The sequence below is a fragment of the Leiobunum rupestre genome, chromosome 3, assembly GCF_980474605.1.
Source record: "Leiobunum rupestre chromosome 3, qqLeiRupe1.1.hap1, whole genome shotgun sequence".
NCBI lineage: Eukaryota > Metazoa > Arthropoda > Arachnida > Opiliones > Sclerosomatidae > Leiobunum > Leiobunum rupestre.
The window spans coordinates 53,417,877-53,489,965 of NC_143386.1; the positions used below are offsets into that span (position 1 = coordinate 53,417,877).

Genomic DNA, 72,089 nt, shown 5'->3' on the forward strand with positions numbered 1-72,089 from the left:
CAATTTAACCAAGGCTTAAAACCACGGACTTTTTCAAATAGGATTTTGTGTTTATCAAGATAAAACAGTTTCGCTGCCATCAAAATGCTTCTATGCCAGCTTCACAAGCTTTTAAAACTGAAGCTGGTCAGGCCTCCCCGGCGGGGAATCGAACCCCGGTCTCCCGCGTGACAGGCGGGGTTTTTTTTTAAATTATCTCATTAAGAGTACACTGGTAGTGTATGGTACAGACAATCAAAATAAATAACATGAATTAACAGAAAAAGTAAATAGTATTCGTACAAAAAACCAAAAAAAATTCTTAATTACCACGGTCAGAAGTAAATGAACCGAAGTTATTAAAGAGGGTTAAAATTTTAAAGTGCATTTTCCATAACGTGGGGAGTTGAAAATCAAGCTCTTTTATCCAGCCCCATTAGCCTTCGCAAAATTACGCGCAGGGGGTTCTGGGACCAAATCCAGGTTAGTATGTATTGTTCCGGAAATAATCGTCTGCTTCCTTGCTTCAGGCTAAGGCTTACGATCTTAGATTATATTTATTAGTGTTTTCAAAGAGTCGTGACTGTGACTTTTGATCCCTAATGGATTTAAACATTAGCGGAATTAGGGTGAAACTTATTGAGTACCTTTCAAATAGTACTCGTCCGTTTGTGATATCAAGATTTGAAACTTTTTTGCAAATTTTAAATTCGAACATTGGCCAAAAGTATATTGAAAACCTTGTGATACTTTTTAACTCCTTGAGAAAAAAATGCAAACCTCCAACTCCGAAAAAACGAGGTAGACCTAAAAAATGCAAGATTGTCAATAAACCATTGAAAAATCAATGTGTTGAAGATGAAGGTTCAGAACAAGAACTAGTCAATCAAGACATTGGTACCAATCTGAAAACCAATGCCAAAGTGCGAACAAACAAAGCGATGGCTGATTTAACTGTGCAATACTTTCATGAGGCGAAGAATATACGCAGAAATTTTTAGAGTGGAAATGAAAGTCATGATGAACTAATGTTTTTTAATGTAATTACCTCGTCTACTTTGATGTTTTGTAAAATAGAAAGCAAGTATCCTGAGAAACTTCAAGAAGATAAAATTGAAGAAAATAATAGTGAAGTAATTGCCGAAGCTAGTCTAAAATTTAAGGAAGAAACTGACTCTGCGCTTTATAAACTGGGTGGTGGTTGTCTCCATGTAATAATAAAGAGGACTGCGGTATCAAGCATTAACACAAAGTATTCTTTTAAAAAGAGGCTAGCTGACCAGAATCTTCGTAAAGTTGGACTAATAATTCGTATGACTGATGCAGAAAAAGAAAATTTACCTATAGATTTAAAAATTAGAGATAATGGAAAATTAAGTTTCCCAAAGATGCAGTTCCTTGAATTAATACGGAAATTAAATGAAAAAGTAAGAGAGAACGCAAACAAAGCTTCATTAATTAAATATGGAACGCAAATGATTAAAGTAAGTGATCTTGTTAATAACTTGTTACTTAAGTTTTAAAAAGTCCAAACTGTTTCACACATTTTCTAATATGACAGGTTTTATCAATCCCGGGGAATAGAAATTTAAGCTCTCAGTAGAAAACGTTTAGGGGAAACTTATAAGATGTATTGCATCTTCAAAGCAAAAATATAGCAACTCAACCCTTTTAATATCATAACTTAGTTTTTAAATTTTTTAATTCTTTGCAAATTGTAAATCACCATATTGTTATGTTTCTCTTATCAAAAGTAAATAGACATAAACTGTTTGTCTATTTACTTTTGCTCTTATTAATTTGAAAAATATTTTAGATTTGTCATATAGATTTAAGCTTATATACCAAGTTACAAAATTCTAAAAAATTAATTTTTCTAGAAATGTGCGGAGGAATGTTTTGGTTTCATGGAATGTGAAGAGCAGAAAATTATGTTTCGTGGTGCATTACCGGAAGGCTTTAATTGGGAGGAGCTTCATATTGATAACTTCTACAAAGAATGGACTAGGAAGATGATACATGGTCGTATTCAAGAGTTTCTTTCGAGCAGTAGAAAGAAGGGGAAAGGAGGCCAAACTCTTAGAGAGATCAACTCGATGGATTCAAAGAAAAAAATTAAAACACCATGAAGAAAGTACCACCCAAAAAGAGAGTGGAGAAGAAAAGGGCACCGAAGAAAAAGATAGTTCTAACTCAACTGGATAGTACGTTGCCAGAATTGTCCCCGAAATTTAAGCCAACAAAGCCAAAGCCACAATCATCTAAAACATATTTAACATTAGATAATACTAGTCATCCCAAATCTAAAGTGAGTACTAATTATCTCCGAAAAGAAGTTCCTACAAACATTCTTCGTGAATCTCCTAAAGCAAATACTACTTGTAAAGTTCCTAATGTTGTACCTAAATCTCCCAAATTAACTACTTGTAGAAATAGGACCAGTTCCACAAAGTCAACTGCGAGTAATATTAATCACTTAGAATCCCCTAAGTGTAGTCAAATAAAATACAATGCCTGTGATAATTTAAAAAAACCGAATTTATTTAGTGATTTGAAAGGGAAGTCTCTCCCATGTAGAAATAAAAAGAAAAAACTTGATTCTGATTTTTGTTATGATTAGAAAATAAAATTTTATTTAAAATGAACGGTTTTTCCAAATTGTAACGTTCTACTTTTTTTACTAATTAACTTTTTCAAATGGTTTCAATTTATAATTAACTTAAACTAAATTTTTATTCTTCAAAACTGTCTTAAATCAGTATTTCAAATTAAAAGATTTTAAACTGATCAAGTGATTATTAGAATTTCCTATTTTAATTATTTTTATATTTTACCAATTTTTTAAATTTTAAATAGTTAAAATAATTGTAAAATGTGTTAACAATTAGATAAACTTTAAAGTTTTTAAACTCTTTAATTCTACTCATAAATATTTAGTCTCACTCTACCTCATATTGAAATTTTAAATTTAAAAGTCAGATTCCCGGAATCAATGCATTTCATCACGATAGTCCTTATTTCCTCTGAGATTGCCATGGACATTTGCTCGTATCATTACAGCTTTTTTCCCGCTTACAAAGTTTGTGCCAGATAGTTTGCTTCCAGTAGCATACTTTACTTGTGAGAAAAAACTTTCCACAGCGCTTCCATTTATCCTGATTAAAGATAAGAAATACCCAGGGCAATATTTGAAAAAATCTGCTGCTAACCCTTTCATACCAAAAATCATCACTCTCAATAAGTCCCAAGTTTGCCATGACAAGAATATTTCTTGTCGTGGGCTATTTATATTTTTATTGGGATTAGTTTCCAAAAGTTCTCGTAGCCAGTCTTCAAAAAATAGGTATCCTTCTTGTATAGACTGAAAGACTTTTGAAGTGGTATTTTTAACTGGTTGTGCTCTTAGAAAACCATTTTCAAATATTTTGTTGCACGCTCGTAAATGTTTGTAAGCCTCCAAAGCACTTTTGCGTTGTTCGGTGGTACCTTCTTCATCATGAGCCAACCCATAAAGTTGACTGAGAACATCTTCTTGTTGCAGAACTTTCGAAGTTGCTACATTAAGACGTGACCAAGAATCTCTTATAATATAACTTTCTAGTAAAAACCGTGCAACTCTTAATTGATTATATTTAGCGCTTTGTTCGTCTCTCGCATAAACATCTGCAACTTGTTTCCAGCCAAATGGCGCCCCATTTCGTTCGAACGCTTTAGGCCCATCATCTTTAGAGGCATAGAGTTGACCAATCATGTTCTTCATTTCATGGGATGGGCAAATAACCCAATGTAATAGCTTAGGTGTTTCCGAAAATGGGTTTTCAAAACTTGGTTCTATAGTAAAATCATAATTTCCATCCTTAATCTTGAATCCGAATGCCCAATTTTCTCCCATTGTAGTTTAATCAAGGACAAATTTTCACTAGCTCCATCACAGACGAGGCCTAAGATTTAAAATTGAACATCTCGAATGCTTCCAATGTTTGATAGAGTGTGGTTACGAGAGACTTCTGTTGAAATGGATATGGTGAAGTGAAGTGGGGCCCGATCATATTAAACCCAGATGTTAAATCTCGCCAAATGTATTGCAACACATATCGTGTAGGCGCTGGAGCATTTGGGGCTTTGTCTTTATAAATATCCGTTAGCTCCGGATAATCCTCTTCGTTCATAGCCAATCCCATAAATTGATGCGATTTACTGTTCCAAATCACTTTGTGAATAACTTTTACCTCGTCAAAAATTGTAACACCTATCCCCATTGAAATCATATCCCCCAATCTTTCTTTTTCGGCCAGAAATTTTTTATATATTATTTTGCTGTTCGGATAAATATTCTTCATTAATTCCTGGTGATTGGTTTAGTTTTCTAGTTTTTTCTCTTAATGTCGAAACACTTGGAAGGTTCAAAATTTTAAAACCTCTCAAAGCTTCATAAGCAGCTTTGCTTCTGGAACATACGGCTAAACACATCCTTAATGTGATGGCATTCCATTTCCTCACACGAGAGGTTTTGGTCAACTTTTGTTGTTGGCAAAAGAATTATTTTTGATCGTTTAAATGCTTTTCTTTGGAGTCTTTGTCCCAAGCCGTTTTCAACATTTCTTTGGTATCACCAGTAGTGGAATTAATACTCGTCTCTAACACTGAGCTATAATTGCTGCCTATATCCACAATTTCCGAGAGTTCTGTCGACTGATTTTCATTTAGGCTTAGTTCTCTTAAACTCATCTGTTTTTCAAGTTTTAAAACTTTCTTCTTGAAAACTGATCTTGCTTGTTGTATTCTGGAAACTCTTATTTTCTTACTTCTAGGTGTTAGGTTTGCTATTGGATAGTTACTTGCGATGCGCTGTCTTTTGAATTTCCTATTGGGCGACTCTAACGATTTACGCTTTTTAGCTTTGTTTATAACTTGTGCAAGAAAAAAGAATAGGGTACTCAATAAATTGTAATTTCTTCGGTTTGGTGAAATTGCCATCAATAACATTGTTAATACCAGGGCAAAAAATGTGACCCAATCGACCAGATACAACATTGAACGCTGTTGTCAATGAGCGTATATCTAACACACCATCTTTTAAAATGCTAAATGTTTTTGGTGATTTGAACAAAATACTTAAGTTGCAATTTCCATTTGCTTGCAAAGAAAGGCTAATTGGCTCTTCACAAAATCCAAGATGTTCACTAAACAGTCCACAACTCTTTCTTCTTAAAATTCTCATCATGGGTGCCCCACTGTAATCTTCTTTATCCTACCAAATTTTAATTTTTTATTTAAATGACTTATTTTATAATTAAGTATTTCAAAAGGGTAGAGACTAACCTCATACAATAGTTCTGGGAAATTCACCAACATTCGGGTAATTTCATCAAACAGCTGTGATTTATATTTAATTAAAGTTTGGGTACTAATTTCAGATCGTTGCATATTATCAGTAACAGTTTCCTTATTTAAAGATAAAGGCCTCAATAAACATTGAGTTGTTACACTAGCACTTATATTCAAAGGCTTAGGTTGCTCTTTGATCTTTTTGCAAGATTCTGCTACGCTTTTTACTAAATTACACGTTACCGCTTTATGTTTAACACTAGATTTCGCTATTAAATATAAATTACATTGAGTGCTAGCATCTTTTGTCGAAAAAAAATCATTATCATCAAATTCGTCTTCGGACGCAAATAAATCCTCTTCCCACGGAGAAGCCATTTTAAATTTTCAAATTAAGAGGGACGTTTCCGGTTTGTTCACAAGGCGACCGCTTGGTGGTGTCTTAAGAATTCAGACGAACGAAAGAAAGTAGGAGGAGAGGCTGTCGGGGGGGGGGTTTATTAAGGGGGTTTATGAGTAACTTGTGTTTAATGAAGAAACAATATTTCTGCCACGGTTAGAAAGGGTTTAATGATCGCAACGTGACCTTTGGCATGGCGGGTAAAGTAGCAACATAACCGAAATAATAATGAATAATGGAAATAAAAAACGAAACGAATATTATTATTTATCGACAACCGAAAAAATTAGTAAAAAGCAGAAAAGGCAAATAGTAACAGTAACAACAGGCAAAAACAAGTAGTGCAATAACTTAAAAAAATAAACAATGGCAGAAACAATAATGGCCTATAAATCAAATGAACAACGATGATCCGTACAAGAAAAGCAACTACCAAGAATCCTCAGGAAATAGGCAAGTCTCACATTTTAAAGCCGTTATCGTCCGGGATCACAAAGTCCTTATACAGAGGACTGGTAACCGGCTGACCCTGATATCGACACGAGCGAGCATGAAATTCATTCTGTCAAGATGGTGGCCAAACAACCTCCTTAGGCCACCAATCTGGCCTGGCATGATGACCATCGTAAGGAACCAGAGGCATTGCGACGGGGACCTTCTGAACTTTCGTAGCAGAGCCAGAAGAACACATTTTCTTTCCGAAATCACCATCATTGGCGACAACGAATGCTTAGCACTCCGACGCGGATCAGACTTGAGACCGGCACCGATGACTGGAGATTCACCGCCACCGGCCCGGACCGGAGAACCTTGAGGAATAGCGACTGAGGCCGGATCGACGACCATCGGTTCACCGTCACCCCCACCGCCAGACGCCGCTTCAAAATCGCGGGATGCCATCCGGGGCCATAATGGACACTCCCGAACAACATGATTCTGCTTCTGGCACTTAAGCACTTGAAATCCGGACAATGGCGATAAATATTGTAACGAATTTTTATATTGAATTTGAATAGTAGCGCAATTTTCAATATCAATCTTAGAATTTAGGCCAAAAATAGCCACATAGTTGAAAATAAAACCTTTTCCTTTTTTTGCCGTAGAAAATAGTAATTGTCCCAGAATCGGACGGGGAGGTTAATAGGTCCCTAAGCCCCAGCAGGCTGCACTCTGTGCCAATTGTTGTTCTTCCATTCTCCGGCCGGGCAATTAAGATAGCCCGACCGGCGTCGGTAGCGACCCGTTTTTTAACCCTTATTTCTACGTTCCCATGTTTAAGTTTTGTTTGAAGCGCCGCTAGGCGGCGACGCTATTTTTTTTGTATTTCTGTCATTCGGTATTTTTACGCGTGTTTGGATATGTACGCGGTATTGGGAAAAGCCAATTTAGGGATGCCAGAGTATCGTTAATAGCCAGAAGTCAGATTTCTAGATGCCATCTCTGCCAAACCCCATTTGTAAAAAAATGTCATAGACCCATTTTGGGATTTTGCCACCCTGACAGTGATATATAGCTTTTAGGGCCCCCATTTTGGGGTAAACCCAATTAAACTGATATTTTACCATTGGGCGGAGTAACTCCACCCCTGGTCACTCATTGGGGCGACGGAAAGTACCCGGGTTGAACTCTTGGGTAAAACCAAGAACTTTTCGAAAAAATATAATAAGAAGAACTTAGCCGATGACCGGCTCAGTAGTTGATTCTAATGCTGCCTAAAAATTAACTTTAAAGTTGAAATAAAAAAACATAGCAATCGTACCGGTACCTCATCGAAATCTTCACCATGCCAACACGGAACCACTCATCTCACCTCTAATTCTTCCTCTTTGGCGCCAACCAACTATTCATCAACTCTACGTTCTTCCTTCTTCACCGAGACGTGTGTCGTGAGTCATGTGCGGAATAAACGATAAGTACTTAAACTATAAGGGTGGAAAATGGCATCATATTTTAAAATAGCAAAATAGTAATTTAATTGTAATGTAATTGAATCTTAGTAGTAATTTAATCTGGCATCCAATCTGGCTTCATCTCATTTAATTATTTAATTTTGTCGTAGTATATTCATTCTGTTATAGTAGCGCGTGTGCATGTCTATTTTGTGGGTTGTTGTTTTATGTTGTATAAGTGTCGGGTTTATGTTTCAAAGATTGTTTTATAATGTCGGGGTTATTAGGGGGGTCCTGATTTTTAAATAAACGTAGAACTCAAACATGGAAACCTAGGTTTTATTCCCTCCACCTGATTTACAGTAGAATTAAGTCGTAGTTAGTAGTAATAGTGGTAGTCCTAGTAGTCACCATAGTGGTAGTCCGTAATGATAGCAATTGGCATAGATAGTAGGCCCACCAGGGTATAGTAGTCGCCCTGGTGTCTTAGGAAAAATTGTTACAATATGGTCAGGAGAATAACACTTATTACAGATTTTCAACTGAGAATCATGTCTGACAGCGTAAAACTTCTCCCGACCAACAGCATCGGCAACTCGTAAGCGATTTGGTAATGATGACAGACTCTCAGGTAAGGTAACACGAACGGTACGTATTCCGCAATAGAATGATGCTTTTTTATGCCAAACAAGCGGACCCTTGATCTCAGGTTAGTCCGAAAAGGCGACAGTCACAGTCTTCGCAGAAACGCTGGAAATTTCATATATCTCACCATCAATATCCAAGCCCGAATCTATAACGCCCTCGACATCGGCCAAAGTCTTCAAGGTGAGAATGTAACCTCCCTCATCACAGACAACTAAAGATGAAGCACAATCGAGACCAAAGTTCGCAATCACCGCCGTAGACACAACTTCAAAACTTGGTAGATTTCGTTTAAAATCAATAAAAACCGATCTCTTGAATGCGTCCATCCTGGATCAAAACACCCAGGAGGGATAACGAAATTAAAAAATTAACAACTATTAAATTAAATGCACGAATAATAACCGAAAGAAAAATAAATAGTCAAAAAACCGCGCTTAGGCTTAGCGCGACGCAAACACGGAGAGAAAAATCGAACGACCTGCACTCTCCAAAAGCTCGAACGCAACCCCGGTCTCCCGAGTGACAGGCGGGGATACTCACCACCATACTACCGAGGACCCGAAGGCCGCTTCTTTGTAATTTAAAAAAAATTGATGAAATTCCGAACATTTTGTTCTTCCACAAGCCAAAAAAGAACATTCTGTATCTACCAGGGTTCTATCCTGGGACCTAGCGTGCGTAAAGCGGACGTGATGACCACCACACCATAGTTACTGACGCGACCGCAACATGAACGGAGGAAAATCGTGAAGGAGAAAGAATTGCATTTTAACCAAGGCCTAAAACAGTGGGATTTTTTCAAATAGGATGTTGTGGTTAGCAAGATAAAATAGTTTCGCAGCAATAAAAATTCTTCTATGCAAGCTTTACCAGCTTTTAAAGCTGAAACAGGTGAGGCCTCCCCGGCGGGGAATCGAACCCCGGTCTCCCGCGTGACAGGCGGGGATACCCACCACTATAATACCGAGGACCTAAAACTCCGAACATATTGGTTTCCAACAAGCCAAAAAGAACATTTTGTATCTATCAGGGCTCTATCCTGGGACCTAGCATGCGTAAAGCGGACGCGATGACCACCACACCATAGTTACAGAGGCGACCGCAACATGAACGGAGGAAAATCGTGAAGGAGATAGAAATACCGTGGCATGGTCGAAGAAAATACGAATTTTACTGTTTTTATAAGTAAGAATATTTAACAAATATCTTTGAATGATAGGTACGAATAAATGCATGTTTTATATCTTCAGCTACCAATTACCATATGATAGTTTGGTAAACCCGACGTTAGTTGTGAACTTGTGATACCCCTTGTTTTGTTTCTTGAAGTAGTAAGTAAAAATGTATTTCTTTATTTATCCTATTGGTTTAGTTAGGCTTATAATTATCATCCTAGGCAATGGTTTATTTGCCATGAAGCTGTTGTTAGAGATCGTGTATCAAGACAAAATGCTAGAACTAAAACTGTACCAGGAGCCCCAGGAATATTCTTCATTCAATTTCCGTCCCGACAACTGAAACTGAGAAGTGCTCACGCTGGGTAAATGCTGGCGGTCGTATGGATTTCATCAAAAGTGATGTAAAACGATCTACATACATTTGTTCGAGACATTTTGTAGACTTCTCTAGGCCAACTTTACTGAAACCTGATCCAATTGCAAATACATCACCTCTGAATTTACTGGTATATTCCTATTATTGATCGAACCTCATTTGGTAATTTCATATCCAAATTTTGTTTTCAGATTGCGACCAATAGCCAACGTGTCAAGAGTAGAACAATATTGAAAACTCAGAAACGAAAGTTGAAACCTTATGATGAATATGTTAGTATAATAATTTAGTGCTATTCTATAATGACAATTAGATTGATTATCTTGTTGTTATTACTCATTTAGATAAAAACACCAGGATTAATTCCGAAGAAGGTTATTCCACAGAAATAATTATCATTTAAAGAGTGTTGCCGGACTACTTCTGAAATTATATCAGTTGAAAGCCCAACAACTAGGACTGAACAGGCAACTAAAGTCACTGAACCTATAGATTTAAAAACTCTCAGCCCACCATAAGGCTGGTCCATTTAAATAACGGAAACCAAAGCAGTGTTTTCTAAATTTAAAAATTGTTTCAAATTCATGGAATGCATCTTTGAAGAAAACGAAAATAAAGAAATAATTGCAACTCTCAATGTTATGGAAAAGCCAGTGAAATTAGGAGAATCATTTACATTGAAGAAAAAGAATGATATGTATGAGCTGTTGAAAAGAGCAAATGAATACACCAGTTGCCCAGGAAATCAAGACAAGGAGCTCGTAAATATGTACAAGTGCCAACCAGAAAGTAGTGAAAGAAGAAAGAAACGAAATTACTATTGCAATAAACTGAACGGTGTATTTAGCACCATCTGTGAAAGCTTTATAAAAATTTATCAAAAAAGATGTCACCACTGCACTAACGTCGTAAGTACCGCTCTACCTTACATGTAAGAACAAGATCTGCTAAATTTCGATAAAGAATTGTCACGCACTCACGCTTTGAATCATCAAAACCATTTGTAATTAAAATAAAAATTGCATTTAATTGTCAATTAGGAACATTTCATATTAAGTATACTTGTTTGTGAATTTGGAACATTTTGGTTCAGATATGTAACTAATAATATTCACATTAGAAACAATCACGTTAGTGTTAAAGATATCGAAAAAATTTCAGCTTCAGGATCGTCCTCCAAAAAACTCAGATCCAAATTTTAGTAAAATAAGTTATTAGTGTTGTTCGTGACTGTAGCTCGTTGAATAATGAAATCATTAGTTCCATCCCTCATTTTGGATAATATTGTGACAAATGCTTCTTCCAGGGGCGGCTGAAGGGCCAGGCAACTGCCCGGGGCGCCGGTTTGAGAGGGACGCTGAAATTGAGTTGTGCGCTTTTTATTTACCAAGAATTGGATTTGTTTCTAACATTTTTAATGAAAGCATAACATAATTTGAAAAATCTTAAGATAATTAGAAATGCACAACATCGTCGATGAACGGTTTTTTGCGACAATTTATTTTACAATAGTAAAAAAAAACATTAATAATAATAATAATCAGCTAGGCTAATACCCAAGGCACCACCTTAGGCCTAAGTCATCATGCGACTATTGAAGCCCTTAATAATACATTTTCCTGGTATTTTCATTATAAACCAGGGTATATAATATGAAGAAGAAAAAAGGGTTGGGCGATACTAAAAGAATAGAAATGAGTCAGAATTTTTAGCCCGGTGTACCTAGCAACAGGAGCCATACCACCGTAGGCGTATCATCATAGTGCCCTGCGCCAGCGTCCCCAAACCCGGACAGGTGACAAATCCAGCATGTGTAGTAGTACCCTACTACTGATGGTCGCACCTTTGACGCAAACCACTCAACCCAGCAGAAGGTGCAGCAATGGATGGACCAATTCTCACTTCTCACACAGCGGTGGGATTAACAGTGGATGCTATAGCAAATCCAGCCGACACCCTACCTACGAAGGTAGAGAGTCATACCCTTTGGGGAGAGATCCTTAATGGGAAAGACGGGAACACAGCGGTCCACATAACCCGGCACAGCGGGCACCGGAGATCCCGTTGTGACTCCTAAACAGGACCGCTGAGGTCAATTTGGTCCAGACGGTTTCAAATTTAAAGAAACTACTCGAAAATGAAGTAAAATTTTCTGATCCAGAAATTCAGCACTTCAGCAAATTCGTCAATTTTGCCCAGACGGTTTATAAGATAGTAGCTCCTATGTAGGAGGAATCCTTCAAAATACAGCGGTCCAGACGTCCAGAAATTCAGCAAATTAGACAATCCTGTTCGTGACAGCAACGAAGATTATAATAAAGTGATACCAACGGGAGTAAGCTAAACTAATCTTTTTAATAAGCGAGTAGGATGTTTTCATAATTGATGGACGAATGCGTGTAACTGCCGAGATACATAAGTAATGCTAAGTTTATATACAATGAAATAAAAAATAATGAACTTTATGTAGTCATTTAAAAAATAGCTAATATCGTAAAACATGTTGATAAGCGTTAAAAAGATAAAAAGGTTTATACAATAGAGCTATGACGTAACAAATCTCGCAGTCTATCGGTTCGATTTAATCTGTCGTGCGTCCGTGGTTACAGTTAGTCTCTTCTATTTTACGCGCACGCGCAGAAAGCCATTTAATGGTTTCAGTTAAATAGTTTTAGTTAGATATTAATTAGAGTCACGTTGAATTGATTTAAGATGTCCGATAAAAAGAAGCATTCTGGTTCTTTTTATTAAAAAAGGAAATGAAGAGAAGCCGTTGAAGCAGAAAAGCAAGCGATAGCTTTAAAAAGTTCATAAGTGAAGGCTTAAAAAATGCCGTAAAAGTGTTTTAATTAAGTTGTTAAAGCAATTCATGTAAGGAATAAAAGAATTAAATTTACTAAGAACAACCCGTGAGTGAAAAATAAAAATATACATTACTTTTATCTTTAACTCACGGGTTGTTCCTCGTAAACTTAATTATTTTATTTCACATATATTAACCGTGATACTATTCAGTATGGACATTCTAATTAATGTTGTACTTCAGGTATACTAGTCTGGCCACCTTCCAGTGTTGCCAATGTTTGACGAGCGAAAATCCCACAGTCCAGTTCCAAAATTTCCAGCCAAACCCCCTACACGTTTTAAGCCACGCCCCCTCCCAAAACTCAGCGGAAAACATGCCAAATATTTTCAAGTTTCGTAGGCCAGCGCGGGAAAAAAATTCAATAAAAATTACTAATAATTTTTATAAAAAAAACTATAGGAAATGTTTTGTTAAGTCATTTTACCATCTTCTTTGATTGAAACGTATGCTTAAATGAGCAGTATTTTTAAAATTGTAAGAGATTTAATATTATGGCTATTGTGATAATAGAAGTCTGATATTTTCGGTTTATGAATTTCTGGAAATAGTGCTTTTTCAAAAATTCAGGTCGAAAATCCCACCAATTCAATGATTTTCGCTTAAAAATCCCTTTATCCCACGCAGCCCAAAAAATCGCCAAAAATCCCACAATGTGGGATTTATCCCACACATTGGCAACACTGCCACCTTCCCTAGTGATTCAAGCTCCATGTAAAATGACCATGTACCATAAAGAAGGTTTGCACAAAGTATTTTGAAAGTGATTAAAGGGATTATTTATTCTTATGAAAACGGTAAATTTATAACATATACATGGTTATGTTTTTTTATGGGGGGGGGGTAGTTTAATTTAGTCCTTAAATAAGAGGGGCGCCAAAAATCCCCTTTGCCCGGGTGAAAATATTTTATTGAGCCGGCCCTGGCTTCTTCAACGATTTCTAGGAAAATTGTATTTCATACGTAAAAACTTCTTGGATAAATTAATACAGTTCATTTCAAGGTAAATACAAAAGTCTCACAAAGGCGTCGTAAAAATTCACTTATGTTTACCTTTAATTTATTTTTCTTCGAAAGACACCACTTTCATTGTTTTTACGAACTTATTCGATATGGAAAATTTGAGGAACCATTTTATTGGTGTTTAGAGAGTTTGTTAACTCTGTAGGGTAGGGTGCCAATCAAATACATGGAAAAAAAGCAAGTTCGAATTTTCGTTGGTCTTACCCCTTAACTTGGTTCCTTTAGTGATAAAATACAACCTCTGAAAGTTTCATATCGTATAGTTAATATATAGAGGTTGCGCAACAAAAGACTGTTCACACATTTTTCTTTTAACAGTTATTAAACGATTTAGTGTTTGAATTTGTATTACACTACAGTTACTGATCATGATAAGTTATCATTCTTAACTTTAACATATTGTCGACTGGTTAATGCTGAAGATGGCGAGTACAAGTAAAGAAAACCGTGGCATTTGGTTGGTTGGGGGCACTTTAGAGTCCCTAAGTGGCTGCAAACTTCCGTCAAATAAACAAGTTTTAGGACGTTTCTTCCACTTGCATTCAAATGATAAGAAATCTATTCAATTCAGTGCCTCAACTACAGCTGAGGAAATTTGTATGTTTTGGGATAAAGCAAAAACTCCCACAAGGAATCGATACCACGTCATTAATCAAATTAAAAACTACACTTAAAGGGGCAAAATTTAATGACCTATTTGACATAGCTCACGCAGACGCTTTGAATCTTATAACAATAGAAGAGGATAGAGAGTTTCTGAAAGCCCAGAGAGAGAAAGGAAGGCGTGGAAGCATGGGCTCGCTTGACACTGTTCATGCTAAAAAACCAGAGCTACGCCGAAAGCTACAATTGCAACTTGAGTCAAGGAGAAGAAAAGAGACCGAGTGAGCAAAGACTGAAGCAAAAGTTGAAGAAATTTGTATTGTATTTAATTTAATCGAAGAGTGGAATTTAAGTGAACGTATTCAGTTTATGTGCTTCGATACAACAATTAGTAACAGTGGAGTTAAAGCTGGTGCGTGCGTTCTTCTTGAAAGGAAGCTACAAAGAGACCTCATTAGCTTAGCTTGCCGACACCATGTTATGGATATTATTATTGACAGTGTGTTTAATGCTTTAATGGGCCCGAGGAGTGGACCAAATATCAAAATTTTCCAACGGTTTTCTGACTGCTGGAAAAAGATAGACAAAACAGTATACGAGAGTGGTATTAAAGACGATTCCGTTGTTAAACAATTAAATCCACTGAAAGAACATATTGTTAAGTTCATCAAAGATCAGCTAAACACATTTCAACCCAGAGATGACTACAAAGAGTTATTGCAACTATCTCTTTTATTCCTGGGTGATGACACTGTTAAACGAATTCATTCTCCTGGAGCTTTACATCGAGCTAGGTGGATGGCTAATCTAATATACAGTCTAAAAATCTACTGGTTTCGCTCGCAGTTCAAATTAACTGCCCGAGAGCTGAGTAGTCTAAGACTCTTTAATGTGATTGTGCTTCAAATTTATCTCAAATATTGGTATATGTCTCCCTGTGCTGCATCAGCCCCTAACAATGACCTAAAACTCTTACAGGAGCTTGATAATTACAAGAAAACAAACGAAGTTATAGCTGATGCTGCATTTAAAAAAAGCACCGGGCATTTGTGGTATTTAAGTGAAGCACTGGTCGGATTAGCCTTTTTTGATTCTGAAGTGTCTTCTGAAATAAAAGGGAAAATGTATTGAAAAATAAAGGTTCCAACAACCCTCTACGACGTGTTACGGTTGACGCAACTACAGTTCAAACGAAAGAGTTGTACGTTTTCGTGTCACAAAACCTATACAAATTATTTAAAGCTTTGGATATTACTACGGATTTTTTAAATCAAGATCCAAGCTCTTGGGAAAAACAGAATAGTTTCCTTGAAGGTCGTCAAAGAATCCAACAACTGAAGTTCGTAAATGATGCAGCCGAACGTAGAGTTTCACTAATTCAGTCGTTCAATGGAATACTTACCAACCAAGAAGAGCAAAAACAGTACCTTTTGCAAGTAGTAGAAAAGCATCGACAGGACTATCCAAACTCAAATAAGTCAACCGTAATGCCATGAATCATCAAAATGTTCTAAGGCACCGATAATTTTTTTAATACGAACCCTTAGTTAAAAGCATTTAAATTTCAATTGTATTGCGCAATCAATAAATATTATTGTATTTTCTTGATTTTTTGTGTGAGTGTTTACAACAGGTACATGCACAAGTCTAAGGGGTGAGAACTTGAAAATAAAAAAGTTAATTTTTTACAGTCACCAGGGCCATTTTTGCTAACCGACGTGCATTGGTCGTGCAAAAATAGCTAAATCCTATGGCCTCGGCAAGAATCTCAAAGAGCAGACCGTTTGGCTTACAATTTTTTTTAAGCCAATCATCGCAAGTGTACAAGCGGAAGTCAGCTGCAGAAGTCCCCCCCCCCCCCTAACAAAATCTCGGCATGAAGAATTCTCACCTTCTAGTCCTTCTGTTAATTGTCTATTCGGTAATCGACGTTCGCTCTTCAGCGGGACAAACGCTAAGCCCCTCAAGCTGGAACGGAGAGGTCGCCGGCTGCAAAAGCCAGCCGTTCCCCTAGCTCGCGTACTCTAGTCCCACGCTTGTATTTTTATAGATTATAATAGATTTAATTAACGCATTTGGTTTCAACCTTCGGCTCCTTTTTAACCTACGTAAACTCCTACGTAACAATATTCATTAACGCATTTCAAAATGTTTAATTGCGTGTTTAAAATATACAGGGTGTTTCAAAAGGTTTGCAAAAACTTTAAGGAGTTTTAGGGTAGAGTTGAAAAGTATGCCCCTGGAAGTAGGCTGCAACAAGCAAATGGCAAGCAGCAGGGACTTTAAACAATGTTTAAGTTTAGTTTTTAACTTTGGTTACCTAGATTTGTTTACAAAGTCCTTTTTCCCCATTTTTTGAAATGTATATATTTAGCAACTTTTTTAGATGTTATTGGAATTACAATTGTTTAATTTTCTTATTGATTTAAACAATAATTGTTAAAATTTCTATAAAATGTCAATTAAAGAAGAAATAATAACTAAATAAATATCATGTTTTTGATTGATAGCGAGATTATCATGTTAAATCGAAAGTTTCAGTCCAGCTTGGCTTTAGTGTCCATTCTGGAGTTCTTGTTTTGAAAATCTACAACACCTGGGCCAATGAAATGATCCACAACCCAAAATTTCACCATTGTGCAAAGCGTATCAACATCCGTGAATTATATATAACAGAGCTGGTCCGAGACGATCAGCCAATACGCCTCAAGTAATACCTTCACCGAGGGTTATTAGTTAAATAAAATACTATAAAGCTATTTTTTCGTGCTTAAGCTATCAATATTTTTATGCATATTTTATCTCTCCGTCATTTGGTTTATTAACAGATAATAATACTTTTTTTACACATTTGGTTTTCGGTATAAAACACCCTGGCATTATCGTTCTTTGTCGCATTTAAATTTACGTCTTAGGTGGAGCTGGTCGTCGTCGTTGTTGCGTTGCGTTGCGTTGCGTTGCGTTGCGTTGCGTTGCGTTGCGTTGCGTTGCGTTGCGTTGCGTTGCGTTGCGTTGTGTTGTGTTGTGTTGTGTTGCGTTGCGTTGCGTTGCGTTGCGTTGCGTTGCATTAGTATAAGTATTAGTATTACTGGAGGGTTTTTTTTAAATTGTCTCGATCACTTGACCGTTGCGCCCGATTTGCCGTGCTGAAAACTTTAACACTTTCTTCAGGGAAATAACACTTTTTCGAAAGAGTTTAATTGAAACCATGTCAAATGAAAAGAATAATTTTATACAAACAAATTATTAATTTGTATATAACTAAATTTGTGTTTTGCATTTCCACTGTTTCTAAAGATAAAAAAAGAGTATTTATTAGAAACAAAACTTATCGAACACTCTTTAGAGGGTATTTTTCTTACTAATAAAGGGTGTATATGAACACTTCAATATGACATAATTACCCAATTACTATTGTTAGTGAGCTCTTATAGGTGCAATGTAACTTTAGAAAGGACATTTGAACACCTTAATATGTGTAATTTAATTATTTATGTCTTTATAAAGGGACATATTTACAGCTGTAAAACTGATTTTAACCCTTAACTGGGTATATTTATACATCTATAGATGTGATTTAACTCTTAACAGGTGCTACTGTTTTGTTTTAGAGTGTGCATTAGCACCATTAAAAGTGTGAATTTACTGTATAAAAGGGCGTATTTACACCTCTGTAGGTGTTATTTATCTCTTACCAAGTATCAGATCAAGTTCCCCTTGTTCATCTATCCCATACACTATGGAAATTGCGTCTCACTGGTTTGTGTAACGTGTATGTGTCTTGTCGTTTTCAAAATTATCTCACGTCATTTATGGTCACTTTAATTATCTTCGCCCGAGCAGCGTGATAAAGGCCACGAATGCCTCCATAACTACCGGATTCCCTAACATTGAAGTATAATTCTTCTAGGTTATCCATTCCTCGTACAGTTCATTTTACCTTCTTGATACAAGTACGCGAATTCAAATAGTTCAAAAACGGTAATAATAAATAATATCAAAAACGCCGTAATAAATTTGGGTGATTTTAAGTATGATAACGATAAAGAGAATAGCAACCAAGAAGGAATAAGGTCGTTGCTTCCTTCCATGTTGAGGTGTAATGCGTGAATGAAAGAACTGAAACCTGATATTGGATTATATTTTTTATTTAAAATTTATCCCACTCAATACTCCATTGCCACACATAGATTCGGGACTTGGGGGAAATTATCATACTTCTTCTCGGATGAATCGTTAGAAACAATAGGTGCATTATCAATAGGGGATTCGATGGGGAATTAGTTTTTACAAGTGATTTTGGTACATTTTCCTTTGTCAGCAATTCATAAAAGTTATCTTATTCAACAATTTCGTGTTTAGTTTTGTTTTGTATCCTTTAACTGATTCGTGTAAATTTGCTTGATATTAGATCTAACTATAGGGCATCATATATAATTAAGTTCACCCCTGCATGGTAGACCACTCAATTTTACTGTTTCTTTCAATCCACTTGTACAAAGCAATGACGGGTTTAAGATGAGGATCACGATAGCTATTTCGCAATATTAATCTTTCTTTCTTTTCAGTGCTTCAACGATTTTTGCCTCCTAAGTCCTTTTGTTTCGTTGTAATGAATGTTTACACAACTCCACTTTTTAAGATTAAGATTCAGAATATTTAAAACAGTTTTCATATCAAAGTTTTCATCAAGTTTCGGTTGTGAATTGAGTCGTCAATAAACGTCTTCGGGCACTTGGATCATAATTCTAGCCATTTTTGATAGCTCTACTTATATCCGCGCCTGCTGCACTGCTCACAAGAAGTGGTGCTAAGAGAAACGGTAAAAATCCTCCCTTCTGTATAGCAATCTTTTTCAATTTGCGAGGGTATTGGGTTTGAAATTGCCACGAAGAACACTAATACAACATTCCACAATAGCTTTAATCGCGTTGTTATTAGCATATTTGATGGCGGCATATCTCTGTGATCATCGGACGTAGTTGGTTTCAAATCCATCCATAAATACCCAAAGTCTGTAGCACTTGCTTCATGAAAGGCGTCAATGACGTATTTAATGTTAGTTGGAGAATTCTGCCTAGCCAAATGAAATATCGCCGATTTGTCACATGTTGTCTTGGATTGATTGCGTTTAAATTTTATGTTTTAATTTCCTTCCCAGGATAATATAAATTTAGCATCAGTACAAAAACCGACGTGTTTTTACGATGAGAACCTCTTATAAACAAATTCATGACATCTTTGTTATTTGATATTTCACAAAGTAAATCATCAAGAATAACAAAATTCTTGGCATTTGGGTCTAAAATTTTCACGTCTAATAATCCTTCGTGAAAATATCAAGGGAATATGGTAACATCCGCGTTTTTGGGGGAAATTTGCTCCTATTAAAAAGTGCTTCGAGCCTGTGAAGCTACAAGATAATATATATTTTCTAAATGGATATACCGTTTATAGGCAAAAAAAGTCGCTCGATGACTTGGGCCTAAGGTGGGTATTAGCCAGGTTGATTATTTTTACAAATCTCGCGAGATATATATTATTAACGTATTAAATTATTAAACACCTGTAATTCAAACACTTGTGATGTTTAAGGCTCCATTGCCATTTGCATCTTAGGAGACAATAGGGCTAGAAAATTCCGTTAATGTTATATAAATGTAAATTAAAATATTTAAATATAGGCATTATTCGTGTATACGAGCCGTGCAATTATGCCATTGAAGAATTATTAACCGGAGGAGACAGAAATGAAACTAAATTACAAGAACATTTCATCTACGGCGCAATTAAACGATTTATTACAGTGTAAAGTAATCAATTCCTCGAAGAAAATTACCAATTTAAAAATGGTTTGTCGAAATGAAGGGAGTGGAAACAGACGCGGTATAAATGAGGAAACTACAGACCCTGAACTAAGACGACGATAAATTGCGCGCATTAAAGTCTTAAATAAAAACTTACTGTGCCGCAAGTGGCCCATTATCACAACTTATATGCTTCGTCCTCTCTCAATTTATCAGCTAATAAAAGGTGCTTATCTGTTATCTGGCCTTTCGAAAGGAGATAACGGATTTAAGCTTTAATAATTGTCGAAAGGGATTATCAACTAGAAAGAGGGAAGAGATCTGCTACGGCCGTGTAAAAAAAACCAATCAGCCACCTTTTATATATGAACAGTTCCTTATATTTTTAAACCTTAATTTACAGATAAATTAACTCCAAGTTGTTTTAAATTATTGTACAATCAGTGGAAATTTAAAATAAAATTTGTACAAAATGATGAACGTGAGACCACAGGGGAAAAACCCCTCGCCGTGGGATAGTATCAACTACCTGACCAAGTACATGTTCTGGTGAGGCATTATTTTACAATCTGTAATAGGGAGTTTTTCAAGTGGCTCGACGGTCTTCTAGGCTGATTAGTGTTAGGGCTAAAACCGCCGTGGTAGCGAGCGCCGACGCCAAAAATCCAGTACAAATTTTTTTGGCACCGACTTTTTAGTGAAAACCAGCCTATAGGCTTAATAATTTTTGTTTTTTTTTTTGTCGACGCTCTTTATCGCGACGTTTTTGTCCTAGTGAAAACCAGCCAATAGACCTAATACATGTTTCTTGCTTCGACGCTTGCCATCGCGACGTTTTCGCTATAGTGTAAATCAGCCTTTAGGCCTAATGTATTTTTTTTCATCGACGCTCGCCATCGCGGCGTTTTTGCCCAAGTGAAAACCAGCCTTGCCTAATGTATTTTTTATGCGTTTACGCTCACGATCAAAGCGTTTTTTCCAAGTGAAAACCTACCTATCGGCCTAATGAATGCATTTTTTCGTCGACGCTCGCCATCGCGGCGTTTTTGCCAAGTGAACACCAGCCCATAATCTAGCAGCGTTGATATATTCGTCTTATCATTTTAATTGCTAGCTGGACGTTGCCATTCTTCAGAATGGGATATAAGAAAGAACTGGGGGAAGAAGATCTATACGACTGCCCTCGCGATGATGGCTCAGTTAATTTGGGCGACAAACTTGAACGGTAAGTCTCTTTCACGCACATTGCGGCCTTCTAAATATATCTCAAGCACGCTTGACAAAATCATGTACTTTTTGTTGGGAAAAAGTCGCAGTTGGAGAAACAAAAATGCGTCTGAAACTGATTGTATTACAGGTCTTATCAGAAGTTTAAAAACCAGACCCCTTTCTTGGAGAGTATACTTATAACCAGAGATCGGCGGGCTCTGGGCTCTAAATAGTCCGAGAGCTATTTTTGGGCACGAGCTCGACTCTTCGGGAAAAAAGAGAAGAGCGCGAGCGCGGGCTCCATCCTTTGGGAAAAAAGAGGAGGGCGCGAGCACGAGCTCAGCCGCGAAGAATAAAAGAGAAGAGCGTGAGCGTAAGCTCAGCCGCTAAGAATAAAAGAGAAGAGCGCGAGCGCGAAATCAGCCTCTTAACAAAAAAGAGAAGACCACGAGCTTCAGCTTCTGAGATAAAAGAGTAGAGCTCGAGCGCGAGCTTCAGCGCCGCCCTTAGAGAGCGAAATTTAAAACCATTGATTCCCGCCTTTCTTCATGAATCACATCACGTGGTGCTTTTTCTGAATGTGAATTTCCCAGAATCAATCGGTCTCTGAGAGAGAGCGCTTCTCATTACAAGCAGACCATGAGCTCTAGCTCTTCCTCTTAAAAGAGCGCGAGCGCGGGCTACCCCACTTGTACAAAAAGAGAAAAGCGTGAGCGTGGGCTCGCCCTTTTGTACTAAAATAGATGAGCGCGAGCGTGAGCTAGCCCTCTTGTACTAAAAGAGATGAGCGCGAGCGTGGGCTCGCCTTCTTGTACTAAAAGTGATGAGCGCGAGCGTGGGCTCTAACTACTCACTGTGAAAGAGAAGAGCGCGAGCTCGGAAATTTGGTTTTTGCCTATCTCTGCTTATAACTGCTAAAACATAGTGTCTCGATAAAAAAAAGCGTTTTCCATTTTCTCACTGCGTGCGCCATAAACAAATGAAGGACACCTGTAAGATTGTATTTAAGATAATGGGAGAAGGGAGAGAAGAGTAGCCCTATGATTTCATTTTACTTTGATTTTGTGGTGACGAATAGTTCGAGTCAAGGTGGAAATGTTTCGCAAAAAGGGCTTACGGTTGACACTTTGGCATATAAATTCTGGATAAGTAGAGGATTGTATCAGTTTACTCTCTTAATTGCCGCTTTTAAGGAGGACTTAAAATTGTATCTCTGATATTCTGACCTTTACGAATACTTCACGGTGAAGAGTAAATAATTATCTCCACCTGAACTAGCGAATAGAGTAATATATCGTTAAAGTCAGGCAAACGACCATACTGAAGAGTTAGATTCAGTTCTAAGTATTTAATTATAAACTTCTGGTAGTGGTAAGAATTTACGGGAATATCTAATGAAGGAAATGGACGACTTATATTAAATGTTAATTTAACAAAAATTAATAATTCAGCCATTTAAAATCAATCAATTATCATCAAAAGGCAACTGAATATGTCAAATGATTAATAGAAAAATATCTTAAGAATAATATGAACGATGTTTGGTTGAAAATTCAACACATTGTTCTTGCTGTTGAAACTCCAAAACTCGCCAAATAATCAAACTAACTTGTTGACACTTATAGAGAATGGGAGGAAGAATTACGACGTCAGAAAACTAGAAACAAATACAGAGCCAGTTTGAGGTTGGCGGTTATACGAGCCTTTGGTAAAACGTACTTTATTCAATCCTTCTTTTGTCTCGTGGAGGTAATTAAGACAATTAAAGTGGCAATTGAGATACGTTATAACAACTTTCGGTTTCAGGAATGCGTCACGGGAGTCTTGCAACCCATATGTCTAGGTTGGCTGATCAGGTACTTCAGCGAACCCGGCTCTTTGACAGATTTGGAGTGTTACTTTTCAGCGGTGGGCGTCTGTTTCTTCACCTTCGCTAACGTCTGCTCGTACCATCCGGTCTTCTTCGAGATGCTTCGATCCGGAATGAGGTTACGTGTAGCGGCTTGCACTCTCATTTACAGAAAGGTTGAATTTATAACATCTAAATACCGCACACGTGATTATACTAACGTCCTTAAGCCCAACAGTCGCTGAAACTAAGTCAGAGATCCTTGGGTAAAACGACGGTGGGTCAGATGGTAAATTTGCTGTCCAACGACGTCAACCGATTTGACCAGGCGGTAGTTTATCTGCCGTTCTTTATCGTTGGACCCATTCAAACCATTATCGTCTTGTCCATTCTATGGGACCATTTGGGAGTATCCTGTCTCTTTGGACTGGTGGTCTTGCTGCTCTTCATCCCCTTCCAAACCTACATGGGAAAAATTTTCTCCAAACTCAGGTTACCTTCGCTGCTTAATACGCTTAGAAACGCCAGCGCGGACAAGATTAACTTAAACCAAATCTTTTTTACTTTAACAGATCTCACACCGCAATCCTAACAGACGAGCGAGTTCGACTCATGAACGAAATCGTGACCGGGATGCGGTTAATTAAAATGTATACTTTGGAGTACCCGTTCGCGCGGCTGGTTGCAATGGCTAGAGAGAAAGAGATCAGCCGTATCCGATACACGTCCATCCTACGAGGGTTCAATATCGCGGTTTACTTTGCTGCTTCCAAAGTCGTAGTCTTCGTCTGTTTCGTGGCCTATATTCTGATGGGGAACCACTTAACGGCCGAGATCGTCTTCGTCACTATGAGTCTGTACAACAACCTGCGTCTTTCCATGACTTTTTTCTTCCCTTTGGCCATTTCGCAATGGGCCGAGTCCAGTATCTCGCTGGAACGAATTCAGAAATTCATGGAACTGGGCGAGCAAGAAGAGTTTACGACCGTCGACCAAAGTAATTCGAATGTCGAACCGGACAATTGCGGAATTTGGTTGAATAAAGTCTCTGCCAAGTGGAACGAAGTGAGATTGTCCTTATTAATGAACATAAGACGAGGCAGCCCGTTTAATAGAAGTTGTTTCAGGAATCTGAAGAAATGACCTTAAGTGACGTTAATATGAATGTCCAACCGGGAGAATTATGGGCTATCGTTGGTCCCGTTGGATGCGGAAAGGTGATAAAGTTTTCGTTTAATTATCTTATTAATTTTCACGTATCTTAAACGAAGATTTTGAAATGTTCTGTGTATTAAACAGTCATCCTTGCTCATGTCTATCTTGGGCGAGCTCCCAGCCAGTAAAGGAGAAATTAAAATACGCGGAAAGATGGCCTACTCGTCTCAAGAACCTTGGGTCTTTACGGGAACGATACAGCAGAATGTCCTCTTTGGATTACCTATGGAGAAGTTCAAGTACCAAAAAGTTCTTCACGTATGCGAGCTCGACAAGGTAATTCGAAAAAATTTACAAAAGTACTATGATTGCAATTCTCAAGTTTATGAACCGACCCCAGGACATTAAACTCTTACCGTACGGTGACCAAACTTTGGTTGGTGAGCGAGGGGCATCCCTTAGCGGTGGTCAAAAGGCGAGAGTCAACTTAGCCCGCTCTATCTATATGGATGGCGATGTATACTTAATGGACGACCCCCTCAGCGCCGTCGACGTTTCAGTCGCCAAGCATTTATTCGACAAGTAAATACAGTCTTAGGCCTAAGGTGGTGCCTTGGGTATTAGCCTAGCTGATATTATTATTATAAACGAAATTACTCAAGTAACAAAACTAACGTTTAGATGCATTAACGGATACATTAAAAATAAAGCTCGTATTCTCGTTACTCATCAAGTACAGTTTTTAAAGTCTGCCCATAGAATAATCATCTTAAAACACGTAAGAACCAGCACTATAATTCACGTTGATTATACAACGGTAAGGGTATTCTCATGAATTCAGCGTTAATTACACAGGGTAAAGTATTAGCCATTGGCAGTTTTCACGACCTGATCAAACAAGGATACGACCTTTTGGCTATAGTTGACGAAGAAACGGCACGAAAGACCAGCGAATCCCAGAGTATTCAAAAGGACGAACTACTTACCACGCTGCCCACTCCAGACCCAACGACATCCATGTACTCGTCCTTAACTTCATTGGCGTCCATGGGCTTCGCGCAAGACGATGTTATAGATAAATTAAACGTTAGATAACTAAATTTGACCATATTCATTTAACTAAATGAAGGTTCTTCGCTATAGAAAGATGCCCCCAAGCAAGCCGCTGAGCAGAAAGGTGAGGGGTCAGTGAAGGCTTCCACCTACTTCAATTACGTCAAGGCCGGTGGAGGTTTTCTCTTCATTGTATTCGTCATTTTAAGTAATCTCTTGGCGCAGTTGATATATAGCTACAGCGATTACTGGTTGTCCTTGTGGTAAGTTAACGATTTCTCCAGGGGCGTACCGAATAGGGTACGTTTGGGGGGGGGGGGACGAAAGTGAAATTTGCCAAGTAAAAAAAAAGTTTGTCAAGTCGTCTAAGTTTGTATTGTTACGGTAGATTTCAATTTAAATGTTTTCTTAAAATTATAATCTGTGGCATTATCCGCTGTTAGCGGAGGGAACTATATACTATACAAAGAATTAATAGTACTAATGTACTTTGAAAGATATAGATGGCGCCACCCATATAATGATGGAGTTGACGGCTATGCGCCGACTCGTAATTTCAGAATTTGTTTCGCGAAACCACGACTACCGAACGCGCCATTGTCATTCTAGCGGTACTATTCCCAATTCAATGGCGAAAACTGCTCGGCGTTTAGTTATAGTGAGTGAAGCATTTGGGCACTCTCTTTATATATAAAGCGAGATACACGAAGAAGAAAAATGAGATTGAACGATGCTACAGCCATTAAAAAACCCATCAAACCCGCTTACTATTTTCTCGTCGTGTATCCCGCTGTAGTAAAAAATAGATACATTTCATCCTGACGAATACTAGTAGTTGTTTAACTGAACTGCTTTGAATAACTGGAATTATTCATACCCAAATATATCAAAAACAATCCAAACACTTATTACTGAAATATTAACGTAAGAACAACCGACACTGTATCACACTTTATCTTTACCCAACGCAACTTAAGGAATATTGACTTGTAAAATTTTCACTTATATAAATAATATCACTCTAATATTCACGACTTACCTAATTTACCGTAAGTAAAAAAAAATTTAACACCTCCTATAGAAATTAAATCTATGTATTTTTATAAATTTTATACAGATTGCCAAATTTAACGTAGAAAATTAACACTGAAATAATAACGAAAAACCGATATTCTCTATCACGCGTCTATCTGCCTTTGAATTTAATAAGGTGCTGTAATAAAAATGACTATTTAAAAAGCTTTAACCACAAGGCTGACCTAAAGTTCCGACACACTAGCTGCCTAGCATAGGTCTAGTAAGTTATACATAAGGAGAAGCAACTACATAGAAATCTCAAACATAGTTAATGACTTTAGTGAGTAAATTGCTGGGAAATTTTAAATGATTGGTTCCAACATCGTTTACAATCGATTTAGTAGTTTTTTAATTAACTAACATGTCTCATAATTTTAATTTTGCCAAGTCCACCTCGATTTGCCAACTCTACAAAGCTTTAGGGGGTGCCTCCCCCCCAGTCCCCTCCCCAAAGGTACGTCCCTGGATTTCTCGTTAGGAAACGATAGTATAAAAAATTTCTCCAAGGACCAACTACGAAGAAAATAAAAATAAGGAAATTCCATCAAACTCAACAAACGATATCGATCTGGTGTTTCCAAACGACACGACCACGTCTTCTAAGGGAATTACGTGGGGCGACATCACCGGGGACTTCACGGACATCTACACCAACATTTACATATATTCCGGGTTGATGGTGGCCCTGTTTGTACTATCTTTAACGCGAGCAGTAGCTTCGTTCTTCGTTTGTATGGAGGCATCCATAAACATGCACAATACCATGTTTCAATGCGTTAGTCGAGCCCCAATAGCATTTTTCGATACAAACCCCGTTGGTGAGTAACGCTTACTTTGAAGTTATTGAAAGCCATTAAAGCAACACTGACCTTGCAGGTAGAATTCTCAACCGTTTTACCAAAGACTTGGGCCTTATCGATGACTTCCTACCGTTCACTCTCGTCGATATGTTGACTGTAAATACTTTTACAAAAGACATATCTTGAATTTGAAATTAAGACGTAGGCCTATTACAGAACGTTTTGACTTTACTGGGCATCTTGGCTGTGGTCATCTACGTCAGCCCCTACATCTTCATTCCAACTGTGATACTCTTTTTCGTCTTCGTTTATATACGGAGGGTTTACATCCGTACCGCGAGGGACGTCAAGAGACTCGAGGGAACAAGTAAAATTAAGATCTGAATTTATGTAGTTGCATTATTGGTAATCTATTCTTCTCGGGGACAGCGAGGAGTCCAGTTTTCTCCCATTTATCGACGTCATTATACGGCATCACGACCATCAGGTCCTTCGGCGTTCAACGACTGTTCGAAAGGGACTTTTGCGCTTTCCAGGACATGCACACGTCGTCCTGCTTCACTCTCTTGTGCATTGCTCGGTGGCTCGCCATTATGCTTGACTTACTGACGGTGCTTTACATCACTTTTCTTACGGTATTTCTCATTGCCGTGGACACAGGTCGGTTGCGCTTGTTGTACATTATGTATCATAACTATATCGTTCTGATATTGCAGGAACAACCGGTGGTAACGTTGGTTTGGCTATTTCTTCGGCCTTGATGTTAACAGGAACCTTCCAATGGGGAGTAAGACAGTTTTCGGAATTGGAGAGTCAAGTAAGTACTTGAAACTTGATAATAAAGTGGAGAATAAAAATGGTTGTTCGTTTTAGATGACAGCGGTAGAAAGAGTTCTTGAATATAGTAAACTGAAACCAGAAGCCAAACTAGAAGCTCCCCCGGATAAGAAACCACCTCCAGATTGGCCAAAACAAGGATCCATAGAGATGAGTAACTTAAGTTTGACTTATCCGGATACAGCGGACGTACCGGTGCTGAAAAACCTTAACTGTCACATCAAGGGAGGTGATAAGGTGGGTATAGTGGGGCGAACTGGGGCGGGGAAAAGTTCCATCATCGACGCCCTCTTTCGAATGACTGAGCCGCAAGGAACTCTGACCATCGACGGGGTCAACAGTCAGGAGATAGGTCTTCACGACCTCAGAAGCAAAATCTCCATCATCCCGCAAGATCCGATCCTATTCACGGGTCCCGTGAGAAGCAATATTGACCTGTTCAATGATAAAAAAGACGAAGAATTATGGGCTGTTCTCGAGGAAGTAAGCGCGAGTATATGAATAAGTTATTTCTTACAAAGTATTTAATGGCATTCGATGGTCGTAGGTTCAACTGAAAGAAGCAGTTATGGAACTGCCCGGAGGACTGGACAACCAAATGTCCGAAGGAGGTAGCAACTTCAGCGTTGGACAGCGACAACTTATCTGTCTGGCGAGAGCTTTACTGAGGCGGAATAAGATATTGGTTCTGGACGAAGCCACGGCTAACGTCGACCACAAGACGGACGCTTTGATACAAAAAACAATAAGGGATAAATTCGGTCATTGCACAGTTCTGACCATCGCTCATCGTCTTAATACCATCATGGACTCCGACAAAATTCTTGTAAGGGCATTGAAAAAATGGTACTTGGAATGTAAATTTTCAGTCGCATCTCAATTTAGGTATTGGACGCTGGGCGAATAGTGGAGTTTGACGAACCGTTGACCCTCTTGGACCGAGAATCTTCTCAATTGACCGATATGGTCAAGCAAACTGGACCGGTCATGTCCAAGCAGTTGTACGAAATTGCCAAAGAGGCCAAAAGAAAAAACGACGTAGGACAACATAGCGTCCGAAGAAGCAACAGCGGTATAAACGGAATAGGCTCCAACCGTGTCGAATCATTAGACACGTCGAGAATAGTTTAAAATGTGTAAATAAAGTAGAACTATTTATTATTTAATCATCTTTTTTTAAATTTCTTTCGTAGTTTTTTTAAGATGTATATAATAAAATAAAATTATTCTTACGTTTTCTAAAAAGTTGGCCAAAAATCTCCCTTAACCGAAAACGTAGTTCAGAAATGATCAGTACCATTTAAAAATAAAAGTTTCAACCATGTTGGTTTTAATTAAAAAATCACTAAAATGGATAAACGACCAGATTGTGGGCCCCTACCTTAAAAAGGAAGTTGCAAATCGATTTTGGAAATAGAAAGTTCACTACTTTATATATTGCTCGTTCATTTGATGATGGGTTTCTTACTCACGAAATACCGTCGTTAAGTTTATTTAAAGTGTTAGTTGCATGGAAAATCCAAAATATTTATATTTTTCGCTCATAAGATAAAGGCGATTTCAATAAATCTGTACTAAAATTTCATAAAAAATAATACAACCGTTAATTTATCATAACAATTAGAAGTCGAAGTGGTTTTCGGGAATTATTCAATCAATTTTCAGCCGCTGAATATCAACCATGAATATGAAGATATATTTAAAAAAATAATTTAATTGAATTGAACTATATCATTACCCTGTCTACCATCTGGGGCTGAGATGGGCGGAACCTTTCTGCACTTGAGCCTGTCAAGAGACGGCGTTTGTCGTTGACGCGATCTACAAAACGATTCCATTATTGAGCGATTCAAACGGCGAAGAAATGACTCGTTATTCTTAGAAAAATAACTGTACTTTAACCATATTACTTTATAATCATATAAATTTAATATTAATATTCTTACCTTTCGTTTAATCAAAAAGGTGTGTATTAAAATTTTAGAAACTTACAGTAGTAAGATTCAGACTCCACTCTAAAGCCGTGACGTCAGGGGTTGGAAAATTATTCTCGTTCTCTGAAAGTGCCAATTTTATGAATTTCTGGGGGGGGGGGGGGGGGAGTCGGAAAAAGTCAGTTTCGAACTCAATATTAAAAAAATCAGCGGACATTCAGCGCTGTAAATAGAACCTACATTCAAAGAAATATATTGCATTTGGGATTCGTGCAACTACCACTTAAATATTAAAATGGCTGCGGCTTTTATTCTGAACGATAATTTTCTCGCGCTTAGTTTGTGACGTCATGGACTATGGTTCTGTCTGATTTTTTCCCACTACATCTGGTAGATTAAATAGTTCCCACTATCCTACTAAGATAATTCTTGTAATTTATTTGCTAGATAATATCAAAGATAATCTAGACTACGTACCCTAGATTGGAAATGCAGCGAGATTCCTACGGGCTCCCGTCTAACCATACGATTCCCTAGTTGCGGGGGGCAATGTAATAGCGTGGAGCTAAAAAGTCTGAAAAATTCAGTTCGGTTCAGTTTTAATTCTCGTATCCGAGGTCGGTGCTGGCTGCTGGCAGTCTAAACAAAAAAAATCGGGACTGGAGGACGAGGCCCGAGGTTTCGACCAAGTTTGATTTGAAGCGTAAATTTTCTTTATTTTACTGATTGGAATTTTATTTTACCAAGGTGTAAACTAAATATGGGAAAATCTTGCCAATTCAAGAGTTGTAAGAACTATCACAAATCATCTTTAATCATAAGTTGGGTTAAATTGAAATTGTAGCGAAGCTTATTAATAACGTTGGTGCTTTCAATTGTAAATATGGACAAGTGGGCCTAATGGAATGCTTCATTTGTCATCATTTTTTATTGGATTTGTCTTAATTAGAGATCGGCGTTTCAATTAGAAATTATCTAATTATTTATTTTTATTCAAAACCGCAAATTATCCAAAAATAAAAACGAAAAAAAACGATTATTTTTGCATGTTAAATCGTTGTTTATTCCTATAAAATGTTCATAAAAAACAGTTAACCAAACTTTTTATGGTTAATTGAAATTTTGCCGGTTAATTTATTCGTTCCGCCGACATCTAGCCTTAATTTTTTTCTAAGCAAAGCTGTTTAAAAAGAATAAAAATATAGGAAAACATTTGAAATTAACCATTTAAAATTTATTTTTACAAAAGGTTAATCAGGAGATTCAATCTCTTCATTGGGCAAAGATATTAATTTTGAAGAGTTTTTTAAAGTTTACCACTGAAATTATATTTAAGACAAACAATTTATGACTACATCGATGATAATTAAAATTGTAATACTAACCACTCGGCTTTTTAGATTTGGGTTGTTTCTTTTGACAATAAGCGTGATCCATTTTTAGTCCGAGGCCCGAACGAAGTCCAGATACCGAAGCAGACGAACCCGCTGAAACTTTTCAGACTAAACTTCCACCCCCACCTCTCCCACTAGGGAATCGCATGAGACAACGCATTTCGCGTACGTTTCCACCCCCTGATGGCGCTGCCCAAAGGTACTGATCGAAATCAATTATCATTGGCTAGCTACATAAGCAGCCGATGCCGGGATGGTGACGTCAGTGGGAATCCCGAAGCTCAGATTTCCACATTGATATCAATGCTGCAGTATTGTCTAACCATCGTATATTTGACCTATTTTAGTAATTAAATTTAATTAGTATCCATTAAGGCCATTTTATGATAACTAAATTATGTGAACTAAAGTAAGTAACCAAAACAATTCATTGAAATAAATTCAATATATTTTTGTTCGGTTTCAAGATCTTAGCATGCAGTAAGCCTAGGCGAAAACAGTGACGATTTCACGAGTCGAGGAAATTAGGAATATTTAAACATTCAGTGATTGACTCGATTGAATAAACTTAATTAAGCCACTAAACGGATATGAAAAGATAATCAAGCTTTTTAAAACAAAAGCGTGTTAAAATATAATTGTGAATCTCTATTTCAGATATAATAAATTCGTGATTCGGAAGTTTTCTCTTTCAGATAGACTAACTGCCTTAAGTTGGCCTCCAATAAAAGATTGGCCTTCTCTATCTTGATCTGGTGACCCTTCTAGAAAGTTGAAATTTGTCCTGTACATTAAACGTGCCGCGGGACACTTTCTACCTAAATTGCATCTAAATAGAAAAATATTTTCACTTTTTTTTAAATTTAAATTTTAACCGCTAGGTGCTATAAGAAAATTGTCAATGAGAAAATTCTAGAGCGTCACCGAAAACGTACAAATAGCGTTGGCGCGAAAAAAATAAACGTCTTTTTCACTGACAAAATACGACTTGAAAAAGTGACAAGTTGGACAAGCTAAAATAACTTTTGTTTTTTAAATTACATTGGGAGAGTAGTGTAACTTTATGAAAGTCAGAAATTTGTTCTATCTGGTGTTAAATGCTATAAAAACCGCTGGAAATCGAGGAGACAATGGCAAAGAAGGTATTACACGATTTAATTTCGTAGGATTAAAAATGCGAAATTTTTGAAAAAACAAAGAGACATTTTATTTATCTACTTACAAACAAAATTTATAAGTACGTTTCGAAAAACAACCTTCGGCTGCGATGCATGCTTGGGCGCGAACAATCATATTGTCAAAGGCAGCTTGAATCATTTCCGGGGTTACTTCCCGGCAAGCGCTTTCAATTCATTGACGCAGCTCTTCAAGGGTCTCAACCGGAGTGGCGTACACATTGTCCTTGAGGAAGCCCAAAGAAAGAAATCCAACGGAGTCAGATCGGGCGACCTTGCTGGCCAGTGTACGGGACCGTTTCTCCCTATCTATCGTTGTGGAAATTCGTTGTTTAGGTAATCGCTCACGGCTCTGTGGTAATGAGGCGGGGCACCTTCTTGCTGAAACCACAGTCTTGCTCGTTGCGCCAACGGCAGTTCGTCAAGTTGTTGTGATATTACTACGATAATATATTAGACTCTAGCAGATAATGTCTTTTATTCTTCCCGGCTCGATCTAAGATGATAATTTGAGACGTTTTACAACCATTTCCAGTCTACATATTCACTGCTTCGGCGGCTCTTCTTAAGGTTTCTTCCCCCGCTTCTTTCCCCCGAGATTTCAACGCGTTTCTAAAATACACACAAATCAAGACGACGACTTTTTTAGACCTCTTTTATAATGGTTCTTCCAAGGAGATCTGAACAGTATTGTCTACAAATGTAGTATCATCTTTAGTGTTCCAAATTCCCACTAAACATTCTTTATTAACGTTATTTCTCGTTCTAGGATAACTTATTTCAGACAACTTCATATGCTCCCTCGAGTTTAATCGGTTTCCGTGAAAAGTCCCGAACTTGCTTAAAGTAATGTTTTTGACGAAAATAAGGGCAACGTAATATAGAAACTCATAAAACTACGATTTCTTGCACCCAAGAGTCCAAATCTGAACTGTAACCACGCCAACGTACGAGAAGCTCTTTCGTTCCGTCGGGTTTTTAGTTCTCTTTCTTAAAACTGTATCTATTTTAAGAAAAAGGTTGTCGAGTACTTTCCCGATTAGCTGTATTTCCTCTTTGTAGAACACACCCGAAATTGGCTCAGTCCTCAGATACTCGAGCTTATATAACAGAGGGTCTTCTCGATAAGCGCTGAGCAACTTTGAATGTTTCCTCGGTATAGTTGGCTTTGTAACCCTTTTCAAACGTTGTTTCATATTTGCTTATACGAACCAAGGAAACGAGGAGACTGAAGGTGAAAAATTAATTTCCCGTATAAGTTCTGCCACACTTGTTTAGAATTTTCATTCGTCACTTCAGGGGGTTTACATTTAATAGATTTGTGGTAGTTGTTGTTATATGCTTCCAATAAATCTGTTAAAATGTCGATACAGTTGTGCGTTTCTTTTGCCGTATAATATCAATACTTTCGAGACTTAAATGTTCCATTGAATCATTCAATAATACTGGAATTTATTTCGGAATGCGATGCGAAAAACTTGATTCATCTACGTTTTAATTCACTTTGAACTTCTTTGCAAATAAACTCATTACCATGATCCGTCTGTTTAACCTTTGGATGACGATCAGATTCTTAAATAGGTTTGAGTAGCCACAGCGAATGCGTATTTGCTAAATACATCAATACAACATATGACATATCGGTATCCACTATTGTGGTTTTTAATATCTTGGATGTCTGCCAGATCAAGTTGCCATTGTTCGTCTATCCCATACACTATCGTCTTGTTTCTTCGGAAAGTCCAAGCAGCCCGATACAGGCCGCGAATGCCTCCGTTACTACCGGCGTCCTTTACATTGAAGTATATTTCTTCTCGGTTTGCCATTCCTCGTACAGTTCATTTCACGTTCGTGATACCAGAACGCGAATTCAAATAGTTCAAAAACGGTAATAATAAATAATATCAAAATCGCCGTAATAACTGTGGGTGATTTTTTGTATGATAACGTAAAGCGGTAAGCAACCAAGAAGGAGTAGGGTCGTTGCTTCCTTCCATGATGAGGTGTAATGCGTGAATGAAAGAACTGAAACCTGATATAGGATTATATTCTTTATGTCAAATTTATCCAACTCAATAATTTATTGCCATACACAGATTCGGGACTTGAGAGAAAGTAATATAAAATATCGTACACTTTCTTTGGTGAATCGTAAGAAATTATAGGTACATTATAAATAGGGGATTCGATGGGGGAATTAATATTTTTTAAGTGATTTTGGTACATTTTACTTTGCCAGCAATTCATAAAAGTTCTCTAATCCAACAATTTCGTGTTTTGGTTTGGTTTGTATACTTTAACTGATTTGTGTAAAATGTCCATGATACAGGGACGTAGGAACCGGGAGGGGCAGGGGAGGGGGGCAATGCCCCTCCCTAGAATCTTGCTGGGAGGGGCAACTAATGTTATTGCCTCCTCCAACTTTTTGGTCAGTTGAAATCTTCAATGGGCTAAAATTATCATTTTAAAAGCATATAAAACTTATAGAACCTGAACTGTGTTTAAATTTCTGTCTTTTCCCGCCAATTTACATAGTGGTAAAAAGGACACATGCATTCGGAGAAGCTACACTCCATTAAAAATTTCAAACCATTCTCCAGACCCCTTTCTGTTTCTCTATGTCCCCTTCAACTTCTAGAACGTTCCTACACCCCTGCCATGATATTCGATCTCACTATAGGGCATCCTTTATAAATAAGTTCACCACTGGTAGACCACTTAGTTTTACTGTTTCTTTCAACCCACGTGTACAAAGCAATGACGGGTTTAAGATGAGGATCGCGATAGCTATTTCGGAATACCAATCTTTCTTTCTTTTCAGTGCTTCAACGATTTTTGCCTCCTTAGTCCTTTTGTTTTGTTGTAATGAATGTTTATACAACTCCACTTTTTGTGACTGATTAAGATTCTGGATATTTAAGACAGTTTTCGTATCAAGGATTTCGACAAGTTTTGTTTGTAAATTGAGTCGTCGATAAACGTCTTCGGGTAATTGGATCATAATTCTAGCCATTTTTGATAGCTCTGCTTATATCCGCGCCTGCTGCACTGCTCACAAGAAGTGGTGCTAAGAGTAACGGTAAAAATCCTCCCTTCTGTATAGCAATATTATTTCAATTCACGATTGTATTGGGTTTGAAATTGCCACGAAGAACACTAATACAACATTCCACAATAGCTTTAATCGCGTCGTTATTAGCATATTTGATGGCGGCATTTCTCTGGCACGAATTATACTTAGACAAATATTTTAAAAACTCCTTTTGACTATGAAATCTTTTTATTTTGGGATAAAAACAGCAACTTTTTCTCCTGGTATTAGTTCGGTTCGTAGTCTGTGATCATCGAACGTAGTTGGTTTCAAATCCATCCATAAATACCCAAAGTCTGTAGCACTTGCTTCATGAAAGGCGGCAATGACGTATTTACTGTTAGTTGGAGAATTCTGCCTAGCCAAATGAAATATCGCCGATTTGTCACGTGGTGTCTTGAAAATAATCGGATTGAGTGCGTTTAAATTTAATGTTCTAATTTCCTTCCAAGGATAATATAAATCTAGCATCAGTACAAAAACCGACGTGTTTTTATGATGAGAACCTCTTATAAACAAATTCGTGACATCTTTGCTTTTTGATATTTCACAAAGTAAATCATCAAGAATAACAAAATTCTTGACATTTGTGTCTTAAATTTTAACATCTTATAATCCTTCGTGAAAATTTCCACCAGAGGCATGAACGTGCTCGGTGCGTTTTTCATTTCAAAAGGCATCTTTTTGAATTGAAAAAGCACCCGATGACAGACGAAGGCGGTCTTCGGTCTGTCACACTCCCTTACGTTGACTTGATAAAAGCCTTTCGAAAGGTCAAACGTGGTGAAATACTTCGCGTTTCCCAAATACAGCAAAATATTTGGGATCGAAGCCATGGGGTAACAGTCAGACACCGTCACCCAGTTTATACCCTTTAAATTAATGCAAAGCCGTTTGGTACCATTCGGCCAGCTCGCCAGTACAATAGGCGCAGCCCAAGGCGAGACACTGGGTTCTATCAAATCTAGATCCAACAACTCATCAAACGCCTTGTCAATCTCCTCTCGCTTTCTTTTACTAGCTGGATGGGGTGAACGAAAATCGGCTTGGCATCGCCCGTTTCTATCGCATGTTCAGATAGAAGTTTCGCCGGGCCGTTTCGTAAACACTTCACGGAAATCCGAGATGGTTTTTAAAAAAAGTTCCCTCTCCCCATCCGTGCACTTAGACTTTGAAACCAACGTCTCCAACGCTGCGGGGGTTCCCACGGCGCCGAGACTCTCATTGCCTACCTGACAATAATTTATCCTTTCGCCTTCCTCTTCGGAATCGAAGGGGACGACGCGCTGAGGTAGGGGGCTGACTGACCACCCTCAATCGCTTATTCTTAGGTCTATTTTTTCCGCGCCAATAAAATCTCTACCTAATTTAACAGGGGGGTCAGACCGTGAACTACAAGAAAGCGCTGGCGGCGAATTACGCCGGCCCACTTTATGGAAAGCCTGATACTGCCTGCAACACGACACGTTCCACGGCCAAATCTAACTGTAGTGCTATTTTCGCTCATTTTTCTCAAAAATGGGGATAAAATTATAACCAAAGTGAGAGACGGAGGAACCAGAGTCTAACAAGCCTAGAAACGAATGTTCCAAAGCTCGGAACCGTAACAATGGGGGATTTTTCCCGCCAAATGTTCCGTCAGCACCACGGTTGACCAAGGGAGTGCAATTCGGAGTATTCGGAAGTCCTCGTTACCGGCTTTCCAAACGTCAGAATTTTGCCGGCTAAACTCACCGCGCCACCAGTAACAGGTGGCGCACGCCCAACCTGTCCTAAAGTTCCCCCGTAAGCCAGAGTTGGCTATAGGGATTCTAAAGCGGTGGGCGGGGGGCGATAAATGGCTTGCGCGAGAAGGTCAGATTGAATAATCTTGGCCTAATGCGACAACTCTTTCAGGGTGGCGAATGCCTTTCCCCTTAAGTGATGACGGTATGTCGGGTGATATTGCCGTAACACTCGAGCTACCTTATCAGCCTCGGTGGCGTTTCCCCAAATACGCCGGTAGTATTCAGCTACACAGTGAATTTACAGCTCCAGGGGTTCATCCGCACCTTGAGTTCGGGTATCCAACTCAATTTGGATACGCCTGGCATAATCGGTGGCTAGATATTCGTGGCGAAATGCCTGACGAAAAACGTTCAAAGAGGGAAACACTTCTTGAAACGACCACCAAGTGCAGTGGGTCCCCGCATGCACGACAGTAGTACCTGCAAAAGGATATCCCTTTCGCTGTAGTATATTTTCCAACTCCCCTTTAAAACCGGTTTTCTATCTGGGTTCTTAAGTTCGTTGAAAGCTTACATTTAGGCGTTTTTAGGCCAAATTTTAACGCTCTCTAGCGCTTTTCCTATTCGTCGCAGAGGATCTCGTCAAAGACAGTCAAACATCTTTACTCAACCCCTATAACACCTTAAATTTATTGCACTGACTTCTGAAACACCCTGAATATGGATATTGAACTTTTAAGTTATAACCTAAGTATAAAATAACTACAATTTTGTGATATTTAAATAATTTCCAGTACTATGTACTCATTATGGTCAAGTTTCGTGCAATAGAAAACCATGTTTTTTATATCGCAAAAGTAGCCGACTTTAAGGTCCGGAAGTTGCGCTCCCGACGGCCGTCGAAGACAATAAAAACCCAACTTTTATTTCATGCCAATACATGGATTTGAAATTCTTGTAGGTAGGCCGCCTGGTGCAAGCATAGTGAGCGCGCGAAGTTGGCCATGCTAGGGCGAAGCGTCTACTGACATCGTTATTTCGCCGAAACGACTATCTCCATAATAATAATGGATACCGCAGGACGGGGGCAGTAACTAAATGACTACACGAAATGGTTAAACTGTACTAAATATACTAAAGTATAATAAATGCATTTACTGAACAACAAAATAAAAAGAAGGAACTAAATATAAATAGTAATATTTTGCAAAAGGTGCCATTTTTTGTGGCAGGAACTAAATGTAAATAGCAATATTTTGGAAAAGGTGCCATTTTTGTGGTAGGAACTAAATGTACCCTTTCATTTTAGAATTGTTTTTGTTTTCCAGGGGTCTGAGACCTTTAATTTCTAGAGGCGTACATACGTATATATTTGTACTTCTGAGATAATATATCGACTTTTCAGAGGTTTAAAATAATTCATTTCATATTGCTTTTAAGTTCCTGACACAAAAAATTGGACCTTTTCAAAAATATTGTTATTTATATTTAGTTCCTTCTTTTCATTTTGTTGTTCAGTAAATGCATTTATTATACTTCAGTATATTTAGTACAGTTTAACCATTTATTTTACCCATTTAGTTCCCTTCCCCAGTCCTGCGGTGTCCATTTTATTTATGGAGGTAGTCGTTTCGGCGAAATGACGATTTAACATCATACTCTATGGTGTGAAAACCAACAACTGATGAGTACGTGCTGCTAAAAAGGACCCAAATATTCTTAAAGCGAATTTTTTTCATTTTTAAATTATAATTGAAAGTTACATTTCCATTTATAACTTAAAATATTATGTTTCAGTTAAGTTTTTTCAAATTGTTTAGCAAGAAAGTTAACCCTAGATAGTTTTAGTTACAACTTTATCTTGTCTTGTAGCCCTTTTTCCATACATATAACTATATAAACTTCATTATCTTCTAAATAAAATAAAATGTTTATTTAGGTGGAATTTGTTAATTTTGATTATAAACATGTTCTAAGATTTACATTGTTTGAAATCCTTTTAATAATAAGTTCCAACATATACGTATATGGTTTGGAATTTCATTTTTCAATTAGTCAATAGATTCACTAGATTATGCAAACTATTGGAGCGTAGTAATACAGTTTACAGGTAATTAGAAATTAAATAATTTTTATTCGACAATTTAGTTACCCTTACTTTTGTGTTGCGGTCCATATTGCAAATCTAAAAAAGTGATGAAACTCTGCGAGAAAGATTTCTGAAAATCATAACTCGTGTTAATTACAAAATAAATGACACATCAGTATCAAGTGTAGTATGCGGTTTACACTTTAGTGACACAGATTATCGTAAAGGTACAGAATTCATCTTTTAATGACAATTGTGGGGCTTGACATTTTGAAAGAGACCTGTAAACAATTTGGTTATAAATGCAATGACGTCTCTAGGCCCTGGGGGTGGGATATAGTGACCTGAAATTTCATAAATGTAAATAATGTTTATTCATTTTCTTGCCACTTAAAAATCCAGTAACCAAATTCAAATAAATAATATTAGATTAATTGATTAAAAGAATCGAATTTCGAATTGGACTCACTATTCTCCACTCCTTAATTTAATTTAACTATCAGACAGAGGTGGTTTAAAATACCCGTAAAAAATTGAATATTACGTATTGCCGAAACTTTGTAAATGTCCTCTTTTACAGTGTGATTTCAATGACACTCATCCTTCAACTTCTGCAAAATTTATCTGTGACAAAATAATTCCACCTTCAGTTAATAATATATCACGGATAATTTCAGCTTGTTACGAGAAACTTAAAGAACTTACTTTTAAGCCGCAATCGAGAAAGTTTCTCAAAATGTGAAACGTTCAATACAACATTTAGGACATTCATTCCTGGAAATATGTTAATAATAACTTTGTTTAAACTTCTCCATATTATGGATTGTCAATATTTAAATAATAACTTACTTTCAATTTCCCAGTTATTAAAATATTTACTCTTGGCTTAGCTACAAGCGTAAATTGTGATTATCCAAGCAGTCTCTTTTCATCGACGTGTTGTCAACTGTAACAGCTGACTCAGTAGCGATAATTGTTTTCTAGGAACCTTGAGTAGCGAGAGCCGCTGACATCTTGGATTTAAAAATATTATTTTTGGCGGGAAAAACAAAAGGACAAATAACGTCAATATCATAAAACTATCACCGTAGCTTATAGTCGAGGGAGTTCGAGTTTTTCATCGGAAATAAACAACCTTGATGCAGTTTCGAGTAGTGCTTTAAGAGTTAAAAGAGAACATTTTCGCAACGCATGTTTAGCGAAAAACCCGTACTAAAAACCAAAACCCGTACTAAAAACTACCCGTATTTCATTTTCACGAGAGACCGAGAGAGGAGCGCAACCATCTGCCTTCACCAAACCAACAGCGCGCATTTGATATCAGCTAGTAAGCCTCTGCTACACTGTACATGTAAGTAGAAAATTAAGAGAAGATAATTCCACGTTTAATCGATATTCTCGCGTTGTCCACGAAATGCATCCTTCGTGTTTCAAAAGCCAACTGTTATTTTTTTAAATTTGGAAATGGCTACTTTGAAAAGGGCAATTTTCAAAATTTAAAATTGGATTTTTGACCTTCAAATTGTTTATATCGAAAATATAATAATAATTTACTATAAAAAATAACTTCTCTAAACAGGGTGAACTCGACCTTTAAAATGAAATTCGATATTTGGGCATCCATGTATTACCGTAAAGCGGTTTTTACGTGGACAATAAACCACGTAGTTACTTGAGCTTGAAAACAGTTTCCATAGCTTTAGTTTATCTTAAGTTTATTGAACAGATAGTTATAAATAACAGAAAAAAACAGAATATTCAAAGTATACCATTGTTTTACTTCTTTATAGTAGCTCAATGGCCGAAAGTCAAGAAACCAACGGTGGTCGGGACGAACAACTGTCCCCGAGCGTAAGTGGAATCCGTTCGCTGGCCAGAAATCTGGGAGAACAATTCTCGACCACGGTAGGAAAGGCTTTTTTAATATCTTAGTAGGAAAATTCCATCGCTTAAGAATTATTATTAAATGCCTTGTCAACAAAATTGAAATTCAAAGTTTGGTACTTTAGTTTAATTACAATTAATAGCCACAACAATAATTCTATAAAAAGAAAAGTTATCTTAGTTGTAAGTTTGGTATTACTACCACGAATAAATAGGGTGATTTACGTATCACCAATGCACATTTTTTATCACCAATCGATATTTTTGTATCATCAATCGATATTTTTGCATCATCAATCTATATCCTTCAAAGACGAAGAGTAATTGGAAATCTACAATACTGATAAAAATGACACAGTTTCAGGAGAAGTGAAAAGTGGTGAGATTCTGGCCGTTATGGGAGCAAGTGGCGCTGGCAAAACTACTTTGCTCAATTTACTTTCCGGAAGAACATGCCAAGGAGTAGAGTACGAGGGAAAAGTGAAATTGAACGGGCAGGTGATGAAATCGACCACATTGACACGATTATCGGCTTTCGTGAAACAATTCGAAGATTACCTGCCCTTCCTGACAGTAAAAGAGCATCTTCTCTTCTGTGTAAGTAATTTTTCTCTACTAAAATATTCTAGGTTTTGTAACGAAATTATTATTAATATTGAAAAATATCTAAGAATTGAAACTTGTGGTGTGCGAGTTTTGTTTTTGGGTTATATCGAATCCCGAGTCTTGAAAAATGGTATCTAGTCCTAAATTTATCCCAAAACCAAATAAATAAAGAAAATCAGTCAAATTTTTAAACAAATTACTAAATGATAAGTTTAACAAAAATTAAAATTTTATTTAAATTATTTTAAAAAATTAATTTAATTGGCAACTTTTAAGATAATCAGTTGATATCTTCTGAGGAAACTTTCACTCCTAAACTTAGCTCCAGTTCGAATAAATTCTAGAGGGCCTACCATCCGGATCCTCCTCGGGCCTACGATGCCGGGAGGGTGACGTCAGTGGGGAGCCGGATTCACAGATTTCAATTGTGATGTCTGTGCTGTAATCAAGCCGTAATTTTGCCTTACCGTCGTACATTTGACGTATTTTACAAATTAAATGTTATTAATATTCATTAGATATTAAATCAATTTAAGGTAAAAGACGGATATGAAAATATTTGTCTTTATAAGTGGTTTTAGTCTAGCTCATCTAAATTCATGTTTTATCTATATTATAGTTAAAAATATTATTGGATTTTTTTTGTATATACTCTTTTGGCTTTGAAAGTAATTCAATAGTAATTAAGATGGTTATTATCGATATTAGTTCAAAATAATAAAGTGATGGCTTATAACTTTTAAAGTAAATTTTTCTTTTAAAATTTGAAAACTAAGAAATTTAATTTTAGTTTAAAAAACAAATTATAATTCAATACATTGGCAAATGAGTTTGTTTTAAATCAAATTAAATTATACTTTCTGAGCTTTTCCCAAAAATAAGAAGGTTCTATTATAGCCACCTTTAACTAATCAAAACATATTATCATCTGTAAAAACCAAAAGAGCATTCTTACCTTATCAAGTACAATAAACTATCCTTACAAATAATCTAACTTACCATTGGAGTTGGAAGTCGGAAACTTTACCTGAAAATTTCCTAGGTCTCTTTCCGTATTTCCCCTCAAAAAAGGAAAAAAAAACGTTTTCATTTCATGATTTGCCTAATATTGTTCGCAAGTATAAATGTCGCTACATTTTCTGCTCGCTTTTTAGATACACAAAGGAAAGCTAAACCTCTAGACTAGTCAAGCGTTAAATTAAACGAATATTGATTTCAATTTTTATTTCTCGGATTTGCGGAAATTTTTCCACATTTCAATTTTTCGGAAAATGAACTACATTACATCACATTAAGAGACTATTCCGTGTATAAATTAGTAAATTTTAGCTTGTATCATATTTTACAACATTTTATTAAAAAAATATATATATAAAGCAGACCTTCAGGTTTCCTGCTATCGTCATATCTAACGTAAAAACAGACGACGGGAAAATCAAAACCCCAATAAGTAGGCAACTGTTCTTAGCGTATTGAATATAAACCTTCATTCAGTCCCAGAAATAGCAGTTTCGAATTTGCCTTGATGTCCAAAATATTATATAATAGTAAGACATTTTAAAGTTTTTTTAATTTCAGATGAGATTAAAGATTAAAAACATAAAACGCAACGAAATAAATGACAGGATTGAATCGGTTCTTAGAGAGGTAATTTTTAGAAGGATACAATTTTAATATTCGAAAAGTAATTATATATATATATAATTACTTTTGCAGTTTCGATTGCAAAAATGCTCCCACTCTCTGATTGGAATTCCTGGATTCATGAAGACCCTCTCCGGCGGAGAATACAAGAGACTCGTTCTGGCTACAGAGGTACGAATCCATTTTGTCTTTCAATGGATTAAAGTGGGGAAAATCACTCTTCATTTGAATTTAATTGGAACCTAACATCATTTAGTTATATTCTTACTTGTACCTGAAATCGAGGTATTTTACTTAATTCATTCGGACATGTTGATATCCTAGGCTTTGTAATAATATTATGTATATCAAAAGTAGCATAAGACCCAAAAGTGTGTCAGCTATACCTTCGCGCCTATTAACATTTCCAGTGAGACCTAGTCACACTATAGACAAAATAACCTACTAGTTGGAATAGTACTAGCAACCTTATATCTAGGCTTTAGTCTGGCGCGATTTTCTATCTTCGATTTACTCGCCCGTAGACATACATTCTAAAACGCCTCACTCGGCGGCGCTGGAGTAACTCGATTTTGATGACGTATTTTCCGACCCCCTCTTCATTTCCCTTTTTAGTTCCACATCGAGATATATATATCGAAGTGGGACTATTGCTATGGATGGATTGTCGTTAAGTGTTGCATGTTTGTTTGTTTGGCGTCGGCGGCGTGGAAAAGCGACGACACGGTAGATGGAGTTGCGAAAAATAAATTATAAAATTATTTTATTGGCGGCGGCGGCGGGACTCGAACCCAGATAGACGCTGGCGGCGTTGTCTCTATTACTGACGAATTTACCAATCGAGCCACGCAGCTCTTGTATTTGACTCGGAACTTCTAGCCGTTTTTAGCGACGCGGGGGGATTTGTCTAGTTAAGTTGTCGCAATTCACATTCCTTTTTCCGGGTTATTTAACGTATATTTATGGCGTTTTAGGGTCAAGTTAACCTCTAACTTCGGCCTCCCCCCGCCCCCAACCCAGTGAAATTTCACGAAGGGTGACATGGGCGTGACGGGAAGTTTGAATTACAGTGTGGGGCTACGCAACTTTTCAGGTAAACAGGGGGCACAATTTCGACCCCCCTTATCGAAACCGTGTATGGTCAGAAGTAATAAATAAGTGTCGCACTTTCTTATCGAAACCGTGTGTGGTCAGAAGTAAAAAATAAGGGTGGCACTTTCTTTTCGAAACCGTGTGTGGTTAGAAGTAACAAATAAGTGTGGCACTTTCTTATCGAAACGGTGTATGGTCAGAAGTAATAAGTAAGTGTGGCACTTTCTTATCGAAAACGTGTATGGTCAGAAGTAACAAATAAGTGTGGCACTTTCTTATCGAAACCGTGTATGGTCAGAAGTAAAATAATAAGTGTGGCACTTTCTAATCGAAACCGTTTATGGTCAGAAGTAATAAATAAGTGTGGCACTTTCTTATCGAAACCGTGTGTGGTTAGAAGTAACAAATAAGTGTGGCACTTGCTTATCGAAACGGTGTATGGTCAGAAGTAACAAGTAAGTGTGGCACTTTCTTATAGAAAAACCGTGTATGGTCAGAAGTAACAAGTAAGTGTGGCACTTTCTTATAGAAACACCGTGTATGGTCAGAAGTAATAAGTAAGTGTGGCACTTTCTTATCGAAACCGTGTATGGTCAGAAGTAAAAAATAAGTGTGGCACTTTCTTTTCGAAACCGTGTGTGGTTAGAAGTAACAAATAAGTGTGGCACTTTCTTATCGAAACGGTGTATGGTCAGAAGTAATAAGTAAGTGTGGCACTTTCTTATCGAAACCGTGTATGGTCAGAAGTAAAAAATAAGTGTGGCACTTTCTTATCGAAACCGTGTATGGTCAGAAGTAATAAATAAGTATGGCACTTTCTAATCGAAACCGTTTATGGTCAGAAGTAATAAATAAGTGTGGCACTTTCTTATCGAAACCGTGTATGGTCAGAAGTAATAAGTAAGTGTGGCACTTTCTTATCGAAACCGTGTATGGTCAGAAGTAACAAATAAGTGTGGTACTTTCTAATCGAAACCGTTTATGGTCAGAAGTAATAAATAAGTGTGGCACTTTCTTATCGAAACCGTGTGTGGTTAGAAGTAACAAATAAGTGTGGCACTTTCTTATCGAAACGGTGTATGGTCAGAAGTAACAAGTAAGTGTGGCACTTTCTTATAGAAAAACCGTGTATAGTCAGAAGTAATAAGTAAGTGTGGCACTTTCTTATCGAAATCGTGTATGGTCAGAAGTAAAAAATAAGTGTGGCACTTTCTTTTCGAAACCGAGTGTGGTTAGAAGTAACAAAGAATTGTGGCACTTTCTTATCGAAACGGTGTATGGTCAGAAGTAATAAGTAAGTGTGGCACTTTCTTATCGAAACGGTGTATGGTCAGAAGTAACAAGTAACTGTGGCACTTTCTTATATAAAAACCGTGTATGGTCAGAAGTAATAAGTAAGTGTGGCACTTTCTTATCGAAACCGTGTATGGTCAGAAGTAAAAAAATAAGTGTGGCACTTTCTTATCGAAACGGTGTATGGTCAGAAGTAATAAGTAAGTGTGGCACTTTCTTATCGAAACCGTGTATGGTCAGAAGTAACAAATAAGTGAGGCACTTTCTTATCGAAACCGTGTATGGTCAGAAGTAATAAATAAGTATGGCACTTTCTAATCGAAACCGTTTATGGTCAGAAGTAACAAGTAAGTGTGGCACTTTCTTATATAAAAACCGTGTATGGTCAGAAGTAATAAGTAAGTGTGGCACTTTCTTATCGAAACCGTGTGTGGTTAGAAGTAAAAAAATAAGTGTGGCACTTTCTTATCGAAACGGTGTATGGTCAGAAGTAATAAGTAAGTGTGGCACTTTCTTATCGAAACCGTGTATGGTCAGAAGTAACAAATAAGTGAGGCACTTTCTTATCGAAACCGTGTATGGTCAGAAGTAATAAATAAGTATGGCACTTTCTAATCGAAACCGTTTATGGTCAGAAGTAATAAATAAGTGTGGCACTTTCTTATCGAAACCGTGTATGGGAGAAGTAATAAATAAGGGTGGCACTTTCTTATCGAAACCGTGTGTGGTTAGAAGTAACAAATAAGTGTGGCACTTTCTTATCGAAACGGTGTATGGTCAGAAGTAATAAGTAAGTGTGGCACTTTCTTATCGAAACCGTGTATGGTCAGAAGTAACAAATAAGTGTGGCACTTTCTTATGGAAACCGTGTATGGTCAGAAGTAATAAATAAGTGTGGCACTTTCTTATCGAAGTCGTTTATGTGGGCCACAAAATAATATTATCGCCTTCTTGGCGAACTTGTATAGTTTGTATATTTGGTCCAGAGATTTGGTCTCATTCGATAGAACTCTTTGACGCGTACGCAGTGCCGTTAATTTCCGCTCCCTCCGAACAACCCCCTTAAAGGGAAAGTGACCGAAAAAAACAAGTTGGTCTCATTCGATAGAGCTCTTTGACGCGCACGCAGTGCCGCTAATTTCCGCCCCCTCCGACCAACCCCCTTAAAGGGAGAGTGATCGAAAAAAACAATTTAGTCTCATAGAACAATAAAAGTAAAAGATTGGAATCGTCTACGCTCGCGTCTACTTGAAAGACTGAGACCAAAAAATCCAAAGCAGTCGAACTTAGGGCGTGTTGCAAAAGTCTGCTTTGCTAGAATCAAACATGTTAAATTCAAAGGGCTAGCACTTTGGCTAGGGCTTTGGCAACAGGCCCTTAAGCTGAAATGTATGCGACCATGGGGACATAATCTCCGTCTTGCCATATTCTTAGTACATAAATACATTCTTGCAATAATATGATTTATGCAGTTGTTAATAATCCATATTAAATATCTGCTCTAAGAAAATTCTAATTTAATCACCGAGATAATATAAAATCACATGGCCTGAACAGCTTTTGTATTGGTTTGGCCCCCCGGGTATCCTGAGGGTGGGCGGTGGCCACTCTTTAACATAGGATGGTAAATTATATATCAAACGCTAGGAAATCATATGGCCTCAACAGCTTTTGTATTGGTTTGCCCACCCGGGTATCCTGAGGGTGGGCGGTGGCCACTCTTTAACATAGGATGGTAAATTATATATCAAACGCTAGGAAATCATATGGCCTCAACAGCTTTTGTATTGGTTTGCCCACCCGGGTATCCTGAGGGTGGGCGGTGGCCACTCTTTAACATAGGATGGTAAATTATATATCAAACGCTAGGAAATCATATGGCCTCAACAGCTTTTGTATTGGTTTGCCCACCCGGGTATCCTGAGGGTGGGCGGTGGCCACTCTTTAACATAGGATGGTAAATTATATATCAAACGATAGGAAATCATATGGCCTCAACAGCTTTTGTATTGGTTTGCCCACCCGGGTATCCTGAGGGTGGGCGGTGGCCACTCTTTAACATAGGATGGTAAATTATATATCAAACGCTAGGAAATCATATGGCCTCAACAGCTTTTGTATTGGTTTGCCCACCCGGGTATCCTGAGGGTGGGCGGTGGCCACTCTTTAACATAGGATGGTAAATTATATATCAAACGCTAGGAAATCATATGGCCTCAACAGCTTTTGTATTGGTTTGCCCACCCGGGTATCCTGAGGGTGGGCGGTGGCCACTCTTTAACATAGGATGGTAAATTATATATCAAACGCTAGGAAATCATATGGCCTCAACAGCTTTTGTATTGGTTTGCCCACCCGGGTATCCTGAGGGTGGGCGGTGGCCACTCTTTAACATAGGATGGTAAATTATATATCAAACGATAGGAAATCATATGGCCTCAACAGCTTTTGTATTGGTTTGCCCACCCGGGTATCCTGAGGGTGGGCGGTGGCCACTCTTTAACATAGGATGGTAAATTATATATCAAACGCTAGGAAATCATATGGCCTCAACAGCTTTTGTATTGGTTTGCCCACCCGGGTATCCTGAGGGTGGGCGGTGGCCACTCTTTAACATAGGATGGTAAATTATATATCAAACGCTAAGAAATCATATGGCCTCAACAGCTTTTGTATTGGTTTGCCCACCCGGGTATCCTGAGGGTGGGCGGTGGCCACTCTTTAACATAGGATGGTAAATTATATATCAAACGCTAGGAAATCATATGGCCTCAACAGCTTTTGTATTGGTTTGCCCACCCGGGTATCCTGAGGGTGGGCGGTGGCCACTCTTTAACATAGGATGGTAAATTATATATCAAACGCTAGGAAATCATATGGCCTCAACAGCTTTTGTATTGGTTTGCCCACCCGGGTATCCTGAGGGTGGGCGGTGGCCACTCTTTAACATAGGATGGTAAATTATATATCAAACGATAGGAAATCATATGGCCTCAACAGCTTTTGTATTGGTTTGCCCACCCGGGTATCCTGAGGGTGGGCGGTGGCCACTCTTTAACATAGGATGGTAAATTATATATCAAACGCTAGGAAATCATATGGCCTCAACAGCTTTTGTATTGGTTTGCCCACCCGGGTATCCTGAGGGTGGGCGGTGGCCACTCTTTAACATAGGATGGTAAATTATATATCAAACGCTAGGAAATCATATGGCCTCAACAGCTTTTGTATTGGTTTGCCCACCCGGGTATCCTGAGGGTGGGCGGTGGCCACTCTTTAACATAGGATGGTAAATTATATATCAAACGCTAGGAAATCATATGGCCTCAACAGCTTTTGTATTGGTTTGCCCACCCGCGTATCCTGACGGTGGCCGGTGGCCACTCTTTAACATAGGATGGTAAATTATATATCAAACGCTAGGAAATCATATGGCCTCAACAGCTTTTGTATTGGTTTGCCCACCCGCGTATCCTGACGGTGGGCGGTGGCCACTCTTTAACATAGGATGGTAAATTATATATCAAACGCTAGGAAATCATATGGCCTCAACAGCTTTTGTATTGGTTTGCCCACCCACGTATCCTGACGGTGGCCGGTGGCCACTCTTTAACATAGGATGGTAAATTATATATCAAACGCTAGGAAATCATATGGCCTCAACAGCTTTTGTATTGGTTTGCCCACCCGCGTATCCTGACGGTGGCCGGTGGCCACTCTTTAACATAGGATGGTAAATTATATATCAAACGCTAGGAAATCATATGGCCTCAACAGCTTTTGTATTGGTTTGCCCACCCGCGTATCCTGACGGTGGCCGGTGGCCACTCTTTAACATAGGATGGTAAATTATATATCAAACGCTAGGAAATCATATGGCCTCAACAGCTTTTGTATTGGTTTGCCCACCCGCGTATCCTGACGGTGGCCGGTGGCCACTCTTTAACATAGGATGGTAAATTATATATCAAACGCTAGGAAATCATATGGCCTCAACAGCTTTTGTATTGGTTTGCCCACCCGCGTATCCTGACGGTGGCCGGTGGCCACTCTTTAACATAGGATGGTAAATTATATATCAAACGCTAGGAAATCATATGGCCTCAACAGCTTTTGTATTGATTTGCCCACCCGCGTATCCTGACGGTGGCCGGTGGCCACTCTTTAACATAGGATGGTAAATTATATATCAAACGCTAGGAAATCATATGGCCTCAACAGCTTTTGTATTGGTTTGCCCACCCGCGTATCCTGACGGTGGCCGGTGGCCACTCTTTAACATAGGATGGTAAATTATATATCAAACGCTAGGAAATCATATGGCCTCAACAGCTTTTGTATTGGTTTGCCCACCCGCGTATCCTGACGGTGGCCGGTGGCCACTCTTTAACATAGGATGGTAAATTATATATCAAACGCTAGGAAATCATATGGCCTCAACAGCTTTTGTATTGGTTTGCCCACCCGCGTATCCTGACGGTGGCCGGTGGCCACTCTTTAACATAGGATGGTAAATTATATATCAAACGATAGGAAATCACATAGCCTCAACAGCTTTTTAATTGGTTTGCCCACCCGGGTATCCTGAGGGTGGGCGGCACCCACTCTTTAACTTAGGATGGCAATTTATATATCAAACGATAAGAAATCACATAGCCTCAGCAGTTTTTGTATTTGTTTGCCTACCTGTGTCTACTAAGGGTGTATGGGTTTGCCCACTCGAATACACTGATGTGGAACTAATATTACGGCCTGGGCCGACTTGTTTACTTTGCAACAAACTCGTATTAACTAGTATACCGTTCTGACACACTTATGCTACTTTTGTTTATATTGAAATTGGTGTTTTGGTTCGTTATAATATCTGAATTTCTACTGATAAGACGCGCAAATCCTCCGTGGTTTCTTTTAGACAATAAGTGACACGCCTGTGATTATATGCGACGAACCAACCACCGGATTAGATAGCAGCATGGCCCACGATGTCGTGTTATCTCTGAAATTCTTGGCAGACCTGGGAAAGGTGGTCATCTGCACCATTCATCAACCATCATCTGGCATTTTCGCCATGTTTGACCGCGTATTGCTGATGCATAACGCCAGAGTTGCTTTCATAGGGAAAATTCCGGACGCAATTACCTTTTTCGTTTATCTTGTCGACTTTTATAGCTTACACTGTTCTTCTAAAAGGACCAACCTCAAAGCCGTTTGTGCTATATTTGCATTATTTTTCATTTCAATCTTTTTTTAAACATTACGAAATTCAGGAATTATTTATTAAAACATTTTAAAAGTGAAATTACTATTTGAACAATTTTTTTTAGAGAAAATAGAGGTATTCCCCAAGGGTGGTGCCAGGGGGAAATGTGTTCAGCAGCGATGCGGCATTTCCCCGTTGGATCGCGATCGCTATGCGTTGAGATAAATACTCCGTCGAACGTTGCTCCCCGGTTGCTTCGCGAACTCGACGCCCAATGGAATGGATCAAGGCCAAACTATAGCGGGCGAAAGATCCAAGACATTCTACCGCCACCGCTTTAAACAGGTATCTGTTTTCAGGTCGGCCAAAGACGAATCATCCAGGTACCATGTGTTGAACTCAGATTTCATACTGCATGCTACCTTTTGCACCAAAAAAGTGCAGGACCTAAGTGAACCCCTTGCTGGACGCCCCGTTCAGAAGAAATGATAGCTTCCCCGTAGGTAAGATGTGACGGCTCTTTATAGCATTGGCTCAAAAACAATTCCGGAAGTTCCCCGTGAACATGTTCAAGGAGGTGGTCGCGGCGGATCATGTTGAAGGCATTTAAAAATTAATTTTTAGGAGAACTTTTGGATCTTGATGCGGATGGTGGACAAAGCGACGGGCAGCGTGGGAAGCGGCTTCGGCTCCGCCCGGAGTACCAAACCCTAACTGCGTAGGACGAAGTTTAGGCCCAAGAGTTGGCGCTATGTGTTCGCACCCCAGCTTAGCCACCAAACGGCGAATTGTGTTGCCGACGGCTATGGTACGGATACCACCGTCTTTCTTCTTCAGTACGCACAAGGAGGCCCAATATAAAATCGGGAAAATCTCCGATGGAACTTGGCCAGTTAGCATGAGGTTACATAGATTGGTTAGGGATCTCAGCAAGATTTCACCAGCCATACCCGCGCCAGAGCCAACCATGTCTTTCAAATGTTGAGGTTTCAAACAATCCAGACCCCCTGCAGAATCAGACGGGAAGGACAGAACAGCGGCCTTCACCTTGGAATCTGCTACGTTAAGGATCGGCAGGGCCAACAAATCAGCAGCTTCGAAAGCGTAATCGTGGTGGTCTTTACCAGACGGGTGTTTGTATTTAATTAATTTGTTTAATTCAAAAAAATGGAATGAAATTAAAACAAAAATGGAATGAAATTAAAACAAAACATAGATGGAAATTAAAAAATGAAATAAAATGAAATTAATTAAAAAAAATTAAAAAATATACAAAATAAAGTTCAATCTTGAATTTTGAAAGCCGGAGTTTACAATTTTGGCAAGGCTACCTTTTAAGAATAATAATAATAATATTTTTCAGATTGGGCTACCAAATGAAACCCAATACAAATCCATCAGATATTTTCGTTAACTCTCTCGCTATAATTCCAGGAAATGAAGAGAATTGCCAAAAAAGGGCCAAGGTAGGTGACAGCCACAACCGCATTTCGAAGGAAAATCTTCAAAATTACTATCTCAAAAACCAACCGGTTGATAGGTCTTATATAAAGAATATTTTGTAAGTTATGCAAAAATAAATTAATATACCTAAATAAATTAAAAATAAATAAATTAATATACCTAAATAAATTAAAAATAAATAAATTAATATACCTTAATAAATTTAAATAAATAAATTAATACACCTAAATAAATAAAAAATACAAAATTAATATACCTAATTAATTAAAAATAAATTAATTAATATACCTAAATAAATTAAAAAGAAATAAATTAATATACCTAAATAAATTAAAAATAAATAAATTAATAAACCTTAATAAATTAAAAATAAATAAATTAATATACCTAAATAAATTAAAAATAAATAAATTAATATACCTAAATAAATAAAAAATAAATTAATATACCTAAATAAATTAAAAATAAATAAATTAATATACCTTAATAAATTAAAAATAAACAAATTATTATAATTAAAAAAATTAAAAATAAATAAATTAATATACCTAAATAAAATAAAAATAAATAAATTAATATACCTTAATAAATTAAAAATAAATAAATTAATATACCTAAGTAAATTAAAAATAAATAAATTAATATACCTAAATAAATTAAAAATACATAAATTAATATACCTAAATAAATTAAAAATAAATAAATTAATATATACAGAGGGAAATAATACCAATCGAAGGACGTATAAATTACATTTCTATTGAGTGCCGTTGAGCAGTCGACTTTTCTCTAAGTCCTTTTGGAGCCCGCTCACCGCTAACAACACCATTAATTACACCAAACACCGTAAGAGTTAAAATAACAGCTTCAATTCCTCTATAACAAGTGAGGCTAGCAATACCTCATTAACAAGAGGGTTGAGGCTAAAAATGGATATAGGTATTACCATAAGTTTATAAAATTTTTGTTACACAAGTGTGACACTTCCTATTCTTCAAATGCAAAAGTTTTACTGAGAGCTATTCGCAAGACACTGCATTACGGGCTTCATCGATGTTTGCGTCCGCTTACTAACGCGTCACACGTAGCCTTTGAGAGCGCCTCGATAGGGGAATATTTGCTTCTTGTGATGACGTCACTTGGTTACGAACTCTCAGTAAAATATTCCCCAAAGTGACAAATTTATGGAACAATATTATAAACTGATCAGTAGTTTGTAGATGAATTGTGGTCTGCCAATATGAAACCGTTAAAAAATAAAGCTTGAAATTATATTAGAGATCTTGTAACCCTTCTTATGTATTTTTTATTTTATTTACTTTTGTTATTACTTTCTCCCTGCACTCTTGACCCTCTATATTGACCGTTATAATTAAGTATTCGTTAAGACCCCTATATCAAATATCTCAGAATTTAGAGCTCTATTTTATAAAAACTAAAATTAATGATAAAATAAAAACTTAAATTACTTTTGAACGCTACATACAAATTAAATATAGTTTATAAATACCATAGAACTCGTTCAGCCCCCGCTATAAAATATAAAATTAAGATTAATTAAACAATTCTCTCAATATAAATTACAACCTAAATCCCTGCCTTCAGCAAGGCTAAAATGAATCCCTCACTAATTAAAGTGTTTTTCTCTCGGTCACATGAACATGGTGCAATACATTCCGAGCCGTCCCCACCCAGGTTATTCCCAAAAACTTTCCGAACTACACCATTAACATTCTCTCAGCTCACAGCGATCCTATAGATTTATTATCATATTCGCGGGCCTCTAGCCCAGCATCAGATAGCAAAATTCCCAAGAAAAGCGAAAGTTTTCCAAAGCTACCGCCATAAAGTCGCAAGGGCGCCTGGACATTTCCGCTTGGAGACAAAAATTAAAGTGACCTCGAGATTCCCTGGCATCCTCCCCCCGCAACCCCGAGCGACCTTTCGTAGATCAGGCGACGTCATCACTACCATCATAGGACACGAGACTTAGGTGCACCAATGACCCACGAAAAATGGGAGGTCATCAATTGTTTTTTTGTTACAACCCCGCCCCACAATCCCCGGAACAAAACCAGGAGACAGAAGCCCAAGACGTAAGAAGAATTCTGATTCTCAAGAGTCGGAGAGTTGTAGTGTGAGAGGTCAGCTTTTGCTACCCTGGTGGAGAACTCTGCTCCTCGGGCTAGAGAAGGACCATGTCGAAATAGATAGAAAATAATGTGCGATGAAGTCGCGCGTAGATATTAATTAACCCTCGTCGCAACCCTCATGATCGAAACAACCATCACTGACTACCTAGATGACCTACACCCAGGACATTCCAACCGGAAGAGCATAATCCAAGCAGTATTCAATCTGGGAAGCGTAATGCCCTCAACACCCTCGAATCACCTGTTGATCACTCAATATCTAGCCGAGAGAAGAAAGCCAGATGACCGAGACTGATTCCCTAGCATAGCCGGACATTTCAGACAGAAACCCGAAGTACCTACGCCCCCGTCAGCTTGTAGAAAATCGGAGAAATAAAAGAATCTAGGAAGAAACCTGCAAACCGGCCGCCAAACCGTAGACGAGTAAATAAAGATAAAAGTGTGAATAAAGAAAATGCGTAAACAAACAGATCCCAAAGACGTCCCGTTCTGTGAAGTGCGTGTGTCGTGCATCTTACGCGAACCGAGGAACGAGAAAACCCGTAAGCCAAGAGACGACAACGTGGCGGAGGACATCGAAATCAAGTGTTAAGTAGATAATTATCATAACCCTCGAGGTTGAGAGTTCATTTCGCTTCGTGTATTTATTCAGTTCGGATTACCTTTTTCGTTCGCGCTGTACCCTCGTTGTTATTATTTTTTGAGTTAATGATTGTCATTGTTTAATTGTAGAACCTTTAATTGTAGTTTTTAATTTTAGTGTTTATTATTATTTAGTGTAAGTGTAAATTTATTTCTGTCCCCCCCCCCTTATCCTTTGAACCTAAGATGCCTGAGGTTAGGGAACCAGAACCGATCCCATTGTAAACAGAGAGAGATAGTTTCATTAATAAATTTAAAGTCAAAGAGTGTATTATTTTTATGTTTAAATTCCCCCACTATTTCCAAGTCAGAATTATTCCCTCAGTCCTCCCCCTCATAATTTAGACCAGTCTCGGCGCGGAAAGCGCTAAATGACAAAATAGAACTCCTCTGCTCGTACTAAGCTAGCTTGCCGCGCCGTTAGCGAAGCTGAGGTTAGAGAGAACACGCTCTTTGTAACGAGAGCGAACCGCCCCAAAGTGACATGGCTCTCGCTCGCATTGAAACCGCTCTCTTAAAAATCGACTACTCATGTTCCCGCGAACTTTTAGGATTATTGCAGTTTTCGCTGTTAGCAAGCTAACAAGGAGACTACCCGAGGTGGTTATCACCGATTTGGTTGAAACTCGGGGGTTAAGTAGACCTTATGGTAGTATGAAAATTTCCAAAGGGAAAAGTTGCAATGGGCTTTGGTTTTCCCATGGCAACCGAAAATGTTTTTGATCTCTCAAAACAAAAAAATCTCCATTTAAAAAGGCATGGGATTTTCTCGGTTTCACAGGGTACTTACTTACTTAAAAAATTTTTAAAAATAAATTTTCAAAACCTACCCAAAAAGATGAATTTGACCTATTTTGGGTAAAATTGATCAATGATTTTGGCTAAAATTTATCAATTTTGGTTAAATTTTAACAAAATTTGGGTAACCGAGAAAATACAATGCTTTTTTAAATGGAGAGATCAAAAACATTTTCGGTTGCCATAGGAAAACTAAAGCCTATTGCAACTTTTCCCTTTGGCAATTTTCATTCTACCATAAGGTCTAAATAACCCCCGAGTTTCAACAAAATCGGTGATAACCACCTCGGGTAGTCTCCTTTGTAAGTAAAATATATTTTTGTTTGCTTACTTTTTGAGTTAATGTGATAAGGTTAACATTTTTCATCTTAATCTTTAAGCGAGATAATAAATGTATGAACACTCACATCTTTTGCCCACATCTGATGGAAAGACGGCTATTTTGTGGCCACAGAACTCTTAAAAAATGGATTACTAAACTAAAATACGAATCTTGACGGGGAGACGACCAAATTATCTGTTTCGAAAGAATACCACATTAAGTCTGCTTTAGCTTCCATCCTAAAGCATCAAATATTAGTGTCCCCACAGTCTCGTGTCACATAACGTAGCACTAATTCACCGCTTCTACAAGAGCCCGGAACCTTTCATTTTCTACTAAATTGTACGGCAGAGAATCATCATCCAACCACGTTGGTGATCAACCCGTGGAATTTGTTTCAGATTGTTGTACTGAAAGAACTAGTCCTTGAAAATTAACTTATGAAATACAATCCTCAAAAAAAATTCCCGAAAAGAAACCTTGACTTAACCGAAAATGACGTAAAAAGTTGTAGATCGAATGATTAAAATGGCAGAAATTTTATTGTGGCTATAGAATGACTTGATTATTAAAATTGTCCTAGACTAGATGGCTCGGAACAATATAATGTTAAATGTGTTCGCTTTAAAATTTGCGATTGAAATCTTGTCTTAGACGGCCTAAGTAACTTAAAATTAACGCAAATACCTATGGACGTTCAGTAATGGTATATATGTAGAAATCAAATATACTACTATAGCTTAAATTAAGTAATTACTACATTTCCTTCACATTGATGCTAAAATTTAGAAATAGCGCCACAGTATCGATATCATTTAACGACAAGGCCTTAAAACGCTTAAATCCAATTGGTAAAGAACGTAGAATGATTGAACCTTAACATTAATTAAATGACTAAAAAGTAACTAAAGCTGCCCTATGGCTACTTTATCTTTTAATTTTAGATTTCTTTTGACAATTAAAACAGTATCTATAGATTTTACTTAATTTTGTCTTGTTCCCTATTTTAAGAGAAAATCTCGTAGAAACTGACTTTTATAGAGAACTAGCCGAGAAGCTCACCCTACAGGCGGGCCCTCAGATAGTTGTGTGTTTCGAGGCACTCCCCCCAGTAAGCCCCCCTACCCCTCTTTCCCATGCGAGAATTTCCGTGGTACCCTTTTCTCCACAGTCGAACCACCCCAGTAAGGAACTCCTCCCCCTTTTCCCCATGCCAGAATTACCGGGGTACCCTTTTCCCCCCGCAAATATAACAAAAAACTCGCCTTTCTCTCTCGTCCCAAACCCCGCCTCCCAAGTAAGGCCCTCCTCCCTCTTTTTCCCATGCGTGAATTACCGTGTTATCGCTTTTCTCGCTCGTCCCAAACCCCGCCTCCCAATTAAGGCACCCCTCTCCCTTTTCCCCATGCGAGAATTACCGTGTTATCGCCTTTCTCTCTCATCCCAAACCCCGCCTCCCAAGTAAGGCACCCCTCCCTCTTTTCCCCTTGCGAAAATAACTTAAAATTCACCATTCTCTCTCGTTCCAATCCAACCCCCCAGTAAGGCACCCCTTCCCGTTTTTCCCATGCGAGAATTACCGTGGTACCCTTTTCGGGGGTGTCATTCCATGTCAAATCAACACACTTTTGTTCAAATTTTTACCTGCCCATCGCAGATTTGGATGAAATTTCGTATATAGATAGTGTGCATGGTCAGAAAGAAAAATGCAAAGTTTTATTTAATTATCGCAAATGGTTTTCAAAATATAGCTACGTGAAATTTCAAAAAATTGCCAAAAACGCACCGTTCGTTTATTTTCTAGATCCTTTCCAGAAGCACTTATAATTCAGCAAGAGAGTTGCTAATAGTGTCATTTTACATGGTTTTCTAAGCCCTTTTTTATGATATACAACATGGTTAAAAATTTCAAAAAAAACATTTTTAAATTTTTTTTCAAAATTTTTAAATTTGATTTTCTAAAAAATTACATCATCAATTTTTTTTAAAAAAATCCTGTGAATAATGCATGCTTTTGTTAAATGATTGTCAAAATTTGAAAGTGGGAGGTTAATTGGTTGATAGTTAAAAAAAATTTAAAACAAAGTGGTTTTTCAAAAACTTAGCCTTTATGAAGTAAAGTACCGTTTTACACTGTATTATTGATCAAATGGACTTCATCGTATTATTTAAAATTTATTTCAAATTGTTATTAGTTTAAAGTTAGTTAGGGCCTGAGTTGTTTTCGTTGTCTCATCAGGTGTTATTACATAAATTCTTCTAGTACGAGTAGTAGGATCAACTTTGCAAAGAACTTCTTTCAATGATATCCACAAAACATCTGGTTTTCTCGGGTATGAAAATGATGGTGAAGGTCCAGCAGGATGTAGAAATGTTACTTTTATTTCATCATCTTCTTCGTTCTTCTCCAAAATATAAGCCAGCCACCATTTTTGGTCATAAACAGCTGTTATATAACCGCTTACTTCTGACATTTGGAGTTTATCTGGGGATTTCTGTATGGACAGTGTTACTCCTGTTGTTTCTCCAGAAAAATATTTTACACAAATCTTTGATACGCTTGAAGGAATAGGTATATAGGCATGGTACCTTTGTGTCCCTTTAATGGTCATTGCCTGCCTGAATCGGTCGCTCAAAATTTTTTCAGATTCGATATAATCTTCTTGGGTTGAAAAGGTAAAAACTATCCCAGATTCATTTTCTACGGCCCAATCATAAAGTTGGATGGCGGTCATTATTTGGTTGTAGGCTTGCTCGAGCGGCTACCCTCTTGACTGTGCCGCCAACCCCGTCACATGGACCTTTTCCATGGGCTGTAGCAGAAAAATGCCATTCTGCCTCAACACCAAAGTCTTGCTTGTGATAACACAAGTTTATGAAATTTTTCTTGTTCTTGTACTGTGCAGCAGAACCATCAGAGTAATAATAAATCTTTTTTGGCATTGTTTGAAACTTAGTTTTCAGGAATTCTATGAGTTTCTTTTGGAAAGTATAAACAGAGACAGTGTTATGTTCTAAGCAGTCAGAAATTACAACGAAACTGAAATGTTCAACTTTATCATAACTTTTGTAATAAACTACAAAAGGGTGTATTGTCACGTGCCCGCTTGCCCAATGGTAACTTTGTGCTTCATCCTGAACGACAATTGTGTAATTTTCAGAAAAATCTAAATTTACAACAAACTCTGACTCTTTCAAGTTCTCTTTTTGGTCACTAATGAATGCTGATTGCTGCTTTGCAATGAAATCATGTTTCATTAGGCGAGACAGTTTATCACAAAAAGATTTATAAAATCTTCTGGAGATTTCTGAAAAGTTTCAAGGTTGCAACGATCAACCGTTATCCATTGACGAAAAGTTACATTTTCTATTAGGTTTTCTTCAAAAGCCTCTTGAAGGAATGTTCGTATCGGGGCATCCCCAGGGCATTCTCCACATTCGCCTATGTTACAATCAATATTGGATGGATTGCACAGCATTTTTGCTAAGCAGTGTTTATAGGTATTTAATTCACCATTAGTCAAAGCTCCTAATTTTGCATTTTCAATCATCAATTTTACGTTCTGGTGAATTGTGCATACACAAACTGCATGTATGCCACTTTGACCAGCTAAAATACATTGTTTTGGTCTAAGTTCAGCAAATTTCGAAAAACCAATGTTAAAATTTTGGAACTTAGCCTTAAACAATGCGTAAGCCTCCTTGAGATTACACAAAATTAGTCGTTTCGACATTTTTGTTTTAATTCCATTTGAGTCAGCTACTGTTACACAGTCTTTAATACCGGGCATTGCTCTGCTGACTTCATCATTTTCATAAAATGAATGAATGGTATCAACAATATCTTTTGAAAGGTTTTTACCAGGTTTTGGATTAGGACTTTCTAAAATACCCTTTTCTTTTACAATTGTTTAGGCTTGTCTTACCATATAATTTGGCGCGTTAAATTCCCGCATTATTTGCCTAATACCCCATTTTTTTGGTAGACAGGTAAGTATCATTACCTTTTTAGCTCTGCTTGTAGAACTAGAAAATGTGTCTTTGTGGTTTTGTAAAATTGACTTATCTGGATCCTCAGCATCGCTTTCAGATGAATCTTCAGCTGCTACGAAGATTTTACGCTTCATTGCAGAGTTATTTTTTTTCAATTTCTTCGTAGCATACGGCTTTGATAGAATTTTCTTTTTGACAATTGGAGAGTCTTCTAGCTCCAAAAGAGAAGTATTCAGTCTATCAACTACAATATTTGATTGTAAAGAAAAGCTTGGGTCTTTATCCGAATCTGAACTCCGGGATTCTTCACTAATGTTGATTGAAGGTCCAGGCTGATTGGCATTAGTACTATCCTTAGACCTTCCAATTTTTTTTCGACAAAAATCACAAACTTTAGCTTCTTTAGGCATTTCAGGAAATAAATTACACATCCATGATGTAACATTTCTCAGTTTCTTTTTGTCCCTAATAGTGTGATTACTTTTATTTAATGGATTAAAACACTGTAATTTAATAAATTTCAATTTGCTTTCCATTATAAAGTTGGTTTTCATATAAGTTAGTTTTAAACAAAATAACTATTCTATCCAACACATACTAACTCGGTGTTACGATAAAACCGATAAAAGTCCGTCTTCAACTGGCGAGAGGGAATTAGTGTGAAGAAAGTGAAACTGAAACTAAAACCTTGTAGATACAAAGGTCAGTTTTTCTCCCTCAAAGCACGTGTCTTTCCCCCTCTAATCGACTGGCGTTTCCCCCCCTCACCCAAAATATTACTTTTCTTATTACAATTAAAGGCAAATCTCTTGAAAAACCACTCTTTTTTGAAATATTTTTTAACTATGAACCCATTAACCTCCCACTTTCAAATTTTGACAATCGCTTAACACAAGTACAGTTAATTCACAGGATTTTTTAAAAACAATTTCATGATGCACTTTTTTAGAAAATAAAATTTAAAAATTTTGAAAAAAAATTTAAAAAGGTTTTTTTTGAAACTTTTAACCATGTTTGATATCATAAAAAAGGGCATAGAAAACTGAGTAAAATGACACTATTAGCAACTCTCTTGCTGAATTATAAGTGCTTCTGGAAAGGATCTAGAAAATATACGAACGGTGCGTTTTTGGCAATTTTTTTAAATTTTGAAAACCGTTTGCGTTAATTAAATAAAACTTTGCATTTTTCTTTCTGTCCATATGCACTATCTCTATACGAGTAGGGCAAGTAAAATGGGTGTGTTGATTTGACATGGAATCACCCCCACAAACATTACTCAAAAACTCGCCATTCTCTCTTATCCCAAACCCCCTAGTAAAGCACCCCTCCCCCCGTTTTCCCATGCGAGAATAACCGGGGTACTCTTTTCCCCCAGCGAAAATAACTATAAAACTCGCCTTTCTCTCTCGACCCAAACCCCCCTGTACCCCTGTAAACCCCCTTTATCCAATGGCAGATTTGCTCCCCCCTCATGACGAACAGAAAACTACGCTCGTCCTTGAGCCCCGACTTCCCTCTGTCCCGCTCGCCGCTCTGTCTATAGTCGAACCACCTCAGTAACGAAGCGAAAGGCAGTCTCGGTTTCCCTCTGTTCCGCGGGTCGCTTTCTCTTCGCCGGCCCGCCTTCGCCTTCCTTACTTACTTACTTACCAAAAGCCCGAACGACCAACGAAGGAACCAAGTGGTTTTTATTAGATAGAAGATATCTCGTAGAAACTGACACTTTATAATGTAATTTTAATCATTAATAATAATAGGGGCCAAGTTACTCATTTCAGATTTGACATTATCGTTAAAGCATTTTCCAAAATTGTACTTAAAATTTTGTTATTTTCAGAGCCTTGGCTTGCAATTACAACTCGTCTACAAAGAACAACAGAAATATCTTTACAACTCATTTGCTTTCCTTTTGAGTTTAATTTTGGTTGCAGTAAGTAAATGCCACTTTTAATAAATCCATAAATGTAAACAAAGCTATGAAATATTGTCCCTTTAAAGAGGTTCACCAAATTTTGGTCACCGCGCCATAAATATCATCAATATCGTTTCCATTTTTGTGGGTGCTGCTGCAAAACCACGTTCTTTTGAGAACCGGAAAAGTATATCTTAGTCCCGTGATGGAAGGAGACATATTTACGAATTTTTCCGATGATTTTGTGGCTCTTCAATAGATGTTTCTATAAAATAAAACGAAAAAAATGAACAAATACAAATAAATAAAACATGTTGCTGTAATGTAACAAAACAGAGCTTTATTGCGACAATCTAAGCACGCGCGCTAGAAAATCCAAAATTCATCGCGACTCTATCACACGCTCGAAGTCATGTAAAAGTAAGAGACAGAGATGTCAAACAATCATAAAAACAAGAAGGGCGAGCTAATTTTTATCAATAACTATTGCTGCTGCGTAAGGGTTCATTTCACATTTAAAACAAAAAATATATAAATTACGTTCCAATAAAGAGCTTTCATTCCGAAAAAACCTGAAGTTGATTTTCAATTCACCTCCCAAATTCCAGTCTAATTCAATATTTTAGGCCACTTGTTTTCGAATTGATGTGAAAAGTAGGTTTCAAATTTTCAATAGATAGTACTAAATTGTTTCTTTTTTTGCAGTTCATTTGGTATGCACTGGTGTCCATACCTTTAGTGTTAATTATGTATTTTTCAGGAGGTAAGTGTAACAATCATTCAATTATTGCAAGCAAACCATAAATGTTAATGTTAGCCAGCATTTCCAGTCTACATAAGCCACGTAGTGGCCAACGGGATAAGTTCATAAACCTCTGGATTTTGGCCGCTAAGAGGGCCAAACTGTCAGAGTGACTTTATTGAAGCGGGTATCAACAAAAATCTTTTCTTCGGGCGTAATTTCCCTTCGAGCCCTCATAAATATAATTTTATAATATAATATTCGTTACTAACTCTTTATTAAATAAATATTTGTTTTTAAGGGCTTCCGTATGAAACATCGACTTTCTTTTGGCTATTTTTGGTCACGATTCTAGTGATGTTCACCACCATACAATTTGGTAAGCGCTAAATATATTGGAATATATTTGAGAACCAATGTTGGACTGCGAAACAACACTTACGACGTTAGTTGATATGCAGGGTTTTTCCAATTTCCTGATCCGGCTTTTTTAAAAGTATTTATCTAGAACTATACAAATCTTAGGAGATATTTTATGGTAGGGAGACTCTAAATATGTTCATTTAAGTAAATAAAATAAAATTTACTTTTCCGCCAGTAGTAAGTAGAGAAAACATTCTAATGAGAGAGATTTCGAGCATACTCCGAAACTTCCAATTAAATTGGTTATGTTAAATTTGCCCTATATTTCACTGAGATTCGAGGTTAAAGTTTTGTTGTGAAAATGTCTGTCTTTTATGAGTCAGAATTAAATAAATCGTTTTTTTTATTAATTCAAAAGCTAGAAGACTTTATTGAAAGATAATTTTTAAAGTGTATGGTACGCTCCTAACTCTGTTGCAATGGAGTTCTAGTTGACAAACATTTTTCGTTCTAATAGACAAATGATAATTTAAACTAAATAAAACCCTTGTTTTTTACGGCATCCCACAATTTATTGATATTTATTTGTCTATCAGACTCAAAAGGTCAGCGATACCCTTTGTATTTTAAACAACACTTACCTTTGACGGTAGCATCAATAGTTGGACAAATGAACTATGCCTTATTCTCTTGAGCAGAGCGCTTTTATAATGCTGTGAAAAATAAGCCTAATTTAACCGGATTAATTTTAATTGTAAGTTTCCGGGTATGCTCTGCAACTTTCTCATGGAAACTTGGTGTCTACCACGTAACGCTGAAAATATTATGTTTCTTAAACAGCGACATTTCCAATTTTTCTGAAATTTAAAATTTTTTTTTTACCAAATTTATAAAGTAGTTTTTGAGATAAGGGCCTGTTTGAGCAAATTTTAACACTCTGTTTATTGTTCTTAACAGCGAATGATCAACAAATTAATATAAGTAACATTGCTTACCTACCTGACATCCTAATGGCATGTGTGATCTTGGAGAAGTAGCAAAGGGGTGGGAAGGTTAATTTCTCATTGCTGCCAGCCGGATGTAACCCCGCCCTTCTACAAGAAATAATTGTTACCTGCGATATTTATTTAATACAAAAACAAGTTATCTGAACTAAAAAAGCCGTGTTCAGTCTTTTGAACTGTTAATGTTCAATTTTAATTTATCGACTGTTACACAGTTCAACTGATATATTAAAATTAAACATAAATATTCCTCCAAAATAATTTCATATTATCTGTGGTTAACAAATAAAAGGCACAGCGGTACCGACCACAAGTGGCGTAGACACAGATAGTTGTTTGTAATAGTGGTCCACTCCATTTCGCCCCCTTTTGTAGTTCTTTAATATTCTGATCCAACTAGACCTTTCCCATGGATATCTGTCTGCAAGAATGTTTAACAAAGATAGTTGTTTTGTTACTTCACTGGTATTCCATAACTATTTGAATATTTGTTCATTGTCAGCACTGCAATCTAAAAGGATAAACACATTTGAGTAAACCGGTTTAAATATTAACGAATGTAAGAAGGCTGCCTGAGTAGATTACTGAGAAACAACGTATAAAGACTACAGCAACGTAAAACTAGCTTTTGAATTTTCAATGCTTATTTTTTCACGATTCTTAGAAAACTACTGAACTACTAAAAACGATATAAGACCGAAAAATGTGTCAATTCTGCTTCTGCGCCTTTCATATTTTGTCAACTCTACATTTGAAGCTTCGTAGCCTCAAAAGTGGATATAACTTCATACAAAAAGTTTCGCTCTCGCCGTCGGTCAAAAAACGTGTTAATTGTATGGCTTCCCATCGTTTGCATTAACGCGTTAGGGAAAAATCGTATGCAGTCTAAAATAGCGCGCAGACTAAAACAACGCCCAGACTAAAAGCTATAGAAAAGGTTTTTAGTCAGAGTGAGATAAAGAGTTCATATACCTATTGCAATTGCTCAACTGTTCTCTAATTGGACCATCTTTTTTTTGTCTTTAGCTACCCAGTACTGGATATAGACGAAAAGACTGAATTACAAGTGTGAAAACAAAGATCCAAAATTATGGTTTAACCATCCTACCCAGTACTGGATATAGACGAAAAGACTGAATTACAAGTGTGAAAACAAAGATCCAAAATTATGGTTTAACCATCCTACCCAGTACTGGATATAGACGAAAAGACTGAATTACAAGTGTGAAAACAAAGATCCAAAATTATGGTTTAACCATCCTACCCAGTACTGGATATAGACGAAAAGACTGAATTACAAGTGTGAAAACAAAGATCCAAAATTATGGTTTAACCATCCTACCCAGTACTGGATATAGACGAAAAGACTGAATTACAAGTGTGAAAACAAAGATCCAAAATTATGGTTTAACCATCGTACGTTTTTTTAAATCGCGTCAAATATTCAACCGTTCGTTATCTGTGACCTATTCAAAGTTTTTAACTCCAGTGACGCTCATATCGTTATCTAAATTCCTAAAAAAAAAAAAGAAGAAAAACCGGGAAAAAGTTTTTTTTTAAACACGTGTCTTGGCTCAAGTCTGCTAAAGTTATAAATACGGGTGTAAAGTGTTCGATGTCTCCACTCTGGCAGAGCTCATATACCTATTGCAATTGCTCAACTGTTCTCTAATTGGACCATCTTTTTTTTGTCTTTAGGTGAGCAAATTTTACTTAACTTTTCCTCTATTATTGTGAACTCTGCCAAGTATATTTAAAAGAAATTAAAACATCTAAATTATAAAATATTCAAATATGCCTCCGGAAACGAGGGACCCTATACTATCTGAAATTCGGAAACTTAACGAAAAGATAGACTCTAAATTTGCTATGACGAATGACGCCTTAACCTCGATATCAGCGCAAATAGATATTAACAACAAAAAAGTTAAAAATTTAGAAACGCTACTTGTGGGGGTACAAAATAAACTTACGGACTTAGAAGAAGAGGTAAAATCTATCCCTGATTTAAAATTTGAAATCAACAGAGTTAATGATAACGCAGTAGCTATCAACCAAGACCTTAGCGCTAAAATAGAAAAAAATCGATTTAAACTTGAAAACCTAGATATAACCATTAGGCGAAATAATATTGTGATAAAGGGTTTGGCAGATAGTGAAACAGAAACCCGCGATCAGTTAGCAGAAAAATTGAGAGACTTATTCCGTAACCACCTCGAGATGTACTTTGACTTCTTTGCAAACCAAGCCTACAGAAGGGGTCCCTATATGAAAGAAAAAAGGCGCTACGTAATTTTTAAAGCAGAAACGTATGATGCAAAAATTGAGATACTTAGAAATAGCCCCAAACTTAAAGGAAAGAACATTTATCTTGAACATGACTATACGCAGGAACAAGAAAGCGCGAGATACTTCTTACGTACTTTCGCGAAATCAAAGTTCCCTGATAAATACAAATTTACAAGTGTAAACCAAATTCTAATTGGAAATAATAGCTATAAGTATGATTTTGTTAAGCGTGATGTCGTGCAGATATAATAATTTTTTTTTCTTTTCTCTTATGTTTCAAATATTTAAAATTATGATTAAAATAATCTATAGCAATATAAGAAGTGCTTCGGCAAATTTTTCTAATCTATTATGTAATTGTACTTTTAACTTTAACGACAAAATAGTAGTGGTGTGCGAGTACTCGAAAATTGCGAGTACTCGTTATCGAGTCCGAGTCCGAGTACTCGGACTCGGACTCGGAATACGTAATTTTATTACTCGCACGGGTACCCGATTCCCACGAAAAGGGTACTTAATTACTCGAAGCGGACTCGAGTAAATAGATAATTTGAAAATTACCCGGCGAGTCTAATATTACTCGGCGAGTCCATTATTATTGGGCAAGATTATTTAAACAGCGGCAAATAAATTTAAGACGAATTGGCCACGATCACTTAGGACTCGAATTGAACTCTATAAAAATTAGGACTCGAATTGGACTCGTTAAAAACATTCCGGACTCGTATTGGACTCGAAAGCTTTAAACCTAATTCTTAAGGACTCGAGGACTCGATCAAGTCCTTAATATTTGGACTCGAGGACTCGCGAGTCCAAGTTTCTTAGACTCGAGACTCGACTCGAATTTCAAAAAACAGGACTCGCACACCCTTACAAAATAGATGTCTATGCTCTTGTCGAAACGTGGTACTGTGAAACATACTCTGATTTGGTGGAGGGTTACCAGTTCTCAGGTATTGGAAGAAATAAAAGAATAGGTACTAGGGGCGGGGTAGGGGGTGGGGTGGGCTTCTATGTACGGTCCGGTATTGACTATGAAATAATTCGCGACGCGTGCCAAATTAAAAATTCTATTGAGTCTTACGTCATTAAAATTGGTGAAATCTTTTATTGCGTAATATATAGATCAGAGGGAAATGTAGTCGAATTTCTAAACGAGCTAGAAAATATTATTGATAATTTAGGCCCTCCTCATATTAAAAAAGTTATTTTTGGTGATTTTAATATAGATTTAGATATTTCCAAACGTAGTAATGACTCCTTAGCGCTAATTGATCTAACAAACTGTAAAGGGTTATCACAATTTATCCACCGCCCAACGAGGGTGACTGCTGACTCTGCGACTATTATAGACCACGTATACTCAAATGTAGAGAATAATTTAAAAATTATCGATAATTGGTCGATCACCGACCATTATCCGATACTTATCGAGCTTCATAACAATATAGACTTTACGGAATCGATCCCACGTAGAAGCTATTCAAACACTAATATAAAAAACTTTTTGGCAAAGGTAGGCAAAATTAATTGGGATACCCTTTTTAACATCGAAGAAATTAATCATGCCTTTACATATTTTCTAAACCTAATCCTTGAAGTCTACAACTCTGCTTTCCCCCATTACCTACCAAAAAACAAAGTTAAAAGATCGAACGAATGGATTAACGATAACATTAAGCAAGAGTTAAAAATTAAAAACAGGTTAAAAAATAAAGCTAAGAACTACCCTACAGACGAAAACCAATTTAACTATAAAAAATCCAAAAATAAATGTGTTAATTTAATAAGAAACGCTCGTCATAATTATTATGATAAACAAATATCTGATAGTAAAAACAATAGAGATACCTGGGGGCTGGTAAACCGTCTCTTAAATCGAAAAGAAATTAAAAAAACACCTATTAAACTTTCATCCAACGAGTTAAACGACTTCTTCTGTTCGACTACCCCAAATACCCCAATATCGAACGCCGAGATGTATACCACAGTTAAAAACACTCCTAACTCGCTAGTCCTCCTCGATGTTGATTCAAATGAAATAAATAAAATTCTAAACACTCTGAGAACAAACGCTGCACCTGGTGACGATGGAATTTCATCGAAATTTCTAAAACTTGTTAGCGAACACTTAAACAAACCGCTTGAGTACCTAATTAATCTAAGTTTTAAATCCGGAGTATATCCTAATATCCTTAAAAATGGTATAATTAGTCCAATCTTTAAGCAGGGCGATCCAAATGAACCTGGAAATTACCGTCCCATCACCGTTTTATCTGTATTTGCTAAAATATTCGATAGCTGTTATTTCTCACGTCTATCCAATTTTTGTTATAAATACAACCTCATATCAAAAAATCAATTCGGATTTGTAAAGAACAAGGGAGTCGAACATGCAATTAATAGAGTCTATAAAAAAATAATCGACAAACTAGATAAAAGCGAATATGTTTTAGGGGTTTTTCTGGACCTCAGAAAAGCCTTCGACCTAGTCACTCATGAAATTTTACTAAAAAAGTTATATATTCTGGGAATTCGGGGCCCTGCATATGAATGGTTAAAATCGTACCTCCACTTACGTAGCAATAAAGCTAAAGTAAACAATACTATCTCTAACCCGAAAATAATCAAATATGGGGTCCCGCAGGGATCAATCTTATCACCACTTTTGTTCAACCTATTTATTAACGACATATTTAATATCGATGAAACAGACTCGCTTACGTTATACGCTGACGACTCCCTCCTTCTAGAAAATGATACAGACTTAAAAAAGCTAATTAATAATATAAACAATAAATTAGGTAAAATCCATCAATGGCTAACCTATAACGCGTTAGAACTAAATTTAACTAAAACTGTATATATGGTCTTCTGTAACAAAAACAAAATCGTACCTAAGAACATTAAGATAATTATTAATAATATAGACCTAAATAGAGTAGATAAATACAAATACCTTGGAATATGGCTCGATGAAAAGTTAACCTGGAATGTACACATAGATAAGATTGCCCAAAAAATAGCTTACAGCATATACACTATTAATAAAAACCGCTATATTCTAAGTGAAAAACTATGTATACAACTCTATTACGCTTTAATATATCCTCACATAACCTTTGGTATTTCGGTTTGGGGCAATACCTCAGACACAAACCTAAATCGAATCCATAAACTACAGAAAAGAATTGTTAGAGTCATTAAAAAAAAACCATATCACGAGCCAACTAGCAATATGTTCTTATCTCTAGGACTGTACAATGTTAGAGAAATCTATAAATATAACTGTTTAATCTTTATCTTCAATTCGTTAAAACATCCGGAAAATGATTTATTTCAATATACCCCTGCCAATACACAACCTCAGATCAAATGACCTATTAATTGTGCCTTCAGCAAATACTTCTAGAAAAATAAACTCTTTATTTTATACCGGAATTAAGTTATACAACAATCTACCCAGAAATGTGCAAAACTCTACAAACATAATAGGGTTTAAAAAACACATAAAGAACCTTATTAGGGAAATATAAAACCAATATGTAAAAAATAGAGATAAATTAATTGTAACTGGTAAAATTTGTATAGTGAAGGAATTAATGTGTATAAAAATTAATAAACATAAGCGCGTCAAAATATACAGAACTTAACCACGAAAATTTAAAACTAATATATACATACCACCTACTAACGTGTCTTTGTGAATAAAATAATAATACTGAAATAAAATGTAACATGCGTGTCGATCTCTGTCGGGTTTAAGGCCTAAAAGTCTTTTAAGACTTGGCCATAATCTGTAATTTATTATTCATACTTTTGGGCAATCTATGAAATAAATTGAATTGAAATTGAAAATTGAACATTGGACGAAATCTACCCGCGGAGGGGGAAGCAGTCGAGTGAGAGAGAATAATTGGCTGGCGAAGAAGGGGATGCTTTGTGAGAAACAGAGAGAGAGGGAGAGTAGCAAATTATTGAAAGGGGAAATGAACAGGGAGGGACCAGAAGTCAGGCGCACAGTTGCCAGCATGAGCGATTTTCTTGCCCGATTGTTCTTCTTCCCAAGGCGCTTTGCGGGGTGGGGGGCTTGGGTGAGGGCGTTCTTGAGTTGGTATTTGTGGTTTCCACCAAGTAGCCGCTGCCCAGCGGCCTAAGGTATAATTATACCGTAAATTATTCAAAACGGAGGGAAATTTGAGTGAAAATTAGGCTATAACGGCATCGCTGAAGTTCAGGTGGTAAAGATTACGCGTGACTACTATAATAATAGACCTAAATTCTTTTATAAACAAACATTACACTTGGGTTGGTTTTCTTATTGTTTATATATTCTAATTATTTGACCGATATTTATCACTTTTATTACATTTTCCCCTCTATTTCTTAAAATTTTTACTTTAAACTAGGATATAATTTTGCCTATTGTTTGGAAAAACATTTTTAATCGCATCTCGGCTTATTGGTCTAGTTTAATTTCCGTTTGGGCTGCGGGGCGTTACCGGGCAACTATTTTATGTTATATGGTTTGTTGTTATACAAGTATTTTCATAAATGTTAAATAAAAATAACATATTTTAACGGACTTATTTTAACATGTCGCCGTGATTCTCGAGACAGGTTTTAGAAAAACATTTGCGTGCGACAGATATAGGACTGACTCATTTATTGTTATTTACGGATGCCATATATTTTGCTAAGCGGGGCATGGCGTGCCCCGCTTATCGTCGTGAGTTATAGGGTTTTAACTGTCTCGTGACCGTAATCACCCCTCGTTGGTTTTATTTTGTAAACGTTGAAACGTTTTCAGAATGCTTCGCGAAAATATTTTCAATTAACGCCGTGTAAGTCACCTTTACTTTAGCTGCGGCGTCTATCGTATATCCGAAATTGTAATCTTTGGGACGAAGCAACGACAAAGCATTTTCATACAGAATAATGTGATTAGACAAATTTATTTATCAATCTACCTGAATTTGTATAGACCCAGTCTGCAGGCTCACCAGCCTAAAAGAAAATTGTAACCTCCGACCTTCGTTTATTTGCTCCCAGTAATTAACCTAGATCGGAGGTAACAATTTTATCCCCAACTGTTGGCATATTTTACATTTTCTACCCCTTGGTCTTTCCCCAAACGGCTTTTCCGAAAAATAACAGGCGACGTCAAAATCGCAACGAAATTATTAACAAAATTCATAGCC

At 37.2% G+C, this 72,089-nt stretch overlaps 2 protein-coding genes across 3 annotated transcripts; both read left to right on the forward strand.

Moving 5' to 3' along the window:
• Positions 1–20,412: 20,412 nt before the first annotated feature.
• LOC149952591 (ATP-binding cassette sub-family C member 4-like) lies at positions 20,413–29,240 on the forward strand. 2 transcript variants are annotated; one of them, XM_090168638.1, is made up of 20 exons: positions 20,413–20,643; positions 21,209–21,319; positions 22,929–23,052; positions 23,110–23,328; positions 23,391–23,644; positions 23,725–24,217; positions 24,280–24,369; positions 24,452–24,643; positions 24,708–24,889; positions 24,989–25,085; positions 25,163–25,393; positions 25,451–25,623; positions 26,945–27,255; positions 27,314–27,393; positions 27,454–27,604; positions 27,667–27,897; positions 27,954–28,054; positions 28,111–28,557; positions 28,622–28,900; positions 28,960–29,240. In XM_090168638.1, exons 1-20 carry the CDS (start codon positions 20,567–20,569, stop codon positions 29,203–29,205), a joined length of 4,089 nt encoding a protein of 1,362 aa, XP_090024764.1. In that variant the 5' UTR covers positions 20,413–20,566; the 3' UTR covers positions 29,206–29,240. The 2 variants fall into 2 exon arrangements, with proteins under 2 accessions (XP_090024764.1, XP_090024763.1); XM_090168637.1 differs by having other exon boundaries at positions 22,929–23,328.
• A 12,524-nt stretch (positions 29,241–41,764) lies between these two features.
• On the forward strand, positions 41,765–51,190 carry LOC149952592 (protein white-like). Its single transcript, XM_090169775.1, has 5 exons — positions 41,765–41,965; positions 43,553–43,621; positions 43,691–43,789; positions 50,916–51,107; positions 51,173–51,190. The coding sequence occupies exons 1-5, from the start codon at positions 41,765–41,767 to the stop codon at positions 51,188–51,190; spliced, it is 579 nt and encodes a 192-aa protein (XP_090025901.1).
• Positions 51,191–72,089: the final 20,899 nt, after the last annotated feature.

What these genes read in the sequence shown, in the direction of transcription:
- LOC149952591 (XM_090168637.1), top strand. Translation starts at nt 20,567, where the DNA reads ATGATGAACGTGAGACCACAGGGGAAAAACCCCTCGCCGTGGGATAGT. An exon ending in ACGTATGCGAGCTCGACAAG is followed by an intron (nt 24,644 to 24,707) that starts GTAATTCGAAAA and finishes AACCGACCCCAG; the next exon opens with GACATTAAACTCTTACCGTA. An exon ending in CTCTCGTCGATATGTTGACT is followed by an intron (nt 27,394 to 27,453) that starts GTAAATACTTTT and finishes GGCCTATTACAG; the next exon opens with AACGTTTTGACTTTACTGGG.
- LOC149952592 (XM_090169775.1), top strand. Translation starts at nt 41,765, where the DNA reads ATGGGAGCAAGTGGCGCTGGCAAAACTACTTTGCTCAATTTACTTTCC. An exon ending in AAGAGCATCTTCTCTTCTGT is followed by an intron (nt 41,966 to 43,552) that starts GTAAGTAATTTT and finishes TTTTAATTTCAG; the next exon opens with ATGAGATTAAAGATTAAAAA. An exon ending in TTGAATCGGTTCTTAGAGAG is followed by an intron (nt 43,622 to 43,690) that starts GTAATTTTTAGA and finishes TTACTTTTGCAG; the next exon opens with TTTCGATTGCAAAAATGCTC.